This window comes from Mytilus californianus, unplaced genomic scaffold, assembly GCF_021869535.1.
Source record: "Mytilus californianus isolate M0D057914Y unplaced genomic scaffold, xbMytCali1.0.p SCAF_6, whole genome shotgun sequence".
NCBI lineage: Eukaryota > Metazoa > Mollusca > Bivalvia > Mytilida > Mytilidae > Mytilus > Mytilus californianus.
The window spans coordinates 22,595,362-22,667,450 of record NW_026262712.1 but is presented as its reverse complement, the minus strand read 5'-3'; the positions used below and the strand labels follow the sequence as shown (position 1 = coordinate 22,667,450).

Genomic DNA, 72,089 nt, shown 5'->3' with positions numbered 1-72,089 from the left:
TTGACTTCAGTGGAAAAGATCCACTGGAGAAAACAGTCAACGAAGTAATCGGAGCCATACAACAGGAATTGAACAGAAAGAATGGAGTAGTAGTAGATGTGTCAAAACCGATTATTCAATCCGACCATGAGGTAAATATTTGGCAGATAACACTACACTTGGAAAATTTTCTTTTTACTTATCGGTTGTTTTGAACTGAGCGTTTCAAGTAAAATATTTAACACATATTCAAGGGTAGAACACGCACACTTCATATCATATGGTACATCGATAATACGGCAGGTTTAGAGAAGGAAAAAGAATTTAGATTGTCACTGGCAAACAGGGTGTATTGAGTATTTAGATAAATCTTGTAATCAAAAAGAGTTGTTGTCTTTCATCAGTTCATGATCACCAATATGACATCTTACTTGCCTGTATCTGTATAGAAAATGGATACTCTTTATTAGTTGTAATAACAATTTATTAGAAGCGATAATGATTATAACTATATAGTGTTACTGTGTATCTTTAAAAAAGATAACATCATTTTATGTGAGTTGAAGCTAAATCGTTCACTATTCTCTCCTACTTCCATATTGAATAAGTTGTTATTTTTCTATATTCTATACTTATATGCAAAGCAGTCAGCTCAGGTCATTTAACAAAATTACTGAATGTTTATTATCTTTATCACAACATGAATATAGTCGCCCTGAATGTTTAGCATATGGACTGTCATTTCAAAAATTGTCATAAATTGCAATAAAATGACATAATATCTGATAACTGAGTTTAAACGTCGTTATAATATGTTTACTACGAGTTTTTATGTAATTTACAGGTTATGATAGCACAACAACCCACTCGTCAAAACAGTGGTAAAACCAAAGAGATACCAGTTCTGCCGATATGTCTATCTCTATTTTTCATATTGTTCCTTTTACTGTGTCTGTTGATAAACCTTGCTTGCTTTAATTCTTCAAATACAGTATGTCCCTACAAAGAATGTGAAGTAAGTTTTATAACGTTCTCTTAAAATTTTTTTTTAACTATATTGTGAAGTTTATTTTGCTGAGAAAGTGAAAACGTAACCTATGGTCAAGCAATATAGAAAAATTATTTATTGTCTAAAAATATAAAATTCATTTGCTTGAATCTTTAAAAGAAGTAGAACGCGAGGCTATGGAAATCATTTCTACATTTTTAAGCCGAGTAGATGATAAGAGACATTAAATGTTTGTTGTATGTTTTTCATCCAATTCTTTCATTTGATCAAACAAAAACTTATGCGTGAAAATAAACACAGTTCAGAATTTAAGTGGATGAATTAAATATTCCACAAACCAGATGTCTTACACTATGTTTTCTCTTAAATTCGACAAAAACACACCATCAACATCAAAAACGTAGCTTTATTTGGTCAGTGCAAACCACATAAAATGATTTAAAAAAAGAAAATATTTTGATTTTATTGTGATGATTGATTTCTGAATGTAATAACTGTGTAGGACACTTATATAATGTAAAGAGAAGAGAAAACAATAACTGATGTTACGTTCTACTGTCGTTGTATTACTATTCCCAATGTTCATTTGAAAGATCGACTTGGTTGTCTTATAAAAAAGGGCTGTTTTAGTTCATGAAATATCTTACTTTGTTTAAAAAAAAACCCACAGATTCCTACAATAAGTACATCCAAGATGATACTATCAATATGCTGGACTTTTTGACCGACAACATATGTGCTGAGTTTGGTGGATTGATATTTCAGCAGCCTTTCCAAAGGGTATTAATTCAATTGTGCTCATAAACAGAAAATTTCTTATCGACGTTCGAATAAGATTCGTAATTCACAAGCAGAAACTCAAAATTGGCCACTCAGAAAAATATTGCCCCTACTAAGCATATCATTCGTGTATACCTTAGCTGATTAATTTCAGGTAAGTGGATTAAAGAACTTCACAGAAACTACTACATTTAACTTTACGGGTGTTGAATGTGGACTAGGATTTGCTTACCCTTCCGCCGCACGGGAGACCATCCTCGGTTTTTGATGGGTTTCATGTTGCTCAGTCTTTCGTATTTCATGGTGTGTTTTGCGTAATATTGTTTGTCTTTTGATCGTTTTTTTTGTCCTAGCATTGTCAGTTTGCTTTTATTGAATATCCCTACTGGTATCTGTCGCATTTCTTTTACCATGCGCAATAGGTACGTACAAACACATTCTTTTTATTGTTACAGCCAGCTTTGCCTGGGATGGCAGATGAAAATGCAAACCGGACTAATGGAATTGACAGTGCGATGAATTGGACAATTTCTCAAGTAGAAAAATGGCTTAACGATAAGATTCTTCGGAAAGATATGTTTTTATCTACCCAGTACGTATTCTGTTTATTTTTTAAGTCTCATTTCGTAACTGAATCTGATCCTGGGGATTCTTAGAAGCAAGACACTTTAACAAAATTGGGAAACAACTTTTTGGATTTTTTGTGCTTGCGTATGTCTTGTTTTGAATTTGGCGGATGGTAATATTTGCTGGCTCTATACAAATCTATAAGTATTTTACAAAGATAAGACTTTGCCATTGTTGTTTAACATCTGTTTCATAAAGAAGTGTAGTTTTGTGAGGAATTTGTAGAAAATAAAGAGTAGTTGTTATCTTTTAGATACTACAGATACGTGAATATAAACCCTGTATTGTATATTTTTAACGTGCAATTCTAATTGCAATGGCCCTCTAGAAGACACATTATTCTAACTCTATATTGGACAGTTCCTACATGTACTCTTATTGATAAATCATTTCAGCGTAATATTGGATCTTATGATTTAAACGTCTTTTTTTTATTCTAACGGTATGGAAAAAACGACGTCCTCTACTTAAGGTTGGAATTTTACCAAGAGCTGTGTCTTAGTGGCATAATCATAGGCCGTACATGACGTACATTTAAATGCTTGAACACTTTTATTTTAGAAGGCAGCTTAAGACTTTGAGAGGAAAGGACATTGCATTTCTCAAGCTCCTTGTCCACGAGGTTAGTTCATATTAATCATCGAAATAAACAATACCAAACATCAGCCAAATAGCATGAATAGTTTGAACCGAAATTAATTAAAAAAAACATTGATTAAGTGATTGATTGTTCGTGTTTGGACAAATACGTTATTGCACGTTCGAATGCTGTTTGATGAAACTGAGCTTTTGTCTTCACTTAAGACTTCATGGTGTAAAATTAGGGTAGAGTTTACGTTACAAATCTTTAGACATGAACTGCAAGCATTATTGTTTTTTTCCGAAATCGAGCAAGAATTTGTTTTTAATGAAACAGTAAAAACTACAAATGAATAAATGGCAAATACTCCATTTTCATTGATAAGCAATGGTTTCAAAACATATAAGGAGACATTTGGTTATCTGTTTTCTGTGTGGAAAGAATTGCTTTAAAAGAATAGTAAAGAAACGAATTTCACAGCATTTCATATTTATTGAGCAAACGGGTACCGTATATTAATGCCATGTATTATAGGCTTTTGTTCTTTATTTTGATGAGATTATAGAAATAGGAAGATTAGGTATGATTGCCAATGAGACAACTCTCCACCACGAACCAAATTACACAGACATTAGCAACTATAAGTCATTGTACGGCCTTTAATAATCAGCAACGCCCAATCCGCAAAGTCAGCTATAAAAGGCCTCAAAATGACAAATGTAAAACACTTCAAACGAGAAAACTAACGACCTAATTTTGTACAAAATAATGAAAGAAAAATCTGGGACAGTGGTGCAACAGTGCAACAGTACAGCAGTACAACATTAGAACAATCTACAGTTGAAAAAGGCATAACGCATCAGATGGATGCAAATAGAAATACATCTCACAAAAACACAGAGTGGTCGTGGACGAGTATTGCCATTAAGATACAATGATATGGACAAATTTAACTCCATGTCAGCTAGGACATAGTGTACTGTTTGTATACGAGTCCTGGATGTCAATTTTGTTATATCTTATGTGTCTTTATACTCATATTGAACACTTTATTTCAGCATTTTTCATTTTAAATATATGAGGTGTATATTTTAAAAAAACAGAATATTTGTCACCACATAGTCGTGCATGTTCACTGTTCAATATCTTTTCAAAACACATGTACCAGTGTTAATTCTGATGATAGGAAAAACAGTAAGAATTGTAGAAAATCATAGTTTTTTTGTATTTTGCTTTGCAGTGTCCGACTTCTTTCTACCAAACAATCAGAGAACAGTTGGGGATGAAAGATATTCAATCAATGTCCGATTTCCGATTCGCTTTCGAAAACATTGATACCACTGTGATTTATACTGATTTGCATTCATCTTCAAAACAGTTTACAAGTACCAGTACGAGAACAGTTGAAACAACTAAAGTTCGTTTAACTGTATAGATCCATAGTGTGTATACTTCATTAGTAATTAATTCCACGTGTGCCATCATTGATTAACTCTGCTATACTTGGGCTTTTCTTTTATAAAACAAAAAAATTGAAAAAAGAAATTATTCTTTTTGTGAAAACTGTTCCAAATTAGTCATTGTTGGTAAAGGAAGATATGTAACATAATTGTTAAATTTTGATAGAAAAAAACATGGGATAAAGAGTGGGTACAAATGACTTGTTATTTAAGAAATCTATCTCTCTACAGTTTAAAACAATATAACACTCGTTTATTTTGTCAATTTATAGTGAATCAAATTATATTTGTATTATCAGAACACCGGGAATATTTTTTAAAAGAATTTTCATTTCATCTTTTACAGTCCAAAAATTAAAAAAAATCTACTTATATTTTTCTTGTCATCTTTTTTATTATTCAACTAATGTGAACATTTTCCTTCAAATTTTTATGAAGAATATCTAATGGCATTTATTAAATTCAGATAGGTTTTTCTGTGCATTTTCAGGAAATACCAAAACCCGATATGTATATTTATTTCAATTACAAAGTATGTCAAACCAAACTTTTTATGTTGCTAATATTGGGAACGTCCACATATACGTATACAATGTATACAAAAGTATTAAAGATATACATGTATGTATGAATAAATATGCTGCAATGATATAGTACAAAGGAAATAACTACTGTTTACATTTATGTTATTACACAACGCGATTTTAAAATGTGAATCTTTAACAATTATATTTCAACATTCAAAGTTTCAATTCAAATAATTTTAAGGGCTTTGTGTTTCACAAAGGGGTATTTTTGAAACCCTCATAAAAGCTTATACAAGAAAAATTACCTTTCTTTTTGGTGATCACGTATTGGTTGCTGCATGTATTTTTGTTTTTTTCTTTGACTTTTGATGGTGTCTTTGTTACGTCATGCCACCTTTTATAATATAATTGTTTATATACATTTACTATATACATTTAATTATATACATTTATTATATACATTTAATTATATACATTTATTATAACAAGTGCACATAAATTACATTTACTTGACCGTGCTTGTTTTTGTGTATAATTTTCATTTATCACGTGCTTTAACTTAATAAATTATATTTTATATTCATGAGAGTTGCGTGTTAACCATTCTTGTCATATTATTTTGGATATTCATCATTTCCATTAAACACATTTACATGTTAAAGTTATCATAACAAAATTACCGAACTCCAAGAAAAAATCAAAACGGAAAGTGCCTTATCAAATGGCAAAATCAAAGGCTCAAACACAACAAACGAAAGGAAAACAACTGTCATTTTCCTGACTTGGTACATGCATTTCTGTTTGTAAAAAATGATGGATTAAACTTGAATTTATAGCTAGCTGAACCTCACACTTGTATCACAGGTATATACATGCATACAATCATAACACTGAATGAGCAAAACAAACAGACATAATAGGTGAAAATGTAAAAATTGTGGGACAGCAATCAGTTTTGTGTTATAATCTTAATCACTATAAAAACCAACAACTATTTCAACAAACAAAAACACAATGTCATAAAGACACTCTATAGACACAGTACATAAGCAAAAATAAAAGACAAGATTACAAAAATTACCATAGCACAATAACACAATAGCGGGATGTACGTGCATAAATAACTAGCTACGCCAAAAGTATAAACCAAAAAAAGAGAGACTAAACCGTCAATGTTAAAAATATGTAAAAATAAGTAAAGAAAACGCTGGCTATCAAGATGGTAAACAACGTCAGTACGTAATACTTCAAGACCACATGTATTAATTGTGAAGTTGATACGGAATATTTATCAAGAAGGTCTTGATGTTCTCAATTAATCTGCACGACTCAGATGACACTACAAAGGACTTCTTGTCGAAGGATCATCCCGATCACGGTAGTGTATTTTTGTGTGAAAAGAAAGAAGATAATTGTATTAAATCTTTTCCAACCCAATTTGTCTACCACAAATATTGATTGACTGATTGGTGTTACTTAGTTACTAAAGCTTGTACACATAAAAAGGGGGTGTAAATTTGATTGGTTAACTTACTTATACGCAACGACACGTTATTCGAATTTTGTCTATTGCACTGGATAGAATTAATCTTGACTCATGCCAAGATTTCTTTTTTTGAAACAAAGAAAGTTCTAAACATGTTTTTGAAAATTGCAAATTTAACAAAGACTAATTGGGGAACAACTATAATAGTGATATTACACTTAAAAAAAAACGACAGAAGAAATGTGGTTGGGTTAAATGCGTTTGAGGATGTCAACCCTTCCCTAACCTTTGAGAGGTAAACACATATATATAAAATAATAATTTCGCTCATTAGATAAGCCCGTGTTTTTCTAATACTTGAGATGACTTAACGTTACATGCATGTCGGCATAGGTATAAAGTGTTAGTATCGATAGTTTCGAAAACGTCTGTATTAGTAACGCACTGAATACCTGGTGTAATGTTAAGATTAATAAATAGTACATGTTAACTATATAGTTTAACACATTTAGCCACTTGTGTAGATCTTTTTTTGTACTGTGATTTTAGGTGGTTTCTACAGTATGGGGTACTTGTAGTTCTTTGTTGCACTCATTGGCATACCGAACATCAGAAACGACTCTAGGTCTTTGGTTGGTGGCTGATTTATATAAGTAAGACTTTTATAAGTTTAAACATTTTATTTATAAATTGTGTGATAAGGCCTTTTCTAGCACGAAACTCATTGTCGGAGATGGTAAATATGTAAATTTAGGAATCGCATAATGTCAGAAAAGACATAACACATTTTTTGCAAAACACATGCATTAAAATACGCATATGGTTAAACAAACAATCATAAACGCTATTTAACAATATGCACATATACAATAAATGTACATTGTCGGAAAATATAAAACTAATTTGTATGAGCTTTAGAAACAGGACGAAAAGGGAGGCTCGTCGTAACGAGTACAAATCAATTTTATATTTTCCGACAGTGTACATTTATTGTTTTTATCCTGAATTATACACACATCACTTGCTACTTTTTGTTAAAATCTAAATCATTGTCTCTATTTCTTATCATTTCTCCAAAAAATTGACATAGTTTAAACGCGAACCGCGAAGAGGACCCCAAAATTTACTGGTACACAAAAAGAAATATCCACATTACCGCTTGCTCAACATTGAAGCGGATAAAGGAGACTGTATTTGAACATATACATGTACAAATAAAGCTTAAATTTATTTGTGTAAATGTTATTTGTACAGTAGTTGTCTGATTGCAGAATAAAATAATTGAACAAACCAAACAAAATTAGACCAATGAGTATATACTAGTATTCAGAACACATGTATTATAGACCTTTGTTTAAACAATATTTATTCAGATGAATTATCACAAAGATACCATACAATTAAAACAAATAATTAGGATTCTGAAACAAGCCAATTTACTTTTACAAATCTGTCTCCTGTCTACTATAGACATTTGAAGCGTATTACGTACAGGTTGTTCTTTGTATAATTTAATGTGGTGAAAGAAAGGAGTTCTGATTTTGATGATAGGCAGAAGTTAGAATTCTCAATTGATTTGTTTATTATTTTTAATGTAGGGGCCTTTAGTAGCCGACTATGTCATTGATTATTTTCAGTGCCGTATGTTTGTCTATAATTGCTTATACCCACTTTATTTGAAATTTGGTGGGTAGTTGTCTCATTGCCAATCGTACCACATCTCTTTAATTTAGTTTGATATAAACTCGAGGCTCTAGCAATTTTCAAAATTAAGTTTTAGACAGAAATATTATCCGAAAACTGTTAAAAACAGACGTACGTTGTAGAAGTTTCGAAATCATTGTCATCTACTACCCGAAATTAAATGTAGATCTTGAAATCAAAATTAAACTTTAAAGAAAAACTGACGGTATCTAGACGGACCCTGCAGTGGATTAGATCACAAAATTCGTAAATTATCAAAAATGCTAATTTTTCACCCTGATTATTGACTGAGTGTAACATGTGTAAATTATAAATTTAAATCGTTATCATGACAAATGATAGGGTAAGACTTTTAAATTGATCGGTATAAATAACACAGACATATGAGGAATTAAAAATCACCACGAACAACATTTAAAACTAAAACAAATGCAACACGAACTACGTTTAAATGAAACTAAAAGTGATCTCAGGTGCTTTGAAAAAGTATTTTTGCACCACATTGCGCACCAGTTGAAAAAGAAGACGGGTTTGTAGTTACGACTTTTGGAACATATCCGTTGTCATCTTTGAAAAGACATTCCAAAGCATTCAACCATCCCTGACCATGCTGATGTTCTCCGTAAAATTTTCGAAGGGATGATTTCAACTTCACCACTTGAAACTTTTGTTTTAATATTTTGATAAATATTCACCTCGGGCGTATTTAACATACGTATATTATGTTACGAGTGATTCACCCTGGGTATCATTTATAATTTATTTGACCAGACAAAAAATCTGATGGAACAGGCTTATGTTTGAATGACCAATGTACCCCCCCCCCTCCAAAAAAAAAGATCTTATATTCCTCTTTTTTCTTGTCACATTGTTAACGATATCTGCCACTGAAGTTAAGAATCCAACAATCAATCGATGTCACTTTTGTCTTTTTATAGAGAGGACTATTTGTGAGTACTGTTTTATACGCGTTATATTTGCAGAAAACAAATGAATTCCTAAAATGTATACATTGAAATATGTTTTATCCATGAACATGAATTTCAAGTGTAACAAGCGGATTACAATTGGTGGATCCAATATTTAAAACTGAGCCCTAAGAGTTAACTTTGGCAAAAAAAATATGGTCATTATTGGACTTTCACTGTCTACAGTAAAATCATTGATAATGAACTGTTTGGGATGTCTAAATACACAATGGTGTCTGGTTTCAATTGGGATGTTTTACGCGCCTTTTCTTAAATGCCTCGTGTACGGTAAAAACCAATCTATCCTCATTTTAATGAACTTTTGCCAAATCTCTGCGGGGTCCGAAGATGTTAATCTAGTCCTTACCTAATATCCCTTCATTTGCTAGTGGCAGTGCACATTCCCGACCCTTTTTACCTTGACCTTTTGTTCTTGAATTTGTTCTTGACCTTAAAATACATGAAATATTTTCCACTGAACAAGCAACACTCAGACAATATTTCAAACGATACAATCAAACTTTCCTATATTCTTTGGCCTCTTTTCTGAAAGTTATCTTTGACCTTAACTTTGATAAATTAGCTAAAGCAACTAAATTATGATGAGGATAGCCGAGACCTTGTATATGAAAGACACATTATACTATGTTTGATGTAATTGCGTAATTGTTTTTTCTGCAATACCAACCATTTTTTGAGAGAAAGGGGTTCATTTCACAAACAATTATTAAATAAAAAGGCTTAACAAAGGAAATGCGTTAACCATGCTAAATATAAATTGCAAAGTCTCAATGGACAATCATTGAACCTTGAAAATGTGGTTTGATTGCTAAAAACTCTCCGCAAGAGACCAATGAGCAAAGTCAATACCGCATAGTCCGCTATACTAAGCAAACAAAGTCCACTCTAAATAATTCAAACGTGAAAACTAACGGCTTATTCATGTACCAAATAATGAACGAAAAAAAAATTGTTTCACAGCAACAAACGACAACCACTGAATTACTGGCTTCTGACTTGGGACAGGCACATACAGAATGTGGTGGGATTGAAATTGTTTGAAGGCTACAAACCCTTCCCCTAAAGACAACATGAGCGGATATCAGTGACAAATTCAGCAGCAAAGAGAATGCTATAGGTGTGGATTCTATCAGAACTAGAAAATTCGAAGCCAGGGTCCTTTCAACAGAAAAGCAGGCACCGATTTAGTATTACGAGTAGTACAAAGGTCAGGCAAACTTAATGACGTACTAAAAATAAAATAAGAATGTGTCTGAGGACAGAAATTCTACGCTCAACTAAGAAAGACGGAAAGACGGACGGTGAAGGGTAACACCTACTTTGGGCCAAACAAAATACTATTTATTTGATACAGGTTTTAATTATTTGTTTTGACACCATTTTTAACAATTACAAAATTTGTTTATAGTATCCAACTGTCAATATGTAAACAAAACAACAGATCAACAGTCATTCGTAGCGAACTTGTTACAGAATCCATTTTAATGATCATTTGATGAGGAGCTTGATTGAAAAATGTAACAGTCAACTTAGTATTATAAATCCACCAACAGTTCTGCATATACGATGAAAAGAAACTTCTTACTTTACCTCTCAGGCATTCATTGATTTAGATTTAAGTTTTACATGGGAAACTGTGCACTAAAATTTACGATAAAAAGGACGATTTTGCGGTCCGTTTTGTTAATTTTCCCTTTTTAACGGCGATATTTCCTTGGCACCATCTTACGGTATTTATATTTCACTACTCGTTCGCTATAACAGTGTTTGCTGTGACTTCTTAGATTTCAATAAACGTAGTCTAAGTATTACTGGTAAATCATTAAGTTAGAGATTTTACTACTACAGTTTACTTTTACAAAATTCTTCCATAGAAATAAAGATTTGGTTTTGACATTTGGTTGTCCCTGTAGAAAACTTATTTTTAACTTGATGGCACATCCTGATTTTTACGGAGATGCAGTTAACGAGCCCGGAAGTTTAGATACGATCCGAGTAAACTTATATATCCTTTAAGTTAACTTATTGGTAATTTCCAATATTGTCAAAGTTTTGATTTTTCAATCCTATATACCACTTTGCCTCACAATATTATTAAGAAAAAAATCACACACCTCATTAAATTAGCATTTAAAAAGTCAGAATGCGAATATATATGTTCAAACTCTTTTAGGTCATTTTTTAGTACATGTACCAACAAACATATAACAATGTCAATTGGATCTGCTTTGATACTTTAACTGCCCTTGAATTTTTACTAGATAATATGTGTGTTCGTATATCGTCAAGTTATCGGAATGCCAATGGGGACTTACTGTGCACCACTTATTGCGAACCTGTTTCTGTATTGTTATGAGTTATAATTTATGACTAAAATCAGCAAATATCAATCCAAACAACATCTGATTCAAAAATTTAATAACATATTTAGATATTTGTATGATATATTGCCTCTCATCTTATACGTTCTGGTATTTCACATCCATATTTTTATGGTAATATTCTTTACAAAGCACAAAAATGTCGGCATTCACCTCAAAAGCTAACAAAACCTTTAAACAGACTTATTAAGAAGGGATATAGCTACGATACTGTTGTCGGGTCATTAAAGATTGCATATTTTGGCTTAAATATTGATTCACTTATACATGTTATAGGGTCTTTGCATCGGAAATAAACACATTTATTCTAAAACCAGTTGTTGGCATGATACGGGTTATGTTCTTCTCATATATTTTATGATGGTATAATACTAAACCCCTAACTGGAAGGATTGTACTTGATATTCATATGATGAAGACATAATCTTTCAATCAGTTTAATTGAGGTCTGGATCGAGCTGGCATGTCAGTAACTGCTAGTAGTCCTTTGTTTATTTATGTTTCATTGTCATTTTGTTTAGTTTCTTTTGTTACCTATTCTAACATCGGACTCGGACTTCTTGTGAACTGAGTTTTACTGTGCGTATTGTTGTGTGTTTGTTTTTTCTACATTGGCTAGAGGTATAGGGGGAGGGTTGAAATCTCAAAAAACATGTTTAACGTCCATTATCACTGAACTAGTATACATTTTTGTTTAGGGGCCAGCTAAAGCACGCCTCCGGGTGCGGGAGTTTCTCGCTGCATTTAAGACCCATTGGTGGACTTCGGCTGTTGTCTGCTCTTTGGTCGGGTTGTTGTCTCTTTGACACATTCCCCATTTCCAATTTTCATTTGATCTCAATCATGACGACTTCAGTATGTATGCTAAAGAGATTTATTCTGCCGAACTGACTTAAAATAAAGCTGATACTAACAATGAACGCTGCCTTCTCTTGGATCTTGATATATTTATCTTTAACAGGAAGCTCAATACCAAAAGTTATGATACAAGAGATGATTTTTCATTTCCTATTGTTAATTAACTATTTTTAGATGGTGACATGGTGTTTATATTTCTCAACTTGTTCTATTCGCCCATGTATGTAACAACGTATTTGATTTTAACGAAAGAAAAAATCATAACACCAGGGTTTTCGATATCACAAACTAGTCAAAATTTTTATTAAATTTTATCATCGGTACAAGGAATTTATTCGTAAATATAAATCACTTGTAAAATGCAGACATCTCATTCACATCCAATCTTTTATGGTAATATTCTTCACAAAACACAAAAATTCGGCATTCACCTCAAAAGCTAACCGAACCTTTAAACAGACCTATTCAGAAAGGATATAGTTACGATACTGTTGTCAGGTCATTGAAGATGGTATATTTTTTTTTATTACTATTGATTCACTCATAGGGTTTTTGCATCAGAAATAAACACATTTATTCTAAAACAAGTTGTTGGCATGATACGGGTTATGTTCTTTTATATTATTTTATGATGGTGTTTTAAACTCCTAACGGGAGGGATTGTGCTTGATTTTCATATGAAAAAAAAATACCGGCCGTCTGCATGTGTGTCCGTTCGTGTTATCCATCCGGTCTTGTTAGCGCTCTCATTGTTACAATTCTTGGCAGATTTTTATAAAACTTATACTATAGGTTAATATCAGCAATATCTGGGACAAGTTCAAAAATGGTGGACGATCGACTTTAAAAAAAAAAAGTTATGCCTTTTGGAAATATTAAATTTATGGAAAATGGCCTCGTTAGCGCTTTCACGGGTACAATTCTTGCAAGATTTCTATAAAATTAAAACTATAGCTTAATATCAGCAAAATCCGGGACAAGTTGTAAAATGGTGGACGACTGACTTTTTTTTAAAAGGGTTATGTCCCTTGGAAATATTAAATTTATGGAAAATGGCCTCTTTAGCGCTCTCACAGGTACAATTCTTGCCAGATGTTTATAAAACTTATATTATAGGTTTATATCAGCAATATTTCGGAAAAGTTTTAAAATGGTGGACGATCGACTTTTTTTAAATGAGTTATGTCCTTTAGAAATATAAATAAGTGCAACGTGGGGGACATTTGAAATCTGTTCTTTGATATCAGTTACTTTTGCCTTTGAAACAGCTGTAATTAACCGCGAGATCTGTTATAAATGTCTTTTTTTTGTGGGCATTTATAAGTAACACTGCAATATCTGTGTTTTTGTTAAATGTTTTTGTGCTTCGTTTCGATCTGATGAGTGAATATAAAAAAGAAGATGTGGTATAATTGCCAATGAGACAACTCTCCACAAGAGACCAAATGACACAGAAATTAACAACTATAGGTCACCGTACGGCCTTCAACAATGAGCAAAGCCCATACCTCTTTTCCATTGATTTTAATATGTGGTTTTATGTTGTACTGTTACACCACTTGCCCAGGTTATTGGAGGGTTGGTGCGCCTTCAATCTAGTTTGACCCCCGTCAGTATGTGCTTGTCCAAAGTCAGGAGCCTATAATTCAGTTGTTGTTTATTACTGTATGTCATACACGTCATATTTGTATTTCATTGATTATTTTGTACAGACCGTTAGTTTATTCGTTTGAATTGTTTTACATTTGTCATTTCGGGGCCTTTTATATCAGACTATACGGTATGGATATAACCCATTGTTGAAGGCCGAAGAGTGACCTATATTTGTTAATTTCTGTGTCATTTGGTCTCTTTATGAGAGTTGTCTCATCATGCTCATTTGCAATGATACCACATCTTCTTATTTTTGTATTGTTGATAAATATCTTTTTGAAAACTATTGTAGAATTAGAAGATTGTGCATAGCCATCCAATTTATTACAAACAATTTTACTATTTACGTCTCCATTTTTTTTTCAGTTTATATCATCAGAGTGATATTTTTACAGTTCATACTTTTAATTAAAAAATTATTGCGAGATAGTTTTTATTAAAACGAAAAAGCAACTGTGTGAGTATCTAAGAAACAAAAACTAGCTTTTCGATATCGAATGCATACAAGTGTATGGGGAATTTGTGGAAATTACAATTATTCTCGCATGTTTGCAATTTTTAAAAATCTTCAAAACAAATGCTCACAACAGTTTCATGTTTAGCTGCATAAAAAGAAACTCATCTCTAAATATTTATTTTGGTTAACTGTTAATTTTTCACGTCTTATTGACGAATACCCCAGTATTTTTTGTGATTTTACTTTTTACTCATAAGACAACTAAATAATGTATGCTTGCTTTATTTGAATTAATAGGAGAAAGCTTTAACATTTCTCAATCTTGTCCAATACCCACATTTATTTCGTCTTTACTCCATACGCAGCTGGATACGCAAAGCCCTTTCCATATATCCACAATCCAAACGGTGCATCGTTTACGGTTTTCACTACATGCCTGCCAGCACTACGAGAAACTGAATAAACTGCATATTTGATGTTGAAGGATCTTGTAATGTGTCGTATTTGTTAAGGGAAACGACTGAATCATCTATTCGGATTTCTTTCATATGGACAATTCTAACTACAACATAAAGTGAGCTTGTGTAGTTTGGAACCGTGAAGTAGTAATACGAAAGATATCTGTCAATTCCAGGAACAAGTACCACGAAGGATGTGCTCTTTGAAGTTAAATGTCCATAGAGCTATGTCATTGATGGACATGATGAAACGACTGATGACATTGCTTTATCTTGTACTTCAACAAATTTTGTATTGCTTTTTATGTAACAATAGATAATTGTTTACGTCTTTTGTCAAATATTTTTATGTTGCAAGTCTTTTTTGCATATAACCGTATCGTTCATTCTCCCACATTTTCGAAATGTGGTATATAAAAATCTGTGCTATTATCTTTCATAGGAACAACCATATCAGAAAACGGATGACATTCTATTGCATCATTTTTGACACATACTATGTTTGAAAAAACAGCAACAGGTGTTGTGGCTTTTACGTATGATCCACTTATGTCAATCTTATTATTGTTGTATTGATACCATGATTTTTCCTTATTTAAAGTTACTGTTCTGGATAGTTTTTTCTTATCTTTACCGACTCTTGGTACTGTGGTATTTGAATTTGTGGCAACAATTCCCATATATGTTCCTGGAGTATTTTTCGTTGTTTGGATGTATAATGGAATTAAATATTCTGTTCCCAAATATTTTTTTGGAATTGCGATATAGCTATCCATATGGGAATGCATGCTGCTTTGTCTGTGTGTCAACAGAAATAATTTTACTGGTTGTTACAAAGCAATTTGAAATGCTGACGAGCAGAATGGTTTATCTTTTTGATTGTTGACTTATCTTGCAAAGTAATTTTGCCACCAATTGATGTTCCAAGTCTGTTTAAACTGCTTTCACCATTTCTTGTGGATGCAAGTAAAAGTTCAGCCGAGTGAATATTTGGTGAAAACATCAGATAAAAAGTCTGTCCTATAACATCTGCAAAATGAGGGAGAAAAAATTACCAAAGTACTTTTATATTTATATTGAATAAAAGATGTGGAATATTTACATCGATACGTTCTACAAAATGTCTGTTGGTAAATTCCATAGATTAAAAAGGTATTCTCATATCATTGATTTTAACCGTGTGCACATCGGTTCAATCCATATTTATACTCAACCATGTTAAAAACTGAATCTTGGAAATGGTAAACGAAAACAGATGTTGGATGTTAAGCTTTTAAAAGTTCTACCAAAATGACGTCTAATCTAGATGTTTTTGTTAATGAAATCTAACGATTTTTCGATATTGCCCATTGTTTGCAAACGATATGTGTTACTCCCATTGAAGCAAAACTCGAAATCATGCAATGATTGATCCTTAAAAAGTGAAATAAGTAACTTGTTCATGTGCCTTTGTGATATAAAAAATACCCAAAACAACAATACGAAAAACCTTTGAATGTATCTGCACTTTTAAAGACTACATTAGTGTACTACCAATTAAAATGTAACCTAAAGTGAGCAATGGTATTATTTCAAACTAGATAATGAAATAATCGATACATGTGTAAGTGGAGATATTTTGTCAGTTTTTTTGCTTGTATTACATTGCACTGCCATTTTTGTTCAGACTTTTTTTTATCTATGTATTTAGAAACTATTTAGAAACTTTACAGATGAGGGCTTGTACTCTAAAAATTATAAAGACATCTATGTTAGCCCTGTTACATGTGTAATAAGATGTGCAAAACAAACAAAACTGTTTTCGGTCATTTGTTAACATGGTTAACTCAAAGAGCGCTTATGTAAATTGGTAGACAGATGTTACTGATTCTTCAGGGCACCACAACTAATATGTCTTTGAGTCCTCCTCATCAAAACGTTCAACTTACCTTTTAATCCATTTCTGGCATTGTCGACATTATTAAAGATTTTGGTAATGTTCTTAATGTTCTCCTCCTGCAGTTTCTTGATTTGTTTTATCTCATCGGTCAACTTTTTAACAGTATCTGAAAAAGGTTAATTCATGAAACAATATGTTCAAAAGATAAATGTTTTAACGCAATCAAAAATCCGCAAAACAGACAACTAGTGCAAACCCAAGGTTCATAACTGAGTTAGTTATGACACATTATCAGTAAATCAATACGTGATAGTGACTTTAACTTTTAAAGCATTCATTCAATAAGTTCTTTTCCGTACGCTTGATGGAGTTGTTTTTTCACAGGAATGCGCACCTGATAATGAATTCTCATAATGCAAACATATCCCATTAACATTATCTCTAGATTAGACAGTTATCCATTTCGAGCATGTAGAGAGAAGGAAGATTCTCTCGGTCAATTTTGTTTAAATTTAAAAGGAACATAATCTTAAGTAGAAAACTTATTTCAAACAGGATAGCACAGCCTCATTTTTACGGAAATGTTGTTTACTGTGCCCGGAAATTAAGAAACGATCCTGGTAAACTAATCGATCATTTAAATAAACTTATTCGAAAAGGTACCAATTCAACACTGTAATTAGATCATTGAATATTGTTTTTATTGGTATTAATATTGAGTTTGTTATCAGTAAATTAAAAGCAAACTAAAAAGTATTCTTATATACATATACACATTCATGGATCTACAATCTGTCGATACCTGTATCTTGGCATTGCACAAGGTCATGTTTTTCTCCGACTGTTTATGACGTCTTTACACTAAATCCGTTGGATGTTGGATATATACTAATTGATAATTTAGTCTAAGATGCATATTTTTTTTAATTAGTTGTCAGTGGCTTTGAACTAGCTTTCAGTAACTGCGAGTACATTTAGATCAGTAATTAGTGTCTTTTTGTTGTTGGGATATACAAGTACCCGGACATGTCCACTCTTTGTTTTTGTAAGATGTATTTCTATTTGTATCCATGTGATGAGTTAAGCCTTTTTCAACTGATTTTTATAGTTCGTTCTTCTGATGTACTGTTACACCACTGTCCCAGGTTAGGGGATGGTTGGGATCCAGCTAACATGTTTAACCCAGCCACATTCTGTATGTATGTGCCTGTCCCTAGTCAAGAGCATGTCATTCAGTGATTGTCGTTTGTTGATGTGTTTTTTTCTTTTTTTTTTTTTTTTTTTTTTGTACATAAATAAGCCGTTAGTTTTCTCGTATGAATTGTTTTACATTAGTCATTTCGGGGCCTTTTATAGCTGACTATGCGGTATGGGATTTGCTCATTGTTGAATGCCGTATGGTAACCTATAGTTGTTAATTTCTGTGTCCTTTGGTCTCTTGCGGAGAGTTGTCTCATTGGCAATCACACCACATCTTCTTTTATAAATATATATAAAAAACAGACCAGTCCTTTGATTGGTAGGAATCTTTATATCAAGGATTTGATATTCATCATATATAACGGATAAAAGATAACACTTCAGTAAATTTCCAAACATACAAATACGTTGATCATACTCATGCTTATTTGGAATACACAAATAATAACTTTAGCAAATTAATAATTTCTTTAAAAAAAGAAATTGCCTTTATTGGCCTGCAGTTTCTTAATAAAGCGAAAATGAAGGAATGAATAATACGTATGACAACAAGAGAACAAATCAAAGCATATGAATAGCATCAAGAAAATTGAATCACCATTTTAATTCATCCTCTAAGGTTATCAAATAATATAGATTTGAGGAAAAAATAGGACTTATCAAACAAACATGATATAAGCGTATAGCTTCATGTACGTGTATTTTAAAAAATTATTAAATGTAGAATATTGCATTTGATATTTTTTAAGTGATTACCGACTCTGCAAAAATTAAAATAAGAGCCAGATGCTTTACCATTTAAATATTTGTTCTCACCTGTATCTTGAATGTCATCTATTTGCTTCGAGAGATTATCTTGTAGATCAGGCATATTCCTGAATTTGGTTCTTAGGGAGGAAAGAGTGTCTTCCAGTTTCTCAACTTTTGATTCGGATTTAGAAGCTGTAATTATAATACGATTTCGCTGCAATAATTTCGGTTTTTTTTTAAATTTTCAAACTATAAGTATAGTTGATTTGTATATATACCCCAGAAACAGGCAGATAGATCAAGTAAACATTAGAAAAAAACAATATGATAAATTATTCAAATTTTATTTGAAAACAAAACCTGCCGAGGACATAGAGACTTGCCGTACAGATTTGTCAAACTGGATCAGAATAAACAAAAATATAAGAGGGATCAAACATTTCAGTAGGTCGTAGTTTAAGACAAGATTATTATTGGAACTGTTTTCCAGTATTTGTTTCAAGTTTTATTCTATAGATCAAACGTCTATTCTGGTATCTGTATATCTACGACCTATAAGCGTATAGCTTCATGTACGTGTATTTAAAAAAATTATTAAATGTAGAATATTGCATTTGATATTTTTTAAGTGATTACCGACTCTGCAAAAATTAAAATAAGAGCCAGATGCTTTACCATTTAAGTATTTGTTCTCACCTGTATCTTGAATGTCATCTATTTGCTTCGAGAGATTATCTTGTAGATCAGGCATATTCCTGAATTTGGTTCTTAGGGAGGAAAGAGTGTCTTCCAGTTTCTCAACTTTTGATTCGGATTTAGAAGCTGTAGTTATAATACGATTTCGCTGCAATAATTTCGGTTTTTTTTTAAATTTTCAAACTATAAGTATAGTTGATTTGTATATATACCTCAGAAACAGGCAGATAGATCAAGTAAACATTAGAAAAAACAATATGATAAATTATTCAAATGTTATTTGAAAACAAAACCTGCCGAGGACATAGAGACTTGCCGTACAGATTTGTCAAACTAGATCAGAATAAACAAAAATATAAGAGGGATCAAACATTTCAGTAGGTCGTAGTTTAAGACAAGATTATTATTGGAACTGTTTTCCAGTATTTGTTTCAAGTTTTATTCTATAGATCAAACGTCTATTCTGGTATCTGTAAATCTACGACCTATAAGCGTATAGCTTCATGTACGTGTATTTAAAAAAATTATTAAATGTAGAATATTGCATTTGATATTTTTTAAGTGATTACCGACTCTGCAAAAATTAAAATAAGAGCCAGATGCTTTACCATTTAAATATTTGTTCTCACCTGTATCTTGAATGTCATCTATTTGCTTCGAGAGATTATCTTGTAGATCAGGCATATTCCTGAATTTGGTTCTTAGGGAGGAAAGAGTGTCTTCCAGTTTCTCAACTTTTGATTCGGATTTAGAAGCTGTAATTATAATACGATTTCGCTGCAATAATTTCGGGTTTTTTTTTAAATTTTCAAACTATAAGTATAGTTGATTTGTATATATACCCCAGAAACAGGCAGATAGATCAAGTAAACATTAGAAAAAACAATATGATAAATTATTCAAATGTTATTTGAAAACAAAACCTGCCGAGGACATAGAGACTTACCGTACAGATTTGTCAAACTAGATCAGAATAAACAAAAATATAAGAGGGATCAAACATTTCAATAGGTCGTAGTTTAAGACAAGATTATTATTGGAACTTTTTTCCAGTATTTGTTTCAAGTTTTATTCTATAGATCAAACGTCTATTCTGGTATCTGTATATCTACGACCTAAAAAACATTTATCGTGTGAGTATAGACACGGTATCAGTAAACCAATATGTGACGGTGACGTTAAGACTTTTGAAGTATCAATGTCAATTGTTCTTCTGAATAACCTTGTTTGAATTGTTTTCTACAGGAACACGCGCCTAATGATGAAGTCCTATAATGCGAAGTTATCACATTCACATCATCTCTAGATGAGACAGTTATCTTTTTAAAGTGAAGGAATATTCTCTCCGTCAATTTGGTTGAAATTCGAAAAGAACATAACAAAACAAAACAAACCACTCCTATGATTAGTACGATTTTTTTAAGAATGAATCTGATACTTATCATATATAACGGATAAGATATTGCACATTTATGAATTAATCTCTAAACAAACAAATACTATAATCCTTCTCATGCTTATCTGGAATACATAAATACATGTATTACCTTAAGCAAAATTATAATTTCTTTAAAAAAAACTGAAGTTGCCTTTATCTGTTTTAAGTTCCTAAATATAACTTAAAAGAAGGCAAAAATATTACACATGACAAGAGAGAGAACATTGCTTAAAAACATCACAGAATGTTAATAAATTGAAAGGAATTGGATCACCAAATACGAAATCAACTTTTAAAGTTTTCAAGTAATATATATTTGAAGAAAAATGATAAGATACAATCCAATATTCCTTAAGCGTATAGGTATTTGCGAAAATTATCATTTTTATTCCTTTAATATCTTTTTACAGAATTACAGAATCGCTACGATCAATTAAAAAAAGGGCCGGATGCTTAACCATTTAGATATATGTTCTCACCTGTATCGTTAATCCCGTACATTTGCTTTGAGAGAGTGTCTTGTATTTCAGACATATTCTTGAATATGGTTCTTAGAGAGGAAATAGTGTCTTCTAGTTTCTCAACTTTTGATTCGGTTTCAGAAGCTGTTATAATGATTATAAAACAAATTCGTTGCACTATTTACTTTTTTCAAATATATATTAAATTTAGTAAATCTGTATAATTCATTATAAGTTAGGAATAGGCAGAATTGTCAAGTAAATTTTAGACAAAATAATATAAATAAAACCCTGATTTAAACGTTTTTTTTTTTAATAAGTAGAAGATAGCATAGAGACTTGCAGTACTGACTAGTAGATCGTAGATTAAAGACAAGATCATTATATGAACTGTTTTTCAAATTTTCTTCAAGCAATATCTGCAAATGTATCACGATTATTATTTGAATTCTACACAAAACATACGACAGAATGAAGATGACTTTTGATACATCACTTTTCCCATGATCCCATTTTTGAAATACATGTTCATTTAAGGCTTGAGCTTTAAGGAGTTTTATAGATTCTTACTGTTTTGGATTCAGCACTTTTTTTAAACTCGTTTATTATTATTGACAAACAAATGTATTTAACGATGGTACCAGGAAACATAAGGAAAATACGCACCTTTTTTTAATTCTTTGCTGATTTTACTGTCAATATATTCTTTCAAATTTGTCATGCGAAAATCTGCAACAATTGGAGCCTGCATATTCAATGGTATAGTCTTTGCATTTGATTCAAAAACAAAATTGACCAGGCAAAGACACAATATTGCATAAGTCTGCATCTTATTGAATGTTGTTTACTGAAAAACAAATTGATCAATAACATTAAAATAGACAGAAGAAAACTTATTCCAAAAATGAAAAGATATAAATTAACATTACGTGTACATTCGTATCATATTAAAGGAGATTTTGATACTGACGGCAAATAACTTAGTTCTCAGTATTCGTATAACAATGTAAACCAAAGCAAACAAAAACAACTGAACAAGTAAACTATTATTATGAGATGAAAGAATGGAATTGAAAAAAAATAAAGTTACTTTCACTACATCCAAATATATATTATTACAAACGTTAAAGTTTGTGTATGTTTTCATATTAACAGGTATGTACAAATGTCTTTTTTCTGGACAATTTGATACCCTACGCCATGTACAGTCCAGCAACATAGATATCGCCACAGTTGCATAAATAACATGAATAACATGTTCGCTACCAAATAATGTCGTTATTCAGTACTTATAGTGGTCAATCAAAAAGCAGATATTTCGTTGTCTCATTGTAAAATCAGGACACTTTTGATAAACGAAAATATTAGTTTCGACCTTTACTTTTTGCAAACATGATGTCTTAATACACAACCCTTTCAAATATTCGGCTTAGAGCGTTCCTAATGAAAGTGAATCCAGATGGGCGCTTCGGATTCATACAACATGTACAATTAAAAATGTATTATTTTCAATTTCAAGTAAAAAAAAAGTATTATTGATATGTGCATTTTCATATGGGGAAAGGTCCTTTGAAATTTAATATATAATATATATACTTTTATAAAATATTATTTGAATGAAACAGACAAAAAATGCAACTATAAATCCTTCATTTACAGACGGATTATAGATTGCTAAAATTTAACTTAATAAAAATAACCCTTTGATATCAGGAATGGATCATATGGATAGTTCTAAAAAGTATATGAGTAAATATTTTGTCATTGATTAATACATGTACATTTCATTATCAATAGAATTACAAATTCACTGCTTCCTTCTTCGGAACTGGATACTCATCTAACCATATGTTATCATTTTCACACTGAAACCTATAACTTCAACTTTGAAATGTATAATCCACGGTTGTTGAAGTAATTAGAATATTTAATGTGGAAAAAGGAAACAAAATATTTTACATTTTAATGTTGTGTTTTTGTTGTGTCGTTGTTCTCCTCTTATATTTGATGCGTTTCCCTCAGTTTTAGTTTGTAACCCGGATTTGTTTTTATCTCTATCGATTTATGAGTTTCGAACAGCGGTATACTACTGTTGCCTTTATTTACAAAGTACACTGCTGGTGGAGTTTTTATTCCCCGAGGGTATCGCCAGCCCAGTAGTCAGCACTTCAGTGTTGATATGAATTATTATTGATGTGGTCATAATTACAAATTAACTGTTTACAAAACTTTGAATTTATAAAATATTTAGGCTTTCTACCTCAGGGATAGATTACCCTAGCGACAAAACTTTTAGGAATTTTTGGTCCTGAATGCTCTTCAACTTCGTACTCTATATAGCCTTTTTAACTTTTTTTATTCGAACGTCACTGATGAGTCTTTTGTAGACAAAACGCGCGTCTTGCGTAGATACAAAATTTCAATCCTGGTATCTATGATGAGTTTATTGATATGTATGTCGTGTACATGTTCTTATTTTATACAAGTTATTACTTGTACAAACATTTTATACAAGTAAATACTTGTATGAAGCCATCATACAAGTTATTTCTTGTACAAATACAATTGTAAAACTAATTACTAGTACCTTAACCTTTTTGATGTTCACAACAAATCGTTTCATTTTAAACAAATAATTTATTACTTGGCCTGAAAGTATAAACTTTCAACATGTGAGTACACATCACTACAAAAGTCGAAAAGTCTGAAAAGACAAAATTTTGTCTGAATTTGCATGAATTTTTACTCGACATTCTTTCTTTGTCTGAAATATTTAAAAAAAATCTTGGCAAATATAAAAAAGAAGATGTGGTATGATTACCAATGAGACAACTGAAGTCTGAAAGTCTGAATTTGTTAAAAAATGGTCTTTTCAGACTTTTGGACATTTGTATTGCATTTAACAAATATGTGAGCAAAACTGTTCAGGTTAGTAGTCAAGTTTAAAGATGGAAAACAGTGTAGAAACGAAATTTCATGATGAAATAATCAACATGTGGCATGACAATAAATCTAGGCACAAACACTGAAACCAATGTTGCAACTCGTACGAAAACTGAAACTGGTGTTGACACAGATACAAAAAATTCAAAATAGTTAGTCCAAGAAAACGAGCCATGTCTGGCCAACAAATACAGACCAATGAGATTTGGTCTGCTTCCAAAAGAAGATTAAAAGATTTAGAAATTGGAGACAATATTATGATACCAGTTCAAAGAGTTGACCGATGTCAGAGAAATATCAACGTTGTTGTCCTTAATATTGCTGAAAATAGGAACAAAAGTTGGAATCATAATTGGTTTAATGAGTCAAAATCAAATCGAAACGATTCAGAGAAAGGATTTGACAATATTGGACATACCAGATAACACTGAGGTTAACGTGAGGAAGGCAGTACAATTGCCTTCTATAAGTGGTGGCTAAGGTAATGTTCACTACAGCTGTCAGGGTGGCTGTAAAACAGGCAAATGTTAATGCAAAAGATTGAACTTATTGTTTATTTCCAAATGTCATGCTCCCTTGTCGAGTGCAAACAAATAGGTTATTTGATCCATTAGGCTTTACTTTTGTTTCCAATATATGATATTATACATGTTATATATGACATATATTTGTCATGACGTATCTTTGAAAATAAATTGTAGAAGGGTTTCATTTTATTTTTGTTTTTAACGACTTTGTCACTTTGCACCAGTAATCCGTATTTAAGTTGCAACAAGCTGTGTAGTTAAATTTGCTCAAGGTGTCATGTTATCTTAAGTTGTTACCTTCTAACATTTCAAAATCAATACCAATAAACACTTGTAAAAAAAAAGAAAAGAAAAACAAACACTAAATAAAATAGTCATCAAAGGTACCAGGCTTATAATTTTGATACGCTAGATGCGCGTTTCATCTACATAAGACTCATCAGTGATGCTCAGATCAAAATAGTTAGCTAGCCAAACAAGTATAAAGTGAATTATATCTTCTAAGCAAAAATAAACAAACAAATAAATAAGAGAAAATAGTAAACGAAAATAAAACCCCGACAAATGAAAAAAAATCCCATACTAAAAAAACCAAAGAAAGTAGTTTTTGAATAAAACATTTAAAACAGAAGAAGAAACAAAAATAACTCAAAGAACGCGAGTTGTACAAGTTATTATCTTTTTCTCCACAAAAATTTATATTTATACGATTAATAACTTGTGCAAAGTTTTTGTAAAAGTAATAACCTGTACAAAATAATAACATGTACACGACAACTACAATCATATTAATTGGTATAATTTTACATGTAAGATTGTAAGTGGTCGAAATAGGATTAAGCAAGCTTTGGCTATTTTCGAGCTTCAATTGTGGTAATGTTTTGATTCATTTCCTTTACCACATTAAGATAATAATCAATTTCAGGGGCAACAACCAAACAATAGGTTGTCTGATGCATGTGAAAATTTCAGGGCACATAGATCTTGACCTGACGAACATGTTTATCACCGTATCAGATTTGCTCTAAATGCTTTAGTTTCAGATATAGAAGCCAATCTGCATTTTACCACCCCACCCATCATGCTCTATTGCTAGCCATGGGATCCATCTTGGTTGATGGGCAGGGTCATCGGATGCATTTTTTAATGTAAGGTTTTATTTGACCCAGTAGTTTCAGAGAAGAAGATTTTTGTAAAAGTTAACGAACGAAGACGGACGCCAAGTCATGAAAAAATTAAGCTCACCTGACCCTTTTGGACCAGGTAAGCTAAAACAGGCTAGCTCTCAGGATAAAAATTCAAAATCACGGCCTAGGCCATGTGTAAATTTCAAACAAATCTATGGCTTCCATGATTATTTTTTAAATACATCCATATTTTACTAATTCTAACAATTTATAAGGGTTTGCATATTATTTCACTTGATTTTGTAGTTTTCGATTTTTAAAAAGTAAACAAGAGTTTAAAAAAATAAATAAAGTTAATCACTCATATATTAAAATGTCAAAACGAATAAAATATCTTTGCATGGATACTCAGTTATTAATTGTGATAAGCAGCACACTTACTTGTTATTATTACAATGCAGTGTCAGTATACTTTTATAAAAGAGACATCATAATTTTGTGTTACACTATTGTTAATAAAAGTTCATTATCCATTTCTTTTTTTTTTAAATATTGAAAAAGATTAAATATTTGTACTGCAACAATCTGATTTTGCATACTTGAATTATTTTGTACAATTATGTCATTTCAGTATCAGGACTTTTAACAGTTGTTAGAAGCGTTTTGAAATTACAGTTAAATGTACGCTTTTTTCAAAAATGAAAAAGCCTCATTGTGAAATTGATATAAACAACATGAAAGCCCTGTGTCTTTGCTTTGTGTCTTTTAATTGCGTATAATTATGCATTTTTCATTTCATAAATATACACACCAAATTCACTGCTTTTATAAACATGGCTATTGAATGTTGTGAAACGTTGCACGATACTGGTGTTATTTTAGTGAAATCACGGACAAGACACATTCATGTCATTAATTTATAAACATTAGAATTGATATTCTAAATTAAGTGTTGTATATCATTTTAAAGATTTTGAATTCTACTTTCAGAATATTGCAATTTTATATATATAACAGGCATTTCATTAAGTAAAACTCAATAAAACCTTAGTTTTTGAATAGTATTTCCTTGTCCCGCGTTACACTTTAAGTTTTGGGAAATTCTTAATATCGTAAAAAGCATAGAAAAAATTCCACCAAACGATATAAGAGTGTTTCTAGAACAAGCACGGCATAATTGAGCGATGACGTAATGTCATTTATTTGTCTCGAAAAGACGGAATTTCGAAAAAAAATTAATTGATCAAGATAATGTGTCCCATGCACGAAAAATTGCCGTTATTTTTGAAAATTATGCCTAAAAATGGAATACCGGAGAAATCACCATGTCGACAGTAAATAATTCTTGTAGTAGTATTTTGTACAAAGCTCACACGTTCGCCTCATGCAATAATTAGGGATTTAAAAAACAAATTCTTTTTAATCGAGTTGAATAGCAATGTCCGACATTTTGTCCCCTTAGGACCAATTGACGTAGGGTTACGTATTTTTGTATTTTTTCATGATATTTATTTAATACAGTGCTATTCGCTACATAAAAAAATAAGAGATATAAGTACAAAAAAATATCTCTATTTAGATATCAAATTCTCATAAATTTAATCTAAAATACGAGTTATCAGATTAAACTATAAAGTCCGATACAATGTCCCAACATACTATTTTGACGTTATTCTACAAAATATACATCTAACGTTACTTCTTATTGTCAATGCGGTTTTCACAGACGATTCTGAATACGGCTAATTGTTGTGCTTGTTAAGAAAACTTTTAGTGTTTAAGGTAAAAGCTCTACCGATTCATGCGTAGGGGGCAAGATTTGGAACTGAAGCCGGTTTTCCGGACTTTATTATGATCGATAGGCCGATTCGCTACAATACAAATTAGAAGAAAAGAAAACAGCTATGATAATTGTTCCCGCTGATTCCTTGTAAATATTTCTGCAGAACTCAATGGCACTGCCTTGCTAAATATACCGTAGTCCATTTTCCTCGACATTCTGGAGTGTTTAAATGAGTGAATTTGCAGTACATAGTTTATTAAAAAGAAATTGATTACTTTTATAATTAAAATGTATATTTAACAAATGGTTTCAATTCAATTTACATTTTTAGTTTTAATTTGTTAATAAAAAGCTTAGGACCTATTATCTAAGAAAAACGTGAATCTAAGGTTCTTAAGGTATTTCGCTTTAAAAATCCGTAAAAATTTATTTTAGAAAGCCATCTGAACAACATGCATTCTAACTTTTTTTATATTTTGGCTAACGTCTTTGAGTGTGTAACGTTAGGTGACACCAGTATCGTGCGACGTTTCTGTAATATTGTAAATTTTTTATTTACGATTTTTATGTTTTTTGGGGGTTTTTTCATTTACTGTTTGTTTAAAGTTATATTGCCCCAAACACTGTAAATGTTTAATTACAATAACGTTGAATTGAATAATATTAACAAACATATTAACATTTATTTTGCTTTGTAAGAAAGACATAATATAGATAACATATCGATGTTTTACAGGAATTCATAATTGATTTTGAATTCCATTTAAAAATAAAGTAAATTTAAAAAAAGGGGGAGGTCTATACAAACTGACCGTGCAAACTCAAACTTTAGACTGTATCAACCAACAGTGCGAATGAAAAACTTCTGTCATATTATTGACCAGGTACATTTGTACAAGCATTTTCCGATAAAAATCATGGGTAAAGTGTGGTTTATAGTTTGCTAAATTCCTTCTACTTGATAAGCAACCCAAACAGACATCCGACAATAATTTGGAGTCAGTAGCCAAAACTTTGTAAACAAACATCACAGACATAAGACACAACTGACTAAAAAATCAAAACATACAAATAAATCCAACAATGACGCCGACAAAAAGTGCTTGTAGTTGATAGTTTACACTTAATAGATCATAATGAATGCACGTCGTTTCGTAACCTGGTCGTTTCGTACCTGGTCGATTCGTAACTACGTTGTTTTGTAACTGAGACGTTTCGTACCTTTTGTAATTATATATGGTTATAAAGTGTTAGTTTAAATTAATTAGTTAAAATGAAAAAGTTAAAGTTATTATTTAAAAATGATCCAATTGTTCATCTAATAATAACAATATTGTAATATTTTTAATTTAAAATTTTCTGAAATCTTTTTAATTATTGGCTAATTGGTTAATTTGTAATTACGCTCGGTGACAGCTTTAATGGTTTTATGACAACTAATGACAGGTAATGAAAAGTAATTACAGTAGGTGTAAAGTGATTAAGTAGATTAATGGCACACGACCGGCGTTGGCGGAGTTAAGAGTTAGTGGGCCGGAGCAGCAGCAGCAGTTGGTCCGTAAACAAAAGCACACCTCCTTAATAATGTACTACTGGACATCTGGTTTTGAGTGTATTTATCCCAGAATGAGAAAATTTCTGATATATGTTTAATAACTACACAAAAAAGCAATCAGTAGTGAAATATTTTGAATAAATTTAATTTGAATTAAATTGATAAATTATTAGGCGTGGTTAAATTAAGTAAATGTAAGTGACAAGTGTTCACTTAATGGTATAATAGCAGTTTTTTTTTACTCCTTTTTCATTCATCTATAAACGCCAAATATGTCACTAACATTAAATAAGCCCAAAGTACTTGTGATCGGTCACAGTTTCATCCGAAGACTGGAAAATTGGATGTTAAGAACGCAATCCGACTTATCAAGTTCTGTGAAAGAAACAACTTATGATAGAAAAAAAAGAAGATAAATAAAGAACTAATTAGCAACATGAAGATGAGTGGTGTCAAGTATTGGAGACATCAAAGCACGTGGCAGAAGACTAAATACTTTGATAAAGACGGGGTACATCTAAATGATGATGGACAATTCAAATTCTTCTGTTTTATTCGCATGTGTGCAAAACTGTACTTGTAAAGTGTAAATTTATGTGCAATCAATTATTTAATAAATAAATATAGATATATATATACACATACATCACTAAGTCTTTTTATTACTTTTTACGTAACCTACTAATCTTATTGTTATTATATATTGATAAAAGGTTACAAAACGTCTCAGGTACGAAACGACCTAGTTAAGTTACGAATCGACTAGTTACGAAACGACCAGGTTACGAAACGACCTGCACCCATCATAATGCACAAATTACGTTATAATACATAAAAACAAGGGTAAACAAAATCAAATCAACATTGTAAAAATCAAATAATCTAGACTAAAGATTTGTGTTAAAGAAAAAAAAACATTTCTTATTCTTTTAAGTGATTGGACATTTAAAGCTTCTTTTTTTATATAGTTCTTTAATGATTATTCGTGTAATCTTAATTTTTACGGATTTCTGATGTTGTTTGATATATGTATGCAAGGCCAATCATGAAACATGGAGTACCATATCTTGTAAGCACATATTTTTACAAAAAAGGTGTTTCAATCTTCAACTTTGAAAACAATAATGCATCGTTGAATTCTTTTATCAACTATACGGTAAACAGTCTACATATTTCAAAGAGTCAAGATCAACAGGTAGCAATACGTTTCGCCCAGCATCTAAATTACATTAACCGCTACTAAGTCACCTGCACAAGATGCGCTTTCCTGAAATTTATGTATTTTCAGCGATGTTCCTTTCCAAATTATATTGTCATGAAATATATGCCACTGGACGTTAAGCAACCAACAATCGACCAATCCGTATTGTCAAACATAGATCCAACCACTGGACTACTGGATAGATGATACCCTAAGGGACGAACTCGCAGAATTTTTTTTAAGCTGTCGGAAAATGACAATGAGACATTAACTAAAGAACTGAAAATACCGATTAGGACATTAAAAGATATTCAGTAAAACTTTGTTTTCTTCATGTTGAATAGCTATTTATAAAAAGTAGATATACCACATGTTAAAATACACCTTATCGCTATTTGTCCGCCATTACTGGACATCACAAAAGTTCCCGTAAAATTTTGACGTCATAATAGAAATATCTGACGCCACAATGGAAAAGTGATTGTTGTATGACGTCAAAAGTTCAAGCGGGACACATTCTCGGGTCAAGCGGGAATAGCGATAAGGTGTATACAATCAGTTAAATAGAAATCATAGGTCTTTAGTATATAAGTGACAAAATGATTAGCTTCAATTGTTTCTTACGTATAAATCAAACGCATGAAGAAAGATACTAGGACATTATATGTTATGGGTCATTTTCAAAAAAATGTCGAATTTTCAGTACACCCATGCTAAAATTTTTATTTCAAATGGAAAATGCAGTTGCAGTGTTTAAATGAAAGTTTGTAGGATTTATGAGTCAGAACATTACTAATCATTAAACACGATTTATAATAAGATTAAAATATATTTAAGTCCGATTTTTGCGTGATTTACATGCGTACAGTGTCCGAGTAACACATTTCAAATGATTTTTTTCCTATTTTCTGATCGCCTTGATATCTGCAAAAGGGACCTTTTTAGAACGTAAATAATAACTCTAACGAAAAATCGTAGCTTCTTTATTATTATATGTAACATTTTTTCTACAAACTAAATTCAATCAGCGTACATGAAGTCCATGTCCATCCTGTTACCGCTACTTAAATCAGCCGTTAAAATTTTCTCCCTATGAATATTGAACGAGTCGGTGTTGATTTCAAAAGCGCAAAGTAACCTAAACATTTAACACAGCACGTTTCTTGTGTAACAGTGTAGAGAAAAGAAATTTCAAGACATTTAGTGAAAAAAAATAGTGGGTACTTTTTTGTCATGTCTATGCTGTTACCAACATATTGATTAATTACACAAATATTATACTTGCAAAAAGTGCAATAACGTGTTGGAAACCAAAATCACAACAGAAAAACATTATCACTTCATCAAAGGGAGTAGTTATTTCACAACAGCATTCAAAAAATGAAGAATTTTGTCTATCCTGTTATGTCTATCCTGTTACTATGGTTGCTATGGTTACAGTAACAGGATAGACAATAGTAGACAGAAACGTCTTTAAAAAGTTTATAATAACATATAGTTGCACACATAATAAAATGTTTCGTTGTTTGAACTCATCTAAATGTTATAACGTCTTAATCTACGCAATTTAGCATTTGCAGGTGCAATACTGCTATCGGTAACAGGATAGACAAAAGGTAACAGGATAGAACTTAATATAGTGATAGATCATTAACGTACGTTCCTGTTACCAATGAAATAAAGACAAAAGTAAACCAACGAGCGAGGGATTTACTTGATGTTGGGTTTATTTGAAAGAGAGAACAAATGCTGAACTTTATGGATTGCTATCTTAGACTTGCATTACTGGTGGTTATTTTTATAACCTTTGAAAACCAATTTTTAGAGGCATTTTTCAGTACAACATGGAAAATTGGCAAATAATCTATTATTTCACCGAATGAATATATATCGAAGTTTTTACTCTTGAAAACCATCTTATTGGCTACGAAACGCAAGCTTAAAATTTTACCGAAACCTTTTCTAAATAACCCGAAATTTCTTTTGAACATGGTAACAGGAGAGACAAAATATTGCACCACCTATCAAAAAATTGTTTCAATATATTCTTGTATGACATTATCAAGACTGCATCTTTTTATATGTTGTTCTATAAGTACTGTTTGTTTTGATTTGCTTATGACGAGGGTTGTTTGAATAAGTAACTTTAAATCATTTGCAATTTCAAAATTCGACATTTTTTGAAAATGACCCTTATAATGGGTTTTTTTAAGAACTTTTCGCAGAATAATGAAAACAAGCTATGAGATTTTCGCATACGTTTCAGTGATCAGTTCACTTGACACAAAAAAATGCATACATTGATTGCAGAATAAGTTATCAAACAGATGATACCATAAATTTTAAGGGATATTACTATAAACTTAATCATTGTACGCCCTTTAGGCGGCGTTTTGCATTTGCGCCGATTTTTTCTTTCATTTGCGCCGATTTTTCTTTTCATTTGCGCCGATTTTTTTACAGGTAAATTACAGGTAAATTACATTTCATTTATCATTATAGACCTCTTCCCTTAGCCAGTTGTACAAATATTATGAATTATCAATCATAACATGTATACAACTGTTGTCCTCTGCTCACCACGGGGAGGTTGGAGTAGGATTCGAGCAGGATAAGTCAATTTATAAACACTATAATGTTCACATACTTTAAAATCAAGAAGTAAAAACCTAAGATAAAAGCACTCTTTTTATACTCTGTTTGTACTAAAATGACGAATTAAAAATCTATTTGCAGCATTACAATCCATAAAAACGGAATACATTAAAATCATAAATCTGTTCTTGTCGAATTTTTATACACACAGAAGAAGAAGTATACTTAAATTATTTTCATTTACCTGTGTATAATATGACGCAGGTTTTTTCAAAAGTGATGATTTTCTAAATATTGTTTAACATTTCACAGTGGTATCATACTTTAACTTTGTTTAAACCTGTTTATTTGCTTTTGACCTTAATTATTTATCCCTTATGATAACATACGTAACGGCCTGGATTTTCTTAACTTCAACATAAGTGAACAACGTTTATAACCAGATTTTACCAATATAAATTCAAGGTATAGTACATGTACAAGTATTTACTCATCTGTGTAAAACTGTAAATGCAATGAGGAGCAAATATAAAATCGGCGCAAATGAAAAAATGAAATCGGCACAAATGAAAGAATGAAAATTTAAAAAATCGGCGCAAATGTCATACGCCCATTTTAGGGGATTTTCCTTAAAATTATATCAGATGACACAATCAAGCAATCAATATACATGTAATCAACGCTTTTTTTTTTTGGGGGGGGGGGGGGGGGGGGGCAATCATTTATTTTTAAGGCGGGTTATGGATTTTTATCTGAGTCGTGGGAAAAAATACTATAAGTATGGGGAAAATCTGGATTCAGGATATTTTTTAGTCATCTGCTTGACCACAATATTTTTTTTCATCAAATTGGTGATCAAAATATTTTTGAGGGAAAACCTTACACCCCCCTTTTTTAAAGTTAAATGGTCGTTCCCTAAGAAGAAGATACGGTAGGGACAATAAAAAACCATCACATAAATAAAAAGGCAGCACGATAATTATTAATCAGCTGCGCCCGTCGCTTTTTCAAAGAATAACATCCCATTCCTCCTATAAATGTCATATCCGAAATTTATATGTAATAGAGCTAAAGGGAGCTCACGTCAATAGAAATATAGCAGTCACCAAAGTTTCCTGAAAACTGCTCAAAGCAATTTTGAGTAATTGTCCGAAAACAAGAAAACCCCCCTTTTACAATGAATAACACTACATAACTCGGAAACGTAAAATCTAAAATTTATATAAATCGAAATGCATCTCAATAGATATAAATAATTCTTTAACGTTTCATTAAAGCATTTTTGGATTAATTTCTGAAAACTAGAAAATCCCCCTCAAAACTCGGAAACATACAATCTAAAAGTTATAAAAACGAAAGGGTGCTCACGTCAATAGATATAAACAATTCACCAATTGAAAGTTTCATGCAAATTGGTTAAAGAGTTTTTGAGTTATTGTACGTCATGTGGACGACAGACGGACGGACAGACAACGGTATACCGTAATACGTCCCGTAAAAGGGCATATAAAAAGAAAACGACATACATGCAAGCAGTGCACAACACACAACCTTAATTAAGATTGATCAATGGTAATCTAATACATTTCTAAAATTCTAAAAAGTTATTCATTCTTTATGTACTATCGGCAGTCTTGGATATTTTTCGTCGTCAGTTGCAGTGTCAAAACTATTCATGATTCAACATTCTATAATTTAGATTTTATTAACTAGCCTAGTGTATCTCCTAAATTGAATTCATGGTCAATTTTGAAGAAAAAAAAATTGATTCTGCAGGGGTGTTTGTTTGACGTTTCCCGCAGTCTGTCTGTCTCCCGAGTTAGTTGAAATGTTTCTCTTAAAACGTTTACCTATTGATTGATAGTCTTTAAATGTGTTGTTGACAATGTGGAATGGAAAATAAACAAGAATAAAGACATAGACCAATACCAAGGCATATAAGTATTTTCGATATACAATGCTACAGTAATGCTTGGTACATTCACGTAAGACAAAGCAGTGCTAGATTTGTACGCAGTAGCTGTGGCACATTCATAGAGCCAATAGGAGGATTTGTCATTTTGTTTTACCCGCCTGTGTTTCTGTCGTGGTCTGGTATTACCCGAAAATTATCATGCATGTACCATAGGACCAACGTGGCTGTCCAAATAGTTTTTTCTATTTGTGCTTTTTAAAACATTATTGTTCGAATAATTTTGACCATACACCGGTTTTAGAACTACCTTAAATTCATTGTTTGACATTTGCTTCTATTTCTTTTGCTTTGTTATAATTAAAAGACATATCAAACAACTTCTTTGAATAACACATTTGCAAAGAAATGTCAAATCAAATAACACGAAACATATATTAAATATTAAGCATTTAAATAGCAACAATAGTGTGGGGACAATTGATTCTTAGGGGTCTTTAATAAGACCACAATATTTATTGCCAATTAATTTAGTTTTGACATAATTTGCTTCGGGTGTTGATGTCTGTCATAAAATACTCGTGTATTTTATTTATTTTTGTTGAGCCAAAACAAGACAAATGTATTATATATATATGCTATATATCACGTACTGCAGCTGATATTATAGCTTCATCTATATTCAAACATCGCTGTAAAAATAAAATCTGTGTTCTTTCAAATACAAGAAGTTGAAGATGTGGTCATTATATATAGCTCTTCGAAGTATCAGTCGAGAAAGCAATGCACATCGATCACTTCATCAATAAAAACAAGTTATAAAATGAAAGGATATACGGTGGATGTACATGAGGCAATATTCCAAGAATAGTCCACATTCTGTTTTTAAATTGACAACATTAAAAAAATATATGTCCAGTAAAATTTTCAAACAACCGACAACATGGTCTTTGACGATGAACATGATCTCTAGACGCTATCCATTTACCGAATCTAGTTTTAGACAGTCATGTTATACGACAATTTTCAAAAAACAGGCATACATCGTAGTAGTCTCGAACTCATTATCATCTATTACTTGAAATGTACATGTAGATCTTGAAATCTTAAATAAACTAGAAAAACTGACGATGTCTGCAGGAGGGCTTACGCATAGTTTAAAAAATAATATGCTATCTGCATATTATATGAACGACGATCGGCAAAATTTCATTGGCCTGTCACCCATACGATCGGAGTGTGCGTTTTTACAAAAACTGTTTATATATTTTTTTTTTATTTCAAACATATAATCTTGACTTTGCTCTTTTGCAAAATATTTTGGCAAGGTTTTTTTCCTCGCGAAATGACAATGATAGGCACATTTACGAGCGACATTTACATATCAACCTCAGCAACTGTGCAAACTTTATATCCACCTTTTTTAGTGGTTATACTAACAAAAACAGCTAGCGAGCGGACAGAATGATGGACATAAAGACAGGCTAATTTTAACAGGCTGGCAGACGAGAGGACTGAGCATCGGATTGGATAGATAGGCAGACTGGAAGGCGGACAGAAGGAAGGAAAATCTAAAGACCTACATGCATATATAAATGTGTGGCCCTGAAATATGCATTTCTTTATTATTCACTCATAAAATAAAAGTTTACATAAACATTTTGTGGCCAGGTTATGTATTTTCATGGGTAATACGACTATATTTATATTCATATTTCCAACTAATGAGGACCAACTTATTTATTTCAAACTTATAGGGACCACTGAATATTTATTTCCAAAATTTACGCCCCCCCCCCCCCTTTCCAACAACAACACACTTTTGAATGCAAGGGGGAATAGGATACGACCGGATGACCGTGGTTTTTTTGGAGGGTTGAGGGTAAGAACTTAGATTATCAAATACTACTAACTAAAACATAAATTTTATAATCACTAGTAGTTTAATAGTCCGGCAGGGATGATTGCCGTACACCAAGGCTCTCATGATTTTGTATTTTATTCAATATTTTTTTCATTTCTTTCAGTGTTTTCTTTTTTCATAATTCCGCTCTGTACTTTGATGATCTCGAGTAAAGATAAGCCTTTTACACAGTCTAGTAATTTTGGGGGCCCTTTATAGCTTGCTGTAAGTCGGTGTGAGCCAATCTCATTGACACTCATACCACATCTTCTTATATCTATAAGTATAATCAAGGATTTGTTTTGCTATACAAATCTATTTGTCTAATATGTATACCAGTTTACATGCTCCTTCGTCGGAGAGATCTTTAGACACACAACATTCGTTTACAATATAAAGTTTTAACACAGGGTGCTCCAAAGTCAACGGAGGAAATTACGAACAACAACAAAAACAGCAACAAATATGGCGTTGCTCTCCTTTCTCCGCAATCTCCGCAATCAAAACAAAATGAAAAAATTGCGATATTTAGTCAACGCTAATCATGTATTACTACGACAGAAATGTTCATCGACATGCACGAATCAGAGATGTGGTATTAGTGAACCCAAAAAATTAGACTTGAAAGATGAAATTGAAAACTACATTAACAATCACAAATACACTTTGATTGCTGCTACAGCTGATGTTTGTAAACAAAAGTTTCAAGAACACTTGATTGGAAATACATTAGGGGAATCATTTACTAGCAGTAGTAGTATATGGCAATTTCCATGGAAGAGAACTGAAAAAGATAAACCATTTATATATGAAAATTCAGAAAATATATTTGCAAGAGGTTATGATGCACTTGAAGATTATTTACATGGTGAAAAAGTTGACCATCAGATGTGCGCTGCTTTCACAGCACTAGAAAGATTTTACACAAATAAAGGTAGCCTGATACCAAACTGCTGAAACACGCTTTAAAAATGACCGCAAACATTTCCTCCTTAGACATCTTCTTCATGGTAACAGTGAATTGATCCCTTTAGCCAATTGTTAGCCCTGTCAGCATTGGTCAACAAATCATGCTAGGTACATATCCCTCTTTCCAATTTGACTAAAGAATAAAAACAAACTAAGCTTACTATGTAATATAGCTATATAGCCCATGTAGGTTTTGTTCATTGTTGAAGGCTGTTCAGTGAATAATCAATTATAGTTGTTAACTTCCATGTACATTTGTAATTCTGTCTCTGGCAGAAAGTAGTATCATGTCCGTTCGCCCCCTTTCAAGTTTCCACCCTACAAGTTTGCATCATTGATAAGGGTTTTGTGTTGAATAAGATTTAAATTGTGCTTTAGTTAGTGTATTGCTATAAACATGATATAGTGAAGCAAATTAGTATTTTTATCGATTTATAGAAATAAAATAAAGTGACATTCTTAATACGTAAACAGGTTTTCTTTTCTGAATTATTTTGATGAAATGAAAAATGAATATTGTCATGCATGATGATAAAAGACTAACATGGCTAAGTCATTTGTCTCTAAGACTTGTAAAAAAAGGCTGAAGATTCCCAATGGCTATATCAACAAAAATGATCAACAGCATCAAGCTCACACAAACTGTTAGAAATAATCATCTTTTTCATTAAAAATCCTCATTGTTTTACTCCTACATTTGTATCTATTAGCGAACTACTCTTATCATGCTTATTTTAATTAAACACTAAACATTCTAAACACTTAACAATAATTCTAGATTAGCTTTGTAAATTCTAATTAACAGTTATCATGGTAATCTTAATGAAATAAACCACAAAACAAAATTTCATATAAAAAATTCATGATTTTATTCATGAAAATATAAATATTTTGATGTGTGTTTGTTTTTTCTACATTGGCTAGAGGTATAGGGGGAGGGTTGAGATCTCAAAAAAACATGTTTAACCCGCCGCATGTTTGCGCCTGTCCCAAGTCAGGAGCCTCTGGCCTTTGTTAGTCTTGTATGATTTTTAATTTTAGTTTCTTGTGTATATTTCGGAGTTTAGTATGACATCCATTATCACTGAAGTAGTATACATTTTTGTTTAGGGGCCAGCTGAAGCACGCCTCTGGGTGTGGGAGGTCTCGCTGCATTGAAGACCCATTGGTGGCCTTCGGCTATGAACACTGTGAAATTGATAAGAAATGTGAACATTGCACGATGAAAACTAACCCAATTAAAGCACATACAGTGAGTCAGGGTTATTGTTAATTGTATTACTTTAATACAATTTTTTATTTACTCATACAATGTCATACAGGTTAATTATTTTGGAGGTAGAGTTTTATCCCTTATATCATGTATATCTCTTAAAATAATGTCATACATGTAATTATGACTAGTATTTCAAGAATTTTTTTTCAGAACTCCATGAAAGAAATCTTGCTCAGCTAAACAGCATGAACCTGACAAAGACAGAAACTGCATCACTGATAACTAGTCACCTTCTTTCCCAACTCCTTTTTAATCCAGCAAATCATATTATAGATTCAAACTTCTCTGAAGGCCCACCATATGACTGCCGCGCTCCAGTACAATATGGATACACAAATTTTGGTAAGATATGTCATGTATGTACAAATAAACATGATAAAGAAAAGATGAGGGCAAAGCTGAATAAATTCAACAAAAACATGTAAAATCTCTTCAGATTTCGAATTCTTTTAACATGTGTTTAACGCTTGATTGCTGCAATTTTTTTTATACCTTAAAGCAAAACTGACAATGCAACTAAACATTGCTAGATGCAGAGCCAGAGGTATATATCAACAAATTCTTGGACAAGAATAACATTTTAGTGCTGTTCAATTATATTAAAGTAGTTATTCCCATTGGAAATATACATTCTACACCACATTCTATGGAAAATTGTATTGTAAGGGCTCTCATACAAACATTTCCTGTCAGATTTTATAATGGTTTTAAATTTGTGTCAAATGTTCACATCAGCAATGCTTCTGATGTTTATGATTGACAAATCATTGCTGCTTAATAATTTATTAAAGCAGTTAACATGGTTATGTCCCTTGGAAATATCAATTCTATGAAAAATAAGAGCTCATGATTTCTTGTCGGCCTATAAATTTTTATCTAAGGTTTGTATCAGCAATGTTTCAGACAAGTTCCAAAACTCAGTCCTTATAATTTATTTTTTACGAGGATTTGCATGCCTGTTAATTAATAACTTTAATCTTATAAGAAAGAAAAAAATATTTAGAAAAATGCCAATTTTTGTAAGCTTTTTTTAGAAGCCAACAAATCTTTAATTTCTTTTAAGAACTTTTCAAATTCTACGTACATAAAAGTTTATCTTAGCAAGGTCGTGAATGAATTTGGTAATCATCATTGATAAATCAACTGTAAACTGGCGTTATGCCTCTTGGATATGAATATTGAAGTACAGTTTTCATGAGAGAGTGCAAAATTTTTTTCATTTTCTGATGTCCTTTTACAAATATCTGTTGGTTTTTATGTTTTGAAGGAATAAGATAGCTATAGTAGAATAAAAAATTCGTAAGGGTTCCGCGGAACCTAGTGTCTCGCCTACTTCTGCTGTTTATCACAGGCTCAACAAAAATGAGGAAAAAAATTAATAAAAATATTCCTCTCTATACTATCTTTTGATTGTAAGTAGCTTCTGTCCAAGTTTGGTAAAAATCCAGGATAGTTTATGAATCTAATAAATGTTTTAAATAAAAACTTAAACTGTTATGTAATGTTAACTGGAAGAAAAACTAAGTCCATTTATAAGTAAAATACGGAAAAAATGGAAAAATATTTTAACAAAATTTCCATTTAGATACTAGCTTTTAATCATAAACAAGCTTCTGTCCAAGTTTGGTACAAATCCAGGATAGTTTAAGAAAGTTGTTAAAATTTTAAAAACTTTAACCACAGAGTGAATGTAATGTTAACTGGCAGAAAAACTAGGTCCATTTACAAGTAAAATACGGAAAAAATGGAATTTTTTTTTTACAAAATTTACTTCTGGATACTATCTTATGATCACAAACAAGCTTCTTTCCAAGTTTGGTACAAATCCAGGATAGTTTAAGAAAGTTATTAAAATTTCAAAAACTTTAACCACAGAGTGAATGTAATGTTTCCTGGCAGAAAAACTAAGTCCATTTATAAGTAAAATACGGAAAAAATGGAATTTTTTTTTAACAAAATTTACTTCTGGATACTATTTTATGATCACAAACAAGCTTCTGTCCAAGTTTGGTACAAATCCAGGATAGTTTAAGAAAGTTATTAAAATTTCAAAAACTTTAACCACAGAGTGAATGTAATGTTTCCTGGCAGAAAAACTAAGTCCATTTATAAGTAAAATACGGAAAAAATGGATTTTTTTTTTTACAAAATTTACTTTTGAATATTATCTTATGATCATAAACAAGCTTCTGTCCAAGTTTGGTAGAAATCCAGGATAGTTTAAGAAAGTTATTAAAATTTCAAAAACTTTAACCACAGAGTGAATATTTGTGGACGCCGCCGACGACGACGACGGAATGTAGGATCGCTATGTCTCGCTTTTTCGACAAAAGTCGAAGGCTCGACAAAAAGGATAAGGGGTATCCATCCTTGTCACAAAATCAGTGCATGCACAGCAAAAAACACACAAAAAGCAACATAACAACCATTTTATTGCTTATCTTCATCTCAAAGTCATAGTATGTATGTCAAATTGATTGAAAGTCAAAGAAACCAAAATTTGGATATGTTTAGAATTTGAAAATTATTTATCCCTTAACGTAACACATGAAGGTTTATATATTTTTTTTTAGATAATTGAATAAACTAGCTACACTGTACATGTAGGTGAAAAATATAGACAGTCAAGGGTTCTACTTGTACAAGTAATTTTTACTGACTTGAAGAAGTAAATATTAATATACTTATATAAGTAAATTTGTACATTGGACTCAGAGTTCTTTTAAGCTGAGTTTTACTGTACATATTGCTGTGTGTTTCTTTATTCTACATTGGCTAGAGGTATAGGGGAGGGTTGAGATCTCACAAAACATGTTTAACCCTGCCACATTTTTGCACCTGTCCAAAGTCAAGAGCCAGGCTTCTGACCTTTGTTAGTCTTGTATGTTTTTTTATTTTAGTTCATTTATATGTTTTGGAGGTTAGTATGACGTCCATTTTCACTGAACTAGTATATATTTTTATTTAGGGGGCAGCTGAGGGGCACCTCTTTGGGCCGGATTTTCTCACTGCGTTGAAGACCCATTGGTGGTCTTCATCTGTTTTTTGCATTTTGGGTCTGGTTGTTGTCTCTTTGACATATTTCCCATTTCCATTCTCAATTAATTATTATACCATGTACTGGTATAATATCTTCTTTTCTTGAATTTCTCAGCACTTCTTTGCTCTAATAGAATTTTTAATCATCTGTCCTTTGCAGATGTCTTTACTAATCATTTAAGTATAATTTCATGGACAATAAAATTCTCACTGACTGACTGATGGAATAAAAACTTAATGTTTTTAAAAGCTCGATGTATAATTGCAGGATAAAAACAACATTTGTACAGAAGGAAAAAACTAAATTTTATTTCCTATATATATATAAACAAAACACGATAAAAGCTTGGTGAGAAGAACACAGTTCATTGATGATTATGAACATCATATACCTGTACATGAAAAAACCTTAATATCTTCACAATTATCTTACCAACATGCTAGGAGAAGTCCTTGTCATGCATGAAATATTTGCCACTGGACTTTAAGCAACCAACAATCAATTAATGCTAGGAGTGCTTTCAAAAATTTTTGTAATCTTATATCTATATTTTCAGGAAGTACTCGACTTTTTCATGGGAATGCAGATATAACATTGTTTCCAACAACCGAGGACATGTTTTTGGATTCTCAAACAGATGCAGCTGTGTTTCATATTGGAGAGCCAGAAGAAAGTCCTGATGCAAACAGATTACACCCAAAATGGAATACTGTTGATTATGATGATAATGATGAAGAAGAAAAGATTTGTGATGCAAACAATAGTGAAAACTTCAATGATTCAGACATTAATCAAGTGTGTAAACAAGCCATCTCTTTAACAATGTGGAAACATAAACAAAGGATCTTGGCCTACAGTGGAAACAAGGATTATGGTTCGTCAATGGTTCCTATCTGTGGTATTAATAGACACAAATATATGGTGGTTCTGTATAATGCTCAGCATGATTATCTATTAAAAATGCAAAAGAAAGACTTTTTAAAAGTTTTCGACAAGGATAAACTAGAGTTTTCTACAATTATTAATCTTTGGATGTTAATCCATCATAACTTATTTTGCACAGAACCGTCTGATAATGCCATCCAAATCCTTAAAGGCGCTGGGGGCCTTCTACAAAGATTAGGAGAAGACACATTTAAAGAAGTTGTTATAACTTCCAAATTTTATTATGATACAGAACCCAGTGGAGATGAGTTTGAGGTAGACATGGAGAATGATTCGATTCCTGCTTCAGGGTAAGTTGCCCCTCAATGACATATTTTGACTGAAATGTAAAAAGTTCAAACATGCTGTATAAACTAACAAAAGATTACCAAGTGTATAATTTGGAACGTAAGACCCATGTTTGGTTTACATGAGACTCATTATAATTAGTAGCACTTGAATTGCAACAGTACAGTACAACCTGTGACTTCCTCTTTGTTATGTTCACCCTCTTGTATGATCACCATCGAATAGTGGCCATTTATTGGGGTATTCAATCTTGAGATGTTGGCCATTTATAGGGGTCATAAAACATAGGTTGATGTTTTATCTAATTATGTTACCTGTTGAAATCAATCAGGGTTGAAGTTTTCAGCTTGTATGTTTCATTAAAATTTACCTGTACAGGTAACTCAAGTTTCCTCTCAAATTTACATTTCACCTTTTCTTGAAAATGTAGAATCGAATGTTTGTTTTAGTCTTTGTTAATTCATATCATTTGTTGATTTTTCTGTCTTTAAAAATTTACATATTTTCCTTTTTTCCTAATGTTTTTATTTTTTTATGTTATTATTATCTTTGATTTGTTTTTTTTTGCTTCTTATTCTTTTAATTTCTTCTTGGAAAGAATCGAGTAGAAATGACAAAAATTCAAAGATAAATTATTGACTAGCATTTGAAAACAAAAGAGAGTATCCTTTAAATAATTATTTTTTCAGTAAAAAAAAAGTTATTGTACATGATGTACATGGTATTCTATTGTTCGTTTGCATTATTAAATGAATTATTATTAATTATAACTTATAAATGCAAATGATATGTTTAAAGGAACCATGAAGCAAGTAATTTAACAAGCCAGTTTATTCACAAATTAAAATTATCAATATCATGAATATCAATCCTTTTACAATAAATTTTGTTAACAAAGTTGTACAATCTATTATCATGATTATTATTCAGGAAAACTACAAATATCATTATATGGTATAGGAATAAACTAGTTTTGTTTATCTTTGATACTTTTCAAATCTTAAAACGAGTTTTGCATGAAGAATCACTAAATAGACTTACAAAGAAATTATTTAAAGAAAAAAATTGTCTTGCTTTTTGAAACAATTGTAAACTTATCAAATATGTTATCTTCAGTTTGGCTAATTTTGTCAGTTAACAGGCAAAATTTGTCTCCAGAAAAAATAAAGTACACTTCTATTTAGATTGTGACATTTTTATGGTCAATTAATTAAATCACTTTTTGTTCTGTGTATTATATTGTCGAAACTGCAGGACTGGCATATGCATGATACTTATTCTTGGTATACATTTGCAAAGAATATTTCACTCAACTCAGGCCTTTTAGATAAAGTTAATAATTGCAGGGACTTGAATGCTTGATTAAAAATTAAAAATGAATTTAAAAAAAAAAATCAGAATATTTTTGAAAATAAAATAAAAACTTATGATGAAAACAGTACACTCAAATGCTTCACTAAGTAAAGAATAAGTGGTCATAATTTAGAAATAGAAAATGGTGAATAAAAATTCCTATAAAGGATAGAATTGTTTGTGAAATTAATATAACAACTTAGAGATAATCTATTTGAAAATTGTTTACCTTCACATAACTCTGACCAGTTTATGAATAAAATCTTGAATCTTATGAATAAAATCTTAACCAATAACAAAAAGTAAAAGAAATGCTAAACCTCTATAACATGGAACATGTTTAAAATACTGGCTCCTTTATAAAAGAAAGTCATTTGAACTGAGGGCAGAAACCTAATAACTTTTTTCCATGTGTTTTGATTTCTTATTGAATTGTTATTTCTTTGCATTATAATGTTTGTTTTGGTTTTTTTTGTCAGAAACTTGATTAAATTGTAATATGTTTATATGACAATAAAAAAATTATCAATTTTTTCTGTAATGAACATGATGAATATTTTGAATATACATGTATTTATTCAATAGAGTAATAATGAATTGCCTACATTTTATTTAGAATAAGTCCTAAAGATAATCTTAAACATTTGTTAAACAATGTTAAATGCAGTAAGTATAAACAGAGACATATATACACAGAGATTGGCAACTCCGTGAAATCCCGTTAAAAAACGCGGCCCGGAATGAGATTCTCGTCGATAATTATTCTACAACATGTAGACAAGTCAGGGATGAATAACCTCGATAGCTAATCAAGAAAAGTAATAGGAAAACTTATTTCAGATCAAATAAATTCTTTTTCTAAAAAACTACTTGAAATAATATATTATATAATAATATTTTTTTAATGTATTTGATTGAGAAAATATTTTTTTCTTTTTTTCGGCATTTCTTTTAATTTAAAAAGTAAAATCTGGTAATGATCATGATATTACAAGAAACATTTCTTTGCTAAAGTTTGCTTCTAAATTACACAGTGAAATTATGTGTGTCCGATTTTCCGGTCATTATTTCCTTAGAGTTGTGACTGTGGATTCACAGGTGTGCGATTACGCAAATTTATTGCCCTCCGATCACCTGAATTTTGCCGGAGGTGAAGTTCTAAGTGGATTGTTACTTGGTAATTGTTTTTACAACTAAACAAATTCTGACATTATTTTAACCATGACCAGAACTTTATTTTAACAGAAACACTGGGCTATACTATGAATAGGGTAAACGGACAGAAAGTCACAGCTAGGACATAAAGTCACAAATTGGATAGGACAAAAAGTCACAAATAATGTATTGACAATTGTTTGATTATATAAGAGAAAGATCTTCAAATAATATATTTTTTTACATTTATTCATTTTTAAGTTCAGGAAATTGTTCATAAGCCTTGATAAATGAAAAATTATTAAATTTTAATCATGCAAATAATATATTTCTTGGCACCATGAAACCATTTAAGTGCCAAACCACTTTGACATTTTGTTATCATAACAATTATTTGATCATCATTGATATTTATTGAATAAATTTTTAATTACAAAGTTGCTTCATATATTATAGTTCAATAAAAAATCAAAAAATTATTTTTAAAATTAGTGTTTTCTTGTTCAGAGAAAAATAATCTCAAAACTGAATTGTGACTTTTCGTCTGTGACTTTTTGTCCTGTGACTTACTGTCCTACATTCTACTATAGTATTCAATCAGGAACAAAAATAGTCATTTAACATGTCAAAAAAAAAAGAAATCAGAAAGCAACTTTTGTATATAAAAAAAATATGTTGCCAGTAGAATTTTGTCTCGTGGAAAACGGATTCAAATGATTACTTTTTGATTGACCTACAATTACATTATTTGTGGAACCTTTGCATGAATTTCCTAAATGAACGTACATTATGTACAGTGTTGTCGAAATCACTATTTTTGCTGTCATGAAATATTGAATATGAATCTGTCATTATTTGTAGTTTTTTATAGACTTAATATCACAGACCCTGATTAAAAACAACGTGTATCATAAGTGCAGTAAAATGCTCTGCTGAACTGTAGAATTTTAATGTTCTGTTTCATAGACCACAGAAGTACTGCAACATCCTTATCTTTACTCTTTCCTATCGGGTAGTGAAACTCGAGTTTGAAATTAGAAAGATTTAAAATTGAAGACAAGTTTTATCTGATCTTTTGTGGGTTTATGTTTCGGTGCAGTGCTATGTGGGCTGTTATTTTCTTTTCATTTGTCATTTTTTTATCTGTGTTACACGACCTTGTACTTTTTGTATTGCCCCTTGACATCTCCTGCTTCTGTTTGAACCTTTACCACTAATATCTCATCTGGTTTAAATAAAATAGTGTCTCATTCCCGGAATTTGTTATACAGGAATTCATTGCAATATCAGTTTTTTTATAAGCATATATACTGCTTGGTCTCTTCACACAATTTATGTTTAGGACGAAATGCATCAATAGGTACATACATGTACCAGGTCACCAATATATAAGTACACGTTATGTGCTTTTGACCTCCACAAGAATTCTTAAACATTCATAGATGTGCAAAGAATATTTTTGTCGTTGGGTTGTTGTCTCATTGACATATACCTCACATTTCTGAATAGTCATAGCAGCTGTGCCTTTTCAATTTATTGCAGAAAATATTTGCATTAACATTTTTCAAAATAGGCGAGTTGAAACAGTGATCACAGAATGAGGACATGTAAAACTGAAACAACACAACACAACAGATAAATATAAACAAGCACCATTGCTAAAGGACTGAAACAAACATAGATGATGACTAATATGAGCGACTAGTAGTGTACAAGTAGAGTAAACATTTCTTGCTTCTTATTCTACACATTTTGTCATTTCATGTAAACAATTAAATATGTTATTTTCCAGAGGAGAGGAAGGAATTTGTGAAACGAAATATTTTGCCTTTAGTACTGTCAAGTTATATATTCACAGGAGTGTTGTTGAATAAATGAACATTTTCCCTTTTTTACATTATGCTACCTTTATGCTACAAAGGTAGCATTTCCATTCTCATGATATACAAAGATATTATAGAGTGGCCTTCCAATGATAGTCATACATGTAAATCATTGTCTCATTGGCAATCATACTACATCATCATATTGTTATACATGTATGTAAAAATTATGTACATGTATACTTTGTAAACGTAAAGAAGACAAATGAAGTTGAACACAAGATATTTATTTTCATTTTTATCCGTATAGTCTCTGCACAACTGCCACTTCTGTTTCAAATTCAATAGATTGAATGCAGAGTCTTGTATTTATTCTTAGTTCAATGATGTCACCATCACTTGCACAAAAATCGCATACACATGTACATCAAGTTTGGCATATGAACTATGATATTTGAACTACAATAATGTGGTGTTTTCACAGTCAGGATAAGCACATGTCATTTTCTCTCTTACAAAACCATTTTTTAGTATCACATTGATAGTAGTACATGTAATCGGTCCACTACATGACTGTGCAGTAACATTTGAAAAAAGTCATCACTAATAGTTGTTCTTGTCTGCCAGGGAATCTTTTTTTTTCAATCAGAAAGGCTAGGGAGTCCTACATTCAGCACATGTATGATATTACATCTCTTGTATGCTGCACTGTTAGGTAAATTTGATCAACATCTTTGTTCTTTTATAACATGCAGGATCCTGTTAAAAAAAAAATGCTGAATGTAAATATACATGTATATAAACTTGTAAATGTCATCAAAGTGGTGGAAATAATGAAAAAAACAATTTATATACACAAAACCGGTATGACTTGGGAAAGTAATTCCTGTGATCAATGGTGATGGGTACATTTGTTCTTTAAAGATGGACAATTTTATAAACTGTAGCCATGGACAGGTGCCTGTCTTTATATTGAAGAGAATGAAAATGGCTGACAGCTTGAATGGTCATTTTTAATTGTAAATTGCATCAAAGCTGGTGAAAATATGGAAAAAACAACTGTTATACACAAATCCAGTATGTCATAAGAAAGTAATTCATGTGCTGGGAATAATTATTCTCTAAAGATGGAAAAGTTTATTGACTGTAGACATGGACAGGGACCTGTCTTTATATTGAAGAGAATGAAAATGGCCGACAGCTTGAATGGTCATTTTTAATTGTAAATTGCATCAAAGCTGGTGAAAATATGGAAAAAACAACTGTTATATACAAATCCAGTATGTCATAAGAAAGTAATTCATGTGCTGGGAATAATTATTCTCTAAAGATGGAAAAGTTTATTGACTGTAGACATGGACAGGGGCCTGTCTTTATATTGAAGAGAATGAAAATGGCCGACAGCTTGAATGGTCATTTTTAATTGTAAATTGCATCAAAGTGGGTGAAAATATGTAAAAAACAACTGTTATACACAAATCCAGTATGTCATAAGAAAGTAATTCATGTGCTGGGAATAATTATTCTCTAAAGATGGAAAAGTTTATTGACTGTAGACATGGACAGGGGCCTGTCTTTATATTTTAAAAATTGAACGTGGCCAACAGCGAGAATATTGAATTTTAATTGTAAATTGCATCAAAGTGGGTGATTTAATGAAAAATTCAACATATTTACACAAAACCAGTATGTCTTGGGAAAAGTGATTCATCTCATAAATGGTTTTATTCCTTTTCGAATGAAAAGGTTTTAATAAAAAATACGTCCGTGTAAAAAATTTTCATAACGTCCAGTCGGCCAAGCTTTCCCCTTTATTATTGACCACAATTAAACGTTAATCGTCACAATATTTTAACTAACAATTACTACAAACTGAATAAAACAAGGTAAATAATTTACGAAATTGAAATATATACTTACATTATGCTGTTTTGAAAAGCTTGATGTAAAATAAAAATCGAAGCGGTGGTGAACTTGTCATGATCAGATGCAAAATGGCGATCTCGTTAAAGTCTCGTGTGACGCGTGTTTTTAATTGGATTTCGCTGACCACTGTTACAGTTGCCAATCTCTGTGTATATATGTCTCTGGTATAAACAATTTTGATTTTAGAAAATTAATTTGAGAAACACCTTTTCAATGGAAAAAGGCAGGCGTTGTGAAAGTTTGCATTATATTAGAAGATGATATTCATATATTATTCACTTGCCAAAAAATACATGTAAAAAGTAACTTAAATTGATAGAATTATTTAAAAGTTGTTACATCAAAACAAACATTTGCAAACATTCATGAGAAAATTTTTACAAAAAAAAAAAGTGAGGAAGCTGTATGTTCAACTAGTTTTATTATTTCATTTTATTTTAGAATTTTCTTGTCATAATCACAGTTATTAAATTTGACAAACACAAAAAGTCATTTATTTTCCCTGAGACACTTTACCTGTAAGTTATGTAATTTTAACACTTCAATGCAGTCATGATTTCTCTTTATCCTTGACTAGTTTTTGATTAATACCTTGTGTATTAATTAAGCAGCAGGGGGTATAATGATGGACATTTAGGGCCATCATGGTGACCATATTTTTTATGGCCACCATTAATAAGATAATGTCACAGGTAGTACTGTATGTTGTCCTTGAAAATTAGAGAAAATTCTGTCAACCGGTTTTTGAGTAATTTATATTGCCCTGAAATATGACTCTTTAAAACATATTTTTGCTTTTATCATGAAAACTATAGGAGTTAGGTTAAAAGTGTTAACTTCTGAAATGATCAGCATGGCAAGATCTATTTGATCTAAAGTTTTGTAACCCTGTTTGGATTTATTGCCCCTGAAATATTGATTTTTACTATTTTTTACAGTTTTGGCTGTTATCTTAATATACAAACTACAAATGGATAGGAGCTAGATTAAACATTTATTTTTTGTACTAACTGTGTAACCCTCTTTAAATAAAGAATTATTAGGTCTTTCCACTTTTTCGTGGAAAGACCTTTTGCTTTTGTTCTGATTATTTTTTTTTCTTCTGCCCAATTTTTTTTTCTTTTGCTGTTTGGTTGTTTCGTAAGATGTCGACTGGATTTTTGATATATGATATGGAACAGTTTATACACTTTCAAAACTGACACTGTTTAACCGATTACTTTTCTTTGTAAGAGTTATCTCCCCGATCACTGTTTTCTACTCCTTTGCAACCGTTAAAGATAACGACAAAATTATTTCACCAATTTGCTCGTTATATCCTCAGGATGTTGTGATTGGTTTTGAATGAAGCGTTCCAGAGACTCCATATGAGAGTTATTTCCCATTATGCATTTGTTATAAGCGATAGGCATGCATTTGTAACTAGAAAACCATAAGTGAAAGAGACTTAGGGTCTTTTAATCTGGGTCCACCAAAAAGAAAATGAGGTCAAGGTCATGTTTTAATTTTTGCTTTTGCTTGTGCATGTTTTTCCTAAGAAACTGTAATATATATCAACATAAGATTTTCACTAAATTGTTAGCTGTGATATGTTGTGATAGGAATTTTTTTTTTCGAAGCGGTACGGTTACATTTACTAGGAGTTTTCTCCACTTGAATGTTAAAAATTAGATGAATGGTAATATAACTTGTTAACAATACATAGTAAAGACCTAAGGTCTTTTGATATGAGGTCCTTTCTTGATGACCTTGAAATTGAGGTCAAGGTCGAAAGTGAACTTGTCGTTCTAGATTTTGACATTTGCTTTAATTTCATATTTATCTCCTTTATTTCAAACAGAAGTGTATAGGAACCATATATTTTTGTAATCAGCGTACATTAAGCTATCATCAGACAGAAGAAATAGCATTTTAAAAAGGATTTTCATATCAAAATATATCATTTTGGGTGGAAAGACCTTCAATTGTTCTCTGAACAATTGGTTTTTAATTGTTATTATTATTATACGCCCGTTTACGGGACGTATTATGGTATACCGTTGACCGTCTGTCCCTCTGTCTGTCCGTCTGTCCGTCCGTCCGTCGTCAACATGTCGGACATTAACTCAAAAAAGCTTTAACCAATATGCATGAAACTTTGGTGAATTGTTTATATCTATTGACGTGAGCTCCCTTTCGTTTTTTATAAATTTCAGATTTACTGTTTCTGAGTTTTGGGGTTTTATTCATTAAATAGGGGGATTTTCCAGTTTTCCGACAAAAACTCAAGAATGCTTTCACCAACTTGCAAGAAATTTTGGTGAATTGTTTAAATCTATTGACATGATCTCCCTTTGGATTATTATAAATTTTAGATTTTACTTTTCCGAGTTACAGGGTTTTATTCATAAAGAAAGGGTGATTTTCCAGTTTTTCTGACAATAACTAAAAAATGCTTTCAGCAGTTCTCATGAAACTTTGGTGAATTGTTTATATCTGTTGAGGTAAGCTCCCTTTAGAATTTTATAAATTTTAGATTTTACCTTTCTGAGTTATGGGGTTTTATTCATTTAAAAAGGGGGGATTTTCCAGTTTTTGGACAATAACTCAAAAATGCTTTCAGCAGTTCTCATGAAACTTTGGTGAATTATTTATAGCTATTGATGTAATCTCCCTATTGATTTTCATAAATTTCAAATATGACATTGAGAAGAATTTGAACTTTATTTGTTTATAGTCTGACAACAGCACAGTGTATTGCACAACAGCAAGAAATCTTTAATTGAATATAAATTCAATTCATATAACCAATTTCAAGTTCTTTGACTACATTTATTCAGAAATCTATAATATGTCAAATATTTAATTACAATCCAAATTCAGACCTGTATCAAGCTTGAATATTGTGTCCATTTTTGCACCAACTGTTCAGGGTTGGACCTCTGCGGGCGTATCCAGCTGCGCTCAGCGAAGCAATTTATTTATATTGCGAAAATGATCTGCAACTCAAAGAGTAACTATAATACATGTAACATGATATGTATAGTATATGCATATACAGGTAGTCATTAGCAAAATGATGACTTTTTTTCACTATTAAGTATAGCATACACCTCTTGCTTGGATGAAGTCCCAACTATTGTCACGAAAACAAAAACAAATCTCAATATGACACATGTAAGATGTGGATTAATTTCAAGATTATGCTCAAAATATTGTAGATTTTTAAAAATTTTAAGCATTTAACAAATTGTAAAACTACTATGTCTGGTAAGAGGTGGTGTCTTTTTTGTGTTGCTGAGTACAATCTATATATTGAAGATTCTTTTTACTGCAATTATACATGTACAAAATTGGATAAAGCTTTGTGTGTCACAGTATATAAAAACAATAAACCTTATTTTAATATTCATGATTTTTCAAAATTCCATCTAAAATTCTACTGTTTAATAGGAGCGCTAGAATTCCTTATTAAGTACATGTACATTTGTACCTACAATGTAGATTGAATATTTGTGATAACATAGAAATCAAAACTATTTCTACATTGGGGGAATTTCTGATTAAGTTAAAATAAAGTACCTTGTTTGAATAGTTGTGAAATGACAGAATTCCAGAATATTTAACTATCTTGAATGTTCATGGAATTTCGCATTCAAAATCTTGATCGACTATGAGACAACTGCATATGCTCCCTAAAGCTTGTTCTGTTAACAAATTGCACACATTTCAAAATTATTACTGTTGTGTTTGAAAAACAGGAATTTCTAACATATCTTAAGTTTCTGATTCATATGGAATTTATTAACCCCATATATATTGTATTAGGTCACTAGCACACTGTGTAACAAATTTATCTTACTGACTATCTTTACATGCAGTATTTAGACTAGTGGCCTATCAAAGTGATCAAGTGTTCAATATTAAAAACCTAATTCCATTGGTCTATACAAAAACAAATTCCAATAATAACAACTTGTTTGCTTTTAATGTGTTTTATGAATTAATTTCAATCGTCCATCATCAATTTCTACGTGTGTTGAAACTTTCAGATTTTTCCTCAACAGTGTTGTTTTTAGCAACGTAACACCACTACTAACCGTGTTGAAATAAACCTGCCTACTACCCCCATATGAAATATACACTGTCTCCATGTGGTTGCTTTTAACCAATCATATTCCTAGATTTGTAATAGGAGGTAAGATAAATATAATTATATGTTTGTAGTAGAAAAAGAAGCTTTAAGGTGCATGTAAAATGTATGAATTTTACAGAACAGGAAGATTGAGGAAATTTCAAAAGATTAACCAGGAACAGTAAGAAGAATGGGGCTCATAGGTATTCATTGTGTAATCTTTTAGTTTATCATGTTTTTTGTCTTTTAACATGTTTAATGTCATGGCTCATGTTGCTTAAAGTAGTGTTCTATGTAAACAATGTTTTCTTTAAATAAGGGAGATAATTAACTACATCCAGTTCACAAAATGTCACCTATGGTGTCTTATGAAACATGTGAAAGGTTACCTTGCACTGGTTTAAAGATATAGGTTCTAGGTACATGTACTTTTCCACTAAATGAGTGCAAAATGCCACTTTCCTTTTACCCAAGGTTACTTCAAGTTACTTGAATCTCAATGTCATGTGTTCCCTATTCTAATACAAACATTCCAGGGAATCAACTCCAATAAATGATTCAGAATTTGTTTGAAGCAAATGTATTTTATAGAATTTGGCATCTCTCTTTTTCACTTGCTCCATGATTCTGTGTTGATCACTTATAAATGAAGGTCAAATTTCTGCCAAAACCTGAACGCCATCATAAGCAGGCAGCCAAAATTTTTGGATTATCAATCACCAATGAAATTTATGTTTGTCCATTACGCTTCATGGATTAATAATTTTTGTAAAAAACTTGCACCAAGGACCTTGTTTAGTATTTACATATGTGTACATTCTTTTTGTGTCTGTCCCAACTCCAAAATCAGCAGCATGTAGACTAGTTCCCTGGTTGTCATTGGTTCATGTCTGTCATATTTGTTTTTTTAAAAATGTTTTGAAATAAATAAGGCTGTTGGTTTCTTGTTTGAATTGTTTCAATTGTTGTGGCCTGTTTTAGCCATCTATATGGTAAAGATTTTCTCATTGTTGAAGGCTGTTCAGTTGCTGCCCTTAATTGCTTACATTCAATTCATTTGAAATCTGTTGATTAGTTGTCTCATTGGCAAATATACCACATCTCTTTTTTTCGTATGTATTAGTTCAATAATGTCCATATACCATTATAATCACTAAAAACTCATATCATACGACTTTCAAACGACAATTATTTATATATTTGAAGAGACTGTAAACAGCAAAAAGTATCATTAATATTATTGAGGTATTGCCCTGAAATGATGATTTTTGACTAATATTTATGTTTTGCCAATCATCTTGAAAATCATAATAGATAGGTAGATACTACAAGAAAAAATGATAAGAAATACAAAATCTACAAAAATGGGAAGTAATCTAAACCTTTTGATGATTGCTTCATGTCCTTATGTAAAGGAATAATTGACCAAAATGACAATATTTGTCTCGCCTTGACGGAGTCAAAAAGCGAGACATAGGTATGCTGTTTCCGGCGACGGTGGCGTCGGCGTCAACAATGTATTAGTTTGTGATTAGGTCTAGTTCATGGTGAACTACTAGTGGTAGGTCAATGATATTTGGTATGCAGTTGTATTAGCATTGGCACATCTCATTACCATTGAGATTATTTGGCCCGCCCCCTCAGTCAAGGTCTATTGACTTTAAACCTTTGCTTAGTTTACATGTATTAGTTTGTGATTAGGTCAGTTTATGGGGAACCACTAGTGGTAGGTCAATGATATTTGGTATGAGGTTGTATAAGCATTGGCATATCTCATTTCCATGGAGATTATTTGGCCTACCCCCTCATTCATGGTCTGTTGACTTTGAAACTTTTGCTTAGTTTTCATGTATTAGTTTGTGATTAGGTCAGTTTAAGGGAAACCGTTAGTGGTAGGTCAATGATAATTGGTATGCAGTTGTATAAGCATTAGCACATCTCATTTCCATGGAGAATATTTGGTCCTAACCCCTCAGTCATGGTCTATTGACTTTGAAACTTTTGCTTAGTTTACATGTATTAGTTTGTGATTAGGTCAGTTTAAGATGAACCACTAATGTTAAGTCAATGATATTCAGTATGCAAATGTATTGGCATTTGCAAGTTTCATTTCCATGGAGATTATATAACCCCACCCCCTAATTATGGTTCATTGACTTTGAAACTTTTACATAGTTTACAAGTTAATGTTTGTGTTTAGGTTTGCTTAAAGGGAACAACTTATGAAAAGTCAATGGTATTTGGTTTTGCAGTTGTATTAGCATTGGCACATCTCATTTCCATGGAGATTGTTTAGCTCTGTACCTTCAGTCATGGTTCATTGACTTTGAATATTGGCATAACATACATGTTAAAGTATTGCTATTTTAATTTCAACATTTGCATTATCAAAATAATAAATAGGCGAGACATATCTCTGTGTTAACAGTTTATTCTTCTTTTCTTGTTTTGACGAGTATCTCAAAAATTATGACAGATAATCTAAGAAAAAATTAAAGTTCTATAAGAAAACATATGAGGTTTAATTCTAACAATTTGAGGTATTTTCTTAGAGGCTAGCCATCATTTATTGTCATTGATGCTTACAAAATATTTAATATTGTAATTATTTCCCTTAACTGTTAACATAGCCATTCAAAGGAATACATGACCAGGGCATGCAGGGGGACAATATTTGGTAATACAAATGAAATTTTATAGATTATTTCACTTTCAAATTTTGATTTGAGCATTTCTGATTAAGGTAAATTCAAAAAAAGGTTGGACGCAAGCAATTTATAACATGTTGTTCCCATTTTATATCGTTAAAGTGGGAGACTGATTCATGTAAAATTTTCAAAACCAGTTTTTGAATCCAATATTTTACTGATCTATTGATAAAGCACTATTCCAATGTTATAATCTCATTTTCAATATTAAAATACTAATACTGTTTAAAGTAAACTTTATTATTTTACAGGTGTTAAGTACTGGAAGAACTGGTTTAATGAGAAACTTGATGAAATGTACAGAACATAAAAGAAAGACTGTGATAGTGACTTTATAAATGAAGAATAATTAAGATATTGAATAATGATTTTAGATTATTTGTTAGTTATATGGTTTGCTACTGAGGCAGTAAAAATTGACTTTAAAGACTTGTAAAATGTGAAGCAAATGGTAAAGCAGTAGGGTCTAAATAGTACTGAAAATTTTAAAGTTACCCTACATCTTCCTTAATTGTCCAAACAATGCTTTAGGTACAAGGACAGGTGTTCGAAAATTAAAACACATGTAAAATTTTCAAAACAAGTCACCACATTTTTGGTCCTCAAAATGATCTTCGACTTCATACTTTCTTTGGCCTTTTTTACATTTTTGATTCAAGTCACTGATGAGTCTTTTGTAGACGAAACACTTGTCTGGCATACAAAATTTCAATCCTGGTATCTATGATCATGATGAGGAATTTATTTATATTTGATGAGATTATGTCAGAAACTATAACAAAACTTGTATAGTTGTTCTTTGGTTGGAATTAATGTTTCTACAAAGGAAATATGGATGCACTACTTCATTAATTGTGTTACAAAGGAAATATGGATAAACTACATAAACTGTGCAGTTTTTGTCTTTTCATGAAAGAGTGCATAAGATGACAAAACTACATGATAACATAAAAATATTGTGTAATTTATTTAAATGTCACAATATTTTTCACTTCTAAACATGATTTGCACATTTAATATGGTTTTAATTTTTGTTTTGATTCTTGGGCTACAACTTCCTTTGATGAAGTTTATAGAGCAGAAATGAAGGATTTTGATGTTGATTTTATGATGAATATTTAAGAGATTGATGGTCAATATATGCTGCTTATGATTAATAGAAAGTCAATACCGCTGTTCGTAAACTTTACATCTTTGAGAATATCATGCATTAAGTTGCAGGTATTTTGACAAACATTTGAATTAATTTAGAACTCTTTGATTTCGTAGTTCGTCTCTGACTGTTTCAGATATTAAATCTAATTTAATTTGGTACATGTTAATCAAGACAACAAACCCATTTTCTTTCTTATTTTAATCAACCAATTATAATATGTTATTTGTATGTAATAAATGCATCTGCTTTTTTAAAAATTATTAATAAATCATTTCATCTTCAGATTTTGTTATTAAAAGCAATATATTTTTGTCGAAATATTACCACAGTATGCATCAGTTATCCCAAGCATTATAATAAAGGAGTCACCAACATGACTAATGTGACAGCTGTCATGATACTTGTAAGTAGAGTCACATAGTGCCCAAAATTGGTTAATTAAAAATTTTATTGGCCACTGTTACAAATATATGTGAAAGAAGGAGTCTGTAAAAAACAACTATCAATAGATCAATTATCGAATATTCAATTGACAATTGATTATGAACAATTGCCTAATTGTAAGGTCAACGAAAACGTATATGTTATGCACTTAAGTGTTCGTTGCATAGCCTGTAACAATAAATTACTTAGAAAATACCCTTCCTTGGAGTACTAGTAACCATTACAAATGGCATGTAGAGGGAACATGTGTAACCTATTTTGAAAACAATTCTCTAAATTAATATACTTTTCAAATATCTTATTTTCAGAATTAGTCCTTGCGATATATATTTTTGTTTTTCATAAATAAATATTATGTGTTTTATTACTATATCCAATATCAAACTGTTCATACATGCATACACATAATGAAATGTAACTACATGTACCTGTTACTCTCGAGCTGTTATCTTATTGATAATTGCAAATAAAACAATTCGCTTTTATTATTCTAGGCCAAGCACACTTATTGTTTGTTATGAATTTTTCTATAGTGATTAACACCTATAAAAGCATATATTAATGTCAATGTAAAATGTCCCCAGAAACAATACGACTACATTTCTATCAATTATTCACTATTTGTCTAGTTCATTTTGTTTATTGAAAATTGAACTGAGCTAAAATATTAATATTTTATTTTATTTTTTTTTAGAGATATCGGAGTACAAGTATAGATATATCTAACATGCTCTTTATTCTGTCGATTTTTCTGTATTTACTTTTCTGTTGCATGAAAATAAACTAAAACAATATATTGTGACAAATAATGTTGTTGTCGTTGGTTCATGTTGGGGCCGTTTGCATATTGCTAACTATACGGTAAGGGTTTTTCTGATTGTTGTAGCCCATACGGTTTCCTATATAAGCTTTCATTCACTTCATTTGAACTCAGGAGGATAGTTGTCTCAATCCACATCTTCATTTTTTTTATAGAGTTTATGTCTCAACTGCAACAAAAATCGCTAAATGCGGAATATAGGGATTACTATCCAGCGGCAGCGGCGCAAACTATTTGTATTAAGCTTTATAATTCAGAGGCTTGTAGACCTGGAGGCTTCATATGTAGTACACATGTTTTATGTAATGACGTTTCAATCTGTAATGTGTCCGTTGTCCTTGACCTCGTTTTTCTAGTTCAGCTTCTGTTTGAAGAAAAGTTCAGTTTTTTATGCCACCGCCGTAGGCAATGGGGGCATTAAGTGTTACCATTGACCGTCCTTCCTTCCGTTCGTCCCACCTTCCGTACGTCAGTCCTTCCGTCTTTCCGTCTGTCCCAATTTTCATTTCCGCACCCTAACTAAAGTTTTACTCATTAAAATTTTACGAAACTCATACACTCTGCTATGAATCAAAACTCACATGCATAGTACGAATTAGGATAGTAGGTAGCTTACAGTTCTAGAGTTATGCTCCTTTATAACTTTTTGATTTTTTTTGCGTATCCGCACTCTTACTTTAATTTCTTTATCCAAATTTTATAATATTCAAACACAATGCTAAGAATCACAACACGCAGACAGAGTTTAAATTATGACAATATTTCATTAACTGTTCTAGAGTTATACCCCCTTATAACTTGGAAAATTGCAAAGCTTCAGCGGAGACATTCGTGTCCTCAGACACATTCTTTTTTTGTTATCATATGATTTGTTCACTTATAAGGAGTACTTAGTTTTTGTTTTACACTTATGCATATGAACTATTTTGTTTTATATATATATATATTACTTTCCAGTATGTTCTTTTTTAAACGGGCCCGATTAGTTGGTGTTACATCTTACAAAGTCTTATCCAAATTTATTTTTGCAAAGAATTCCGCTCAAGCTGGTGCTAGGGGCCGTCTTAAACTTGCAGTGAGGTCAGAGGTTTTGTTTTTCTCCGTGTTTAATGCCTCACTGTGACTTTTAGATGAAGAACAGCAAAAAAAGCGTTGTTCCTTTGCTTATTTTGTGTGTTTAATTTGCTGTTCATATACTTATTGTGTGTCATGGATGGATACCCCATACCTTTTGTTTTTCTATAATATGACAATTCTATAAGGTATATAAATTCCTTGCAAAGTTTAAATGTCCGTCAGACAGTATTCACCTGACCTCGACGTATTTTCTTCGATCAGGTCCATTTCTCAGATACTGTTAATTAGCAGAAGGTCAACTATATTTGGTGTACGGAATGATTGTAAGGTAAACATGCCAGTCTGGCAGGTTTTATCTGACCTTAATTAATAATTGTAAGGTGCATATGGCTATTTGGTACGATTCACCTGACTTTGGTCTCATTTCATTGGTAAATATTTAGTTTTCCTGGTTAAGTCTGTTTTAAAGACACTTTAAGCAATAAAGTCAGCTACTTTGATGTATGGAATGTTTGAAAGGTGAATATGTCACACAAAAAAAGAACTGTAAAACATGCAGTCTTGTGTACATAACGTGAATAATTAAATTATCGATTCAATTGTTATGTTATTTCAGTGGAAATGTTTTAACAAAAAGGTTGTAGAACTCAATTCCTGTTTTCAAAAATTATAACAACACATAATTCCAAGGTAAATTCAAAATGAGGAAGTCAATAAAAACTGACAAAATCAAACGTTATCAACCCACGGAACGAGTGAAAAACACCTGTAAACTTTAAACATTTAATTCATTTCAACGATGGAGTTAGCAGTCATTTTTCTTGCGGGATATTTTTCTCCATGCTTAGGTAGGTCTTTTAAAAAAAATTTTTTTTTAACTCAGTACAATTAAGTAACATACGAATCATTTAGAAAAAACAATCGATAAGTATAAATGACGAAGAATAAAAAAAAATGCAATTTTAAGCAAATTAATGTGTCGAAATGAACAGACAGTGTCATTTTCAATTAAAAACTAAGTAAGACAAACATCTTTCAAATACATTACAAATGAATTCAAAGATTGAGAAATTAGAAGCCATGAACGCATTATCTCTAGAGTAAGGCATTTCTGCTTAAATATTTTCGCTGTAATTAAAATCCGATGAAAATTAGTAGTCGGTAAAAAGACCCTAAAGTGTGCTGTAAATTAAGTCGCTACAAATACACCTATATCAACATTAACAAAGAAACAGGGGTCTTCTTGTAGGATTTAAAAAAAAGTTAATATAGAACGTTTGTTTTTTCTTTAAATTAATACTTGACGAAAATATTGTCGCAGATGTGTTTCAATTGTCATAGCTTACAACATTAAAAAGTGAAGAAATGTAGTTTATTTATAATTTTGACATACATAGTTAACACAAAAAGTAATCGCCCGTTTATTTTCAAGTGCACCTTAAATATGAACGAGTGAAATTTGAAGTTAATGCCGATTAACTACAGACTAGACGGACACAAAATAAACGCGTGTTAACTCGGGTAGACAGTAGATATTTCCATTTGGACCGAGTTAAACTTATTATAGTAAATTCGCTATTACTAGTAAGCGCTACAATTGAAGTAAACAATTGAAATATGTACACGAAGTGCTAAGGATGTTCGCGACTCTTGTTTTTACGTTTTGGCAGATATTTGGAATTCTTTAGTTTTATCCTGTGTAGTGGCAATTAATACACATTTTGCTCGCTTACCCCTACTTTTCATTTCATAATTTTAGTGAATATAGTTTAAAAAGACATTTTTGAAAATCTTATACAATCCATGTTAATATTTCATATTTTTGAAAGGAAAAAGATGTCAATGTAAATTTTATGAAAAATCTAGAGTGAAATATTTCCCGCAAAATTTTGAATTGACTTTATATCAAAAACAAGGACACGGACCTATCTTTTTTTTTACTTTTTAAGTTCCCTTATTTATATTCTATACATTTATAGCAGTCTTTAACAACGCTTGTTATTTTGAAACATAGGAGCGAATGTCCTCAACATGTTCGGTTTGTTTTTGTAATGCTTGGTCTATACACAACTGTATTTGCATCTGATCGTATCAATTATCATTAGAGGACAAATGTATTTAATTTCAACATGCACTCTATTCTATCGATTTTATTCTTTTTTTTAAGTATGAAGTGCATGAATTTGATTTTGAATAATATATTGCGACAAGTACAGTTTGTGTCAACAATATGATAATTGATTCAAGTTTGGAATTGCTTTTAAAAAAACCTTTCAAACAAAAAGGTTGTTGCAATACCTTTATTTGGAAACTTAAAGCAGTTATATGAGTTTAGCAATGCGGTTTACAGTCATTTTCCTTTTTGGATGTTTTTCGATATGCTTAGGTAGGTTTTTATTTTTTAGAATTTCGATACAAATATATGTAGTAATATGTGACTCATTTTGATAAACGGACTCAAAAAGTAAAAATTCTGAGAAAAAAAAAACGAAATTAGTAAATTAATAAATAGATAGAAAAAAAATATAGACAATATCAGTGTCAATGGAAACGTTAATAAGCCGAACATCATTCCAAAACACTGAACATCAATTCAAAGGTTGCGCAATGAGAATCCAAGAATACATGTTCTGAATAGTAAAGCATTTCTGCTTCAAACGTGACTCGCGTCGTGTAGCTATTATTAAAAACTGCTGATAAGTAATGATTGGTCAAAAGTATTTATGCTAAAGTTAATTGTAAACTCAGTCACCAAATATTTCATCTACATACTTAAATTAATTTAAGAAGTGATAACTGTCGCGTATTAATCATTACAACAGAACCATTTGAGCTTCTTCAATCTTCTTTCTACAAGCTTCTTAGTCCTAGAAACAATTGGTTACCATTATTGATATGGGTGACACATACATATAATGGATAACAGGAATGAAAAAGGTCTCCAAAGGACATCATTCTATATAGCTACGTCGATCTTGCTACATCTACGACATTTTAGGGAATATTTGTTTTATTTGCATTCATATCATACCTTCTGACTCTTTTCCCACCACCCTCCAACATCTGATTACTCTAAGATGCAGAACAATAGAAAGACAACACCTACGAACAACACATGCAGTCTTGATTGTCTAAATCGGTTTACACACAAACAGTACTGGAAGTTTAAATGCGCACATATACAGTTAGATGAACATCAATCATTTCATAACCTAAGCAAACGTTAACACCACGTGCACATATTTTATATTTTTTGTTTAAACGATTTTTTCACGTTAACTTGTAAATGTGCGTTTACTTTACTTAGGTTAAATTGAAAAAAATCAAACAAAATAAATGCACCTGGCGTTAATGTACGTTTAGTTTATACAAGGCTTATTATGGACCAAACTGTATCTTCATCCGATCGAATAAATCGTAATGAATAAATATATCCAATTTCAGCATACTCTCTTTTCTGTCGATTTTCTATTCCAATTAACTATGAAGTGCATGAGATTGATTTGAAACTATATATTGCAAGTAGTATAATTTATGTCAACAATATAATATAAGCTGCAATGTTTTAATTGCTTTAAAGAACACCTTTTTAACAGAATGGATCTTGCAATCGATTTATGTGTAATTCTTAAACATTTATATCAGTTTAATAAAAATGCGGTTTCTAGTCATTTTCCTCGTTGGGTGTTTTTCGATATGCTTACTTAGGTTCTTTTTTTCAAGTATTGGAACTCAAATGAATTGAATAACACATGAGTCTTTTTTGATAACACATTCAAGTTAAAATAGACGAAGGCTAGTCACGGTATGATTACACCAAAGCAGGCTACATGTGAGTGATGGGTGCAAACGATGTAAGCGTTGTCTGATAACGTTTCTTTCAACGTTGATAGGAGTTACAGATTATTGATGATTTCTCATACGAGAGTGTGTTTCTCAGCTACGATCTCATCACAGGGGGACAGCCTTGAGATGAGATGTGGCCGAGAAACATCCTCGAGTTTGAAAGACAAAGACAATCCGTTTAATGTTGTTTATCATATCACGTTATTAATGTGTACATTAACAACGTCACGTGCAACCTTAGTTTTTGACTATAATTTTCTAGCCATAGCTAGTAGAATGATATGAAAAATCATCACAAAAAATTGATAGGAAAGATACACATCTGACATCGAACTCGAACTTATTTTTAACTGAGTTTTGCTGTGCTCAGAGTCTGAAAAGACCATATTTTGTACTTGATGAGACTCGACATATTCTCGACAGTGTTTAACTGTATACTTAACTGTACTTGACTTTGGTCTCGATTGTATTTAATCAGTCTGATTTAGTACTACATAATCGTTTTATAATCTAAAATGGTCTCGATAAATGCTCGACCATGCAGTCTCGACTCAGTCCCGACCTGTCTCGACCAGTCTTGACTCAGTCTTGACCTCGACTACTCTCGACCTGTCTTGACTAGTCTCGACTTGTTGCGACCTGTTTCGAAAAGTTTTGACCTTTAAATTTAGTATAAACTAGTCTGAATCAGCCCATCTAACCCAATTATATATTGATCTTAAAAAATTCCAGGTTGTTTGGTAGTTTGATTTATTGCTGTCAAATTTAAGGATTTAATTATTAGGTACAAAAAGCTAGAATTTTCAGTTTGGACTGAATTGAGATTGTCAACTTTAAAATTTCTATTATTTTTTTCAATTTAACTTGGACTTTCATAAAATTATACAGCTATATTAGTTATATATTGATCTTACAGAATGCCACGTTGTTTTGTAGTTTGGTGTGTTGCTATCAAATTAGGGATTTCAATTTGTTTATAACTGTTCCAAATCAACTTGGATTTTCATAAAACTATAGAGCTATCTCAATCATATATTGATCTTACAGAATGCCAGGTTGTTTGGTAGTTTGGTTTATTTCTTTCAAATTGTATGATTTAATTTGTAGGTTAAAAGGCAGGAATTTTCAGTTCCGACTAAATTCACCTATATTTAAAATCGCCTATAATTTTTTTTATTACTTTTTTAAATGAACTTGGATTTTCATCAAAATCTACAGCTATCTCAATTATATATTAAATGATCCTACAAAATACAAGATTAATTGGTAATGCTGTCAAATTCAAATATCTAATTTATAGGTATCTATCTCAATTCAGTCAAAACTGAAAATTTTAGCTTTCTGTACCTATTAATTAAATCTTAAATTTGACTGCAAATACACCAAATGACATAACAACCTGACAATCTCTAAGCTCAATGTATAATTGAGATAGCTGTAGAGTTTTCTGAAAATGCAAGTTGATTTGAAGAAGAAATAATTAAAAGGTGACTGAATTTCATCAAAACTGAAAATTCTTTTTTTTTACCTATTGATTAAATCCTTTAATTTTACAGCAATGAACCAAACTACCAAATAACCTGGAATTTTGTAAGATCAATATATAATAGAATGTCTGACTCAGACTTGTCTTGACTAAATTTAAAGGTCAAGACTGGACGGGACAGGTCGAGACTGGTCGAGACTAAGTCAAGACTGATCGAAACAGGTCGAGACTAATCGAGACTGAGCCAAGACTGGTCGAGACAGGTCAAGAATAAGTCGAGACTGGTCAAGCATTTGTCGAGACTGGTCGAGCATTTGTCGAGGCCATTTCATCTATACCAAGATTATCAAGTACTGAATCAGACTTTTTAAGTAAAATCGAGGCCAAAGTCAAGTTAATTACTTTCGAGATGTGTCGAGTCATATCAAGTAAAATACGGTCTTTTCAGACTCTGAGCAGTTTGTAGTGGATTGATGTGTGTTTGTTTTTTCTACATTCTAGAGGTATATGGGGGAGGATAAAGATTTCACAAAACATGTTTAACTCCGCCACATTTTAGAGTCTGTCCCAAGTCAGGAGCCTCTGTCCTTTGTTAGTCATGTATGATTTTTTAATTTTAGTTCACTTATATTTTTGGGAGTTTATTATGACGTCCATTTTCACTGAACTAGTACACATTTGTATTTAAGGGACAGCTGAAGCCCGCCTCTGGGTGCTGGATTTTCTCGCTGTGTTGAAGACCCAAACTTGGCCTTCGGCTGTTTTCTGCTCTTTTGTCGGGTTGCTGTCTCTTTGACACATTCCCCATTTCCATTCTCAATTTTACAAAATAAAGATAGTAGTAGTTATTACTATAATTGACTAGGTGTCTCCAACGTTGTTACAACGTTCTGTCCATGTACATATTAGGTTTTGACGACGTTGTCAGAACGTTCTTACATGTACGTCACAGCTCCCAAATTTGACCGATACCCAACTTACAGGCATTTATCAAAAATAGCAGCGGAAATCTTTTAAGTTTTCTAGGGACTAAACAATTTATATTTTACATTATGTACGTCCTGTAACATACCTGAATGTATATTAATATATACATAAAACTTTCACAGTATATATAAGCAGATGAAATATTAAAATCTAGTAAGTAAAACGTATGCAACGTCCACAATAAAGACAACTTGAGTAATAATAAGCAATCAACATTTGACAGGATCCAATTCTAAAACAAATTAACAGTACGCACGGGCTATTGTCAAATTGCTCTAAATATTTGGAGAAATAAAACAAAACATTAGGAATTCGATTTCTTTCCATTACATAATCATTGATCGTTTGAATGTGGGTTAAAACCAATTATCCATGATTCAATGTATGGATTCAAATTTGAATTGGTGGAACTATAGGGTAAATAAAAATACTATACAAAATAAACACGGAATGGAAACCTTTGTCTTGATCATAGATAAACGTACGTGAAAACTCTGTCAAAATAGTTTCATTTAGCATACACTCACGTTAGAAATTTTGTTTTATGATTTTATTAATGTTGGTTACTATGAGCAATATAGGTTAATTAAAAAGAAAAAAATATTTTAATAAAAGCGAAAATGTCCTGTGGAGAATGTTAACACTCAACAGGAAATGTTCATCAAATATCAGTTCTAATGCATTTCCTATGTTGTTATGTCTAGGTAATGTTCTAAATGAAATATGGATCAACTCAAAGGATTCTGGAAACGTTGATGCATAGAATACTCTGAATGTTTATGAATATTGTACCAAGTTATCTGAGTATGAACTGTTTCATTCCGAATTTCAAGAATTTAGATTTAGAGTCAAGGCATGCAGGGATGTTTTATTCATTTGTCATCTTCAGCAAATCTTGACTCTCCTAATTTCTATGAGATAGCGATAGGAGGTAACAAAGGCGAGTATTTATACCTTCGACGGAAGTTCGTAACAGGTGAAAGTTATGCAAAACAAACCCCTGGTATAACTAATTGCATAGATTTTTAAAAGTTTGTGCTGACCTGGTCAGTTGATGGACACATTCAAATGATGGACTCATCCAATAAATCAGTCATGAGCTGGACAGGTCTATCCCTATTTTATATTAATGGAATAGGGATAAAAACAGATTGGGGAAGCACCAGGACATGGAGGATATAATTTAAAAGTGCGTTAGTAATCTAAATATGACATTCTTTCCTTGCTAGTTTTGTTTTGTCTTTTAAACTGATAACAATTACATTTAAAAGTCGAAAATATTCATTGAGAAGCACTTAATAATCATAAACTAAATTAACAGTTAGGTTTCCTGTATGTAGTGTACATTTTTTTCCCTGCTACCAATTATACAATCAGTATGTCTGCCAGGGATGGTATTCCACATCTCATCGTAATATATGTGGAAACTGCTTATTCAATTTGCTTTGCTAATTTGACCAATTTCTAATTCAGGAAGTGGAAAGTCTTAGCTCTACTTTTAAACTTTCACGGAAAATATTGAACAATACTTTTAGAACAATAACTCAACCAATAAAACTCAAAATTGACGGAAAGATGTCTTGCGTCTAGCAGTGTATTTTTAGTTGCATTAGGTCGGAATCACCTAGCCTAAATAATTGGTTTTTGAAAATTGTCAGTTTGTATTCAAATATTAATAAAGGTCCCATATGAGGTGATGACTGAGTTTTGTAAGTTTTTGCATAATGCAATCAATTAGTATTGTGGCTACCCATGAACTTAATTCACGTTCAAACCGAAATAGGTGAATTTCACAAAAAAAACAAAAAAATCCGTATGAAAAACTATAAACTTTAAAAAAAATTTGGAAAGAGAAATAGTAAATAGTTTCCTTGGTATATAAGTCAAACTCTAATGAGTCTTGTGTAGACGAAACACGCGGCTTGCGTACCAAACGATAAGCCTGGTAACTTTAATGATATTGACCTTATAAGTTAGAAGACCTTCCTTCATTGATTCTGTCATATTTCGTTTTAACTGGTTTACAATTCTCATAATGAACAGATTTTCTATATGCATTTTAAAATGCTCCTCCTTTCGTTTACCTTATGTTGTGTTGTTGTTACTGAGAATGGAGAGGTTAGCATGGTTAGGGCAATCAAACATCATAAGTAAAAAAAAATCAAACACCATGCATAAGAAAAGACGGGAAAATAGCAAAACAATAACAAAACATTACACAGAAAACTAAAGATTGAGCAATACGAACACCTCTAAATCCCGGAATGTTCTGAGTTGCTCATGGAATTGAAGCAGTTCCTATTTTACATGTGATAACTGTTGTGATGGCTTATGCAAGTACAAATCCTGTGACACGTGGCATTCGATAAATTTACAATTCAGAAAACAGGACGGTTTCAAATTAACCGTTTGAAGCATCCTGGAAAACTGTAACCCGCTGTCAAGGAATTCTTCATAAGAAACGAACGCCCTGGAACATTGTAGGAACTCTGATTGATTTCAAGTCCATTCTGGATAGTTGCAGTCAACGTACATGACGTATGCAATTAACTTTGAACTTATCAGTTAAAGGACATACTATTTATAGCGGTAGACAAAGTTGAGGGAAAATTTCAACTTCTTTTCATTTCATTTTCAAAGTACTGTTGTTTGAAGTCTATCACCTAAAAATAGCGGAACAAGCCGGCAAGCAGAAAGAAATAAGAATAAAACAAATCTACCATATTAATAATGTTAATAGCATACATGTACATGTAAAACACTTTGACTTTTGTCTATCATGATATGAAATAAAGATAGACTGTATAATTGCTTACATCCACTTCATTTGAACTTAGGTGGACAGTTGTCTCATTGGCAATCATACCACATTTCCTTATTCTTATATGTCTTAAGTTGGTCTAAAAACTGATTTTCGCACATGTTTTATGTATGGGCTGTTGGTTTCATGTGAGAAAATTTATTAAATTGCTATGCTGTATGGGTTTTGATAATTGTGTACGATGACAAACACGTGGACTACTAGTTGCTAAAATCTTTATTTGATATTGGGTGGATAGTTGTCTCATTTTCGATCATACCATGTCTCCTAATTTTGCTACATGTACTCATAGACATTATTTACACATATTTATATGAAAAACTGGACTAATTAAGGCAATGGCAGGAAAGAGAATAATTAATATACACTCACCACCAATGAGTTATAGGCTTTAGCAGGTTCGCAGAATATTTATTTGAATCTGACATGTAAAGGAATTTGATAAATGATGTTCAATAATTTATTTTTACCTTAAAATATAGACATTCAATTCAAATAGTACTGGTATCATATCTATCGAGTCACTATCAAAGTTCCCTTTACACTAAGAGTAGCTCTCAAGTTTTGATTAAAGCGATTGAATGTTAATGATCCAATGACATATTGTTGGTAAATCTTTCCATAAATGGTAATCAGAGGAACATTTTGGTCAATAGTCACATTTAGTTGTACCAAGACTAGTATTCCTATTTCTTTTTGAAGGCCACATGATTAGTGTATGAATGGTCAACTCCTGTTGGCACACAACTACTTAGAATGTGTTTGGGCTTTCTTAGTGATGGGAGTTTTCTTTTTAAAATTCACCAGTTTAGACATTTTTGAGAATACTGGAAAACAAAATTGTGTAATATAGTTACATGTAGCAATAAAAAGACAATATCATATATATTTTTATTATTGTTAAAAAATTTTACAGGATAAGATGTCGCAAACATAAAAATTCACATTTTAATTTAATGGGATCATGCTTATACAAAAGTTACAAAACTATGTTTTACATACATGTACATGTCAAAAAAGGCAATGCAGGACCTAAATGAATTATCATGTCACAACATGTGTCACTGTGTCTTCAAACAACACTTAAAAAAACACAGAAAAATTGATATTTTCATATCTTCAGGAGTAATCAAATCCAAAAAAAAAATATTTGTAAACTCAGTGTCAGCAAAGGCCATTAATAGTCCAAAGGACGAGATGTATGGGAAAGTTTAATATTGAGCGACAGAGAAAAAACGGTTGAATTATTTGGGTTTATCTTAAAATGAATATATATATATTCATTACTCAAACTGGACCTCAGTAAAGTATAGTTACTAGCAGTTGGGCTGAGAGAAGAGTCTCAAGAGAGCTCATGTCATGCATTTGATATGTGGTATAAACAGATAGAGAAGATGGGAGTACATAAACAGATAAAGGGAGGCAAGGATTTATATATTTATATATTGAAGGAAGGCAAACACAGCAGTACCTATCATTAAAGAATGATAGCTGTGTTGAGGTAGTGATGTCAGTAAAAAATTACATTCACTTGTATGTTCACAAATTACTTTAAATAGGAATAGGAGGGTGAGCTAGTAAACATTGGGCTGAACGTTTGAAAAGAGTACAACCATGCATTGTCCCTTTCCAAGTCGGCAAAGGCAAATCTAGGGTTTTTTCTATGGCACATGCCTTGATACAGTTGATGTAAAACTATTTCAAACCACATGGTTTAACGATTTCGGTAGCAGGAAGGAAGTATCAGATCATTACGACAACTGGATCCCTCCCAATGTATGCCTGGTAAGTTACGATCATCTGAGGACCACATTGATTTTTAAAGCCAGAAAAGTATCACAATTCCCTTATTTAGCGGTTTGAGCTTTCTTCAAGTAATTTTATCACCAATGTTTTACGTTTGTAAACATGTGTGAACATTATTCTCGGCCGATTGTAGAACTTAAATGATTTTTCATAAGCTATCCCCATTTTTGTTACGACGCGCCCCTGTTTGTGGTAATCAACTCAAGGAAATGGAAAAATAACGAAAACTAATGCATGTAACACTACGAATTTTACTCAAGTTCTGAAGCAATCCTCTATCTATCAGAAAATATAACTTTTATCACTCATCTCCGTGTTTTGAGGGAGGAGCATGGAATAAAAAATTATGTTTGGACCGCCCATTAGGCGGGATAATTTGAGGTCATTCGGGTAAAAATGCAAATTCATTCTAGGAACCGTGTATTCATACTGTAATCGTAAAAGTTTATAAATTGCACCAGAACCATTTTAAACTTCTTATTTCATGCATAACATTTGATAAATATGGACTGTAATACTTACATAACGTTTATCTGGATGTTTAGGCGATGCAAAATCCGCCATTAATCAAGGCACGGTGAGCATTATCGAAATGCATCATGGGTAATCACACAACATCTCGCGCTGCATAACACATTATAATACAGTCTATGCAAAAGTCCACGAGATTCCAATCCTTCTTACCATACAAATCCTTGGTTTTAGTGAACTTTTTGCACGAATCAGTGTGCTATTATCGAATCAAACTCGTTGGGTTTATAACTCTCGTCAAACAATTCGATGTACATCTACTGATCTCGGAATTTCTTATTGTCATAACGTGAATTTTTTTATCTACTATTTACTACCAAATATTTCGCTTATAATAATACATAAAATAATAATAATAAGACTCATAATACTACTACTACTACTAATAATAATAATAATAATACTAGTAATTATAGGTTTCATACCGAATGAGAATTGGATATCGCTTGATATCAACTTCAGTTATTTAATGTTAATATATAATTAAATAACGAGTAGTAAAACCTATTTCTCTTATGGTCAAGACTTTTGTTGTGTTAGTTGAACAAAATCCGCGAATCGTTGATCTAGTCTTTTGCATATACAAGTATGACGTCATAT

General features: G+C 31.5%; 2 protein-coding genes and 1 long non-coding RNA gene across 5 annotated transcripts in view; 2 read left to right on the top strand and 1 right to left on the bottom strand.

Annotated features, from left to right (window-relative positions):
* Positions 1 to 5,550, top strand: part of LOC127704336 (uncharacterized) — a 14,828-nt gene extending 9,278 nt beyond the window's left edge. For both annotated transcript variants that reach the window (XM_052208354.1, XM_052208352.1), the window contains exons 7-11: positions 1 to 131; positions 824 to 994; positions 2,224 to 2,360; positions 2,957 to 3,017; positions 4,216 to 5,550. The exon at positions 1 to 131 is cut by the window's left edge and continues 108 nt beyond it. In XM_052208354.1, coding sequence (XP_052064314.1) covers positions 1 to 131; positions 824 to 994; positions 2,224 to 2,360; positions 2,957 to 3,017; positions 4,216 to 4,410 — 695 coding nt within the window. In that variant the 3' untranslated portion in view covers positions 4,411 to 5,550. The remainder of the gene's footprint in view (positions 132 to 823; positions 995 to 2,223; positions 2,361 to 2,956; positions 3,018 to 4,215) is intronic.
* A 31,817-nt stretch (positions 5,551 to 37,367) lies between these two features.
* On the top strand, positions 37,368 to 57,953 carry LOC127704338 (uncharacterized). 2 transcript variants are annotated; one of them, XR_007983234.1, is made up of 5 exons: positions 37,368 to 37,852; positions 39,314 to 39,505; positions 42,760 to 43,438; positions 53,900 to 54,010; positions 56,767 to 57,953. XR_007983234.1 is itself a non-coding variant. In XM_052208359.1 (5 exons), exons 1-4 carry the CDS (start codon positions 37,384 to 37,386, stop codon positions 53,990 to 53,992), a joined length of 1,386 nt encoding a protein of 461 aa, XP_052064319.1. In that variant the 5' UTR covers positions 37,368 to 37,383; the 3' UTR covers positions 53,993 to 54,010; positions 56,767 to 57,953. The 2 variants fall into 2 exon arrangements, 1 of the variants encoding a protein (XP_052064319.1); XM_052208359.1 differs by having other exon boundaries at positions 53,947 to 54,010.
* Positions 48,039 to 49,857, bottom strand: LOC127704340 (uncharacterized). The gene is made up of 2 exons (XR_007983235.1): positions 49,688 to 49,857; positions 48,039 to 48,526 (listed from the first exon to the last, which is right to left on the bottom strand). It is a non-coding gene; the product is annotated as an uncharacterized LOC127704340 (long non-coding RNA).
* Positions 57,954 to 72,089: the final 14,136 nt, after the last annotated feature.

Excerpts from the sequence above, each read along its gene's own strand:
- LOC127704338 (XM_052208359.1), top strand. The coding sequence starts at position 37,384 with ATGGCGTTGCTCTCCTTTCTCCGCAATCTCCGCAATCAAAACAAAATG. Across the intron at positions 37,853-39,313 it reads AAGATTTTACACAAATAAAG|AACTCCATGAAAGAAATCTT; the intron begins GTAGCCTGATAC and ends ATTTTTTTTCAG. Across the intron at positions 43,439-53,946 it reads GATTCGATTCCTGCTTCAGG|AACAGGAAGATTGAGGAAAT; the intron begins GTAAGTTGCCCC and ends TGAATTTTACAG.